We start from the raw sequence: 72,089 nt of genomic DNA, 5'->3' as shown, positions 1-72,089 counted from the left end.
CAAATCCCCTTGCTTCTTCAGAATGAAAAAGAGGGGAGAGGCCGCGGGAGACTTGGAAGGACGTATGAATCCCATGCGGAGGGCTTTGTCAACATAGTCTTGAGGACTTGATCCCCCTTCAATGTCAAAGAGTATACTCAACCCGTAGGTACTTTAGCCCCAGGTATAAGGTCTATAGGGCAATCGTACACCCGATGAGGGAGTAGAGACACCGCCATTCCCTTATCGAAGACATCTTGATATGCAGCATAGTCATGGGGTATGCAACCCGGTGAGACGGGTGAAACGGATCCGATCAAGAGGAATTCACCAAGAGGGCTTGACAGGGGGTACCTGGGTGACACTGTTCGTAAGCATGTATTGGCTATTGCAGGTAGCAGAGGGAAACTGGATTAGACGTAAAGCCCAGTCAATAACCGGGTTGTGGTACTGAAGCCACGGAAGGCCTAGGATAACCTTGTACTGCAAAGTTATCTGGTTATCTTTTGCACCATAGCTATTGTTACAATAAAGCTTGTGACCAAAGTTTTTCCACCTCACATCTCGTTTGGCCTCCTTCTTTGTGACATTGTCATTACTGTCATCTCTGTCACTTGCATCACCCTGCATGCCTCCCCCACACTAAAACACTTCCATGCTTATGTAATCCAACCTCCCTGATCGCACCAGAGGTCGGATGAGACAATATCACAGCCACTTGTGGCGCCTAAATTAAGTACACACTTGAGAAGAAAGTACTTTAGTGGGGCCCTCGCGCAGGCCAGTGCCAGCCGCCACCACAGGTACAACTGTCAACTACAAATCACCAACTGTGTCCCGCCCTCTCCCGCACCCAAGGTTATATCCCACTGTTCCATGGCGCGTTGCAAGGTTTCCTTGCGCCCTTGTACCTGGGAGCGTGACAGCTGCGAAATGCAAGTTGGGCCTTCCGACTGCGGCGCAAGCGGGCCGGGCACTCCTTTCCTTTGATCTTTTTCTCTGCTCCAACATGGAACATGCAGGAGGACTTCACTGGCATAGTGGCCTGGGTGTGCCTCAGGCAGAGCACTCCCCACCGCAAAAGTGAAGCAGGGTCAGCACTGCCCGGGACTATAGCAGCCATATGTTACGTGAAGACCTAGCGCTGGCAGCTTCAGGGTTCACGCCACCGGGCGTTCGTCCAGACACCACGGGAGTTTTTCTACCTCGTCGCCATTGTTATGGGGTCTGCCAGTTGCACGGCGGCCCGTCCGGGCCATGACGCAGCCCATTGCACTGGAACTGCAATAATCACACAGGCAGCAGGGATGAGTGCTACTGCAACTGCCTAGTGGAAAACCGCCCAGCACTTTTCATTATCATTGTCACCTGGTCACTGAAATGTGCCCTAGACACGGGCCCTTCACAGGGACTCTTCCTTAAAGGGGCACAACACTATAGCCCCATGAAGAAATAGTGCCTTGCCCTTTCCTTAAAATAACCACTTTCAAAATTGACATTAAAAGGATCTCTGCAAATGGTTTCTACTAATAATAATTTTGCATTTATATAGCGCTACGAACCCTCAGGCATCTGAGTGCTGCTTAGTATTACCCAGGTGTGCGATGCTCATTTATTGACCTCAGAAGGAGGAAAAGCTGAGTTTGGCCCTGCCGGGATTCGAACCTGCGTCGGCAGGCTCTGCAAGATGTCAAAGCGAGGGCTCTACTTGCTGTACTGGAGCCAGTTGCAAACATGTGGGCCTTTTAACACTGCAATGGCTACCATTCCAGTGGATTCAGTTGAACCTTGTTATTGGTGCGTAATTGTGCACATTGTTAATGTTAAAGGATATTTGTACCTCGCACTATCACCACCGGAGGGAGGGGTCCCCTGGCGCTCATTGCTCATCGATGGTATTATTTATCAAGCAGAGCTTCCCTTGAGCCTCACCTCCGAACCCTACCCTCGCGTGGGGGGCAATAATAGTCCGAAAACATATAGATCCATTTAGAACCAGTAGAAACCCGTTTAACTGGCAATCTAGAATTTGCTACATGTCAGATTGCTCAGCTGTTTTCCTCACCACTTAGGAATTTCAGAATAAAATTATTTTGATAACTTAAAAATATGTACGCCTATATTATTAAAAGAAATATTTCATCTACTATGAATTAATTGAGCATAGGTTTCCAGTACCATTATCATTCCGGACACAAACTAAATATTATGCCCGTTAATACGGTTGTGAGCTGTGGTCAAGGCGATACTATTCTGCAGATGAGACCACTCCCCTTTCCTTCAGGAGGCGCCTGCCCCCTCCGGGCGAGGTGCTACCTCTTGCCGCATTCACCGGGGATTTCCCAGCAGGGGGCGGTGTATGGAGACCCCTGGTGGCGGGATCAAAGGGTCGGCTTCAGCCCGCCTTCCCGGAGCTGTCAATACCCGTTATCCACATAAAAACCGTCTTTCCTGCTTTTGTTTTATGCCCGCCCCAATAAACATCCCAGAAGTGGTCCATCAGAATGACTGCCACGGCCCAAGATTTGCAGGAACTCTCTCTAAGCAGGACAGAGAATTTCTGAAATCCAATAAGTTCACCCAAGCGTCATCTTTTTGATTTCAGAACCTCTCTGCATTGCTTGCGTTTTACATTGGTTGTGCTTTACAGACAGTTCAGTCGGTGAATGCACTTGATGTTATAAATGGGTGCATCCGGCATGATCCCCGTTCGCATTCCCACAAGGCGCACTCGGATTTTCGATCTTCGTTGATACACAAAATAATGCTGGGTTATAGTAAACTCTGCGGTTTACAGCGCCACGAAGCCGTACACGCTATATGAAAAACACAACAATGTGACTTTATTAGCCTTGTTGTCGCTTTGAACCATCGTCGTGCTATGCGTTTAGAAACAACATGGCGGATAAATATGACATTACTTTCATAGAAAGGACTATAAATCCCAAGGGATTGCTTTGCACCATGCTCGCGTGGCATTCATGATGACGTCAGACTTTCCCCCCCAACATAAACCCAAACCTTAAACTACACATTATGCCTTTCTATTTATACTAAACATGTGCAGGGCGCAAAGTTGGTGTTAAATATTGCTATGGTTAAAGGAACCTGGTTCAGTGGGTTCCCACACCTGCTGCTGAGGTCTGTGCAGGGGGTCTACTCAACCTTTTAGCCTCCGGAGTGTTCTGTGGGAAGCTGCATATTTTGCCCAGCGCTGACCTCCATTGAGCCAATGCAGCACTTTTTCACATACAAACACGAACCACGACGCCCAATCACACCTGCCTACATTTCTAAACACAAAACACGGAGAATGACGTCACCGATGTCCCGCCCCCTTCCCCAAGACCCCGCCCACCTGACTTGACAGCTTTTAGAAAAAAAATATGTTGTAGGGCTACACCACCCACTTGGGGGCGGGTCATGCATTCAGGCCGAATCCACATTTGGTCATGGGAAGATCCCGTTGATCCTTCGAGTCCAGTCCAGGACGAGTCGACCACTAATCAAAATGACCACCACTAGAAAACAGTTTTGTTTTCTGGGCACCGCGATGATACCCTGATTGCCTGCTCAGTCTATACCCCGCTCTCCCACCCCTTCTCCCGTATTCTGACCTCATTGAGCTGCCACAGATATCCGTGCACAATCTCATAAATCCTGCAGATCATTTCCCGGACAGACAAATCGGGCACTGTGCGCCAACCACTTGCAGTCAAAAACAGTGCAGTTAATGGATTTCTGAATGTGGCAGATGATCCGGGGCTTCTCCAGAGGACTGCGCATGGTGGCGACTTTGGTTACACAACACTCTCCAAGCTCCTTCCCTTGACAGCAAAACATTGCAACACTACTCCCTTGGGTGGCAGTGCATCCCACAGCTGTGTGTTAGGGACAATTCTCAGAAATGTGCCAATTCCCTTCACCTTAGAGACCCCCAGCAACTTTGCGGGATTTTGAGGACTTGATTTTCTTTTCCTGGAAAGAGTGTGAGCATTTTTCCCACTCTTTCATGCATTTTTATGTGTTTTGCACTTGTGTTCTTTGATTATGGAGTTTTAGATAAACTCTGTAGACATCATCTTTTTATGTGTTTTACAAAGCACCCTCAGAGCAGTGACACAGGGATGTCTTTTAGACTTCCCAAAGGTTTAACTACCTTCTCTGGGATAAACTACTGTTTGCCAGAGAATGTAAAGTGAAATTGATTTGACTAGTCTTTCCAAATTCCTAGACCCAACACACACCATCTTACAGTGGAGTGCTGGAGGGGTTACATAGTGTCCCCTGTGTCTAAATACTCATGTAGCAGTCAAATTCTACCATTTCCTATTGAAAAGGCCGGTGGCAGTTGTTTTACAAAGAACTACCATCATTTTTCCGGGCCGTGAACACCAGTAACTAAAAATCACGAGAGCCATGTTTTTCAAGATGGCGCCTTAAACCCCTTTGTTTAAACGGGTCCTGGTCTTCTTTTTTCGCTGTTTCTTTTTGGAAAGGTCCTTCTAGTGTTTGTCTCCGCCCGCCAAGTCATGTTTGGTCCCTTTGTCCGTATGCCTTTGGCGGGCTTCAGGACCGAAGACCGCCTCTGGCGTCAGAGTGTCTGGGGTGGGCAGGAAGTGAGGGAGGTGCCAGAAACTCCCTGTGCTTACTCTACTAGCAGACCAAAATGCACTCTGGCGTGCACTCTGGCAAGGACAGCCACCCTGCTGCGTGAGTGACAGCTAGGCTGGAATGAAAGGGAGAAAACTGTTTAAAAGGCGAGTCTCTTGGACTGGAAAGCAGAGTCGACCACTGGAACGAAAGAACCAAAGAAGAGCTGGAAGAGGGCGGCTGCTGCAACTCCTGGCCCGTTGGTTTGCCTGTTGAAGCCCTGCTGCAGGTCCAAATTGCCAAGTTCATCTCGACAGAGAAGCCCCTTCAAGGACGACTTCTTCCTTGAGATAATGGGACCAATCAACTCGTAAGCCACCTTGATACCATTCTCAAGGCTGGTTAGGATTAACCAGGGAGAGCTTGTGCGCTTGAATCTATAGCTACTGGAACTAAAGTGACTCCATCTTGTTTGCTTTTTCGATGATCCCTTGCAGTGCAGGAGTCCGCCGATGTCCTCCCTCTTGTCCCCACGACTGAGGCTCAGGAACAGTAAGATATGAAGGACCTGCCAGGAACCAACGTCTTCAGCTGCATTTTGTTCTTCATACTAAGGTACTGTGCCAACCCGATTGAGAGAACGCCATTCTCGTGGTGAAAGTTCGTGAAACTTTCCCAACTTACAGGCCTAGTCAGCTTGTGACCCGGCATATGATTCTTTTCCGCCTAAACTACTTCTGAGAGCTTTTGCGAAGATTTTACCGTTTGATACCAGAACTGCTCGTTCCTATCCAGAACACTAGCTCATTGACTTTGGCTGGCCTATTGACTTGAATTGAACTCTTCTGGTGAACTGAAACTACTTGCACTGTCTAACAAGTATATGTGATATATTCTACTTACCTTGTCCCTTTTGCTCACGTCTAAATAACTGAACTGCCCTTTGGCTCCTATTTCAGGGGAGCTCAAACCGTTTCAAAATCTTGGAGTTTTGTATTGAAGTGTATTGGTATATAATATTAAGTTGTCTCCTTCTAGTGAAATGTTTTCTAAATGATTGCGTAATAAATTAATAATTGTTTTACCAAGAGACCTTGAGTATAAGTGTATACTTGAACCACTGTGGTTGAAAGTCCTCTGTGTAACTACTTGTAGTGCTCACATTCATTCTTGAGATAAGCCTGGCTGCTCAGCTTGCTACCAAAAACTGAGTGGTACAGACTTATACCAAAGGTTGGTTTGGCTAACGCCTGTAGTCCTCATTGTGTGTAGTGGTCCCAGAGGGTACTGCATGCAATTCTGCCTAACACTGTGTTAAGATTTGTAACAGTAATGTAGCCCGACGTCAAGACATTCCAAGCAGGGATGTGTTCCCCATCCTTAGTTTCTGCCCGCACCTCAATCTGATTGGTCACAACCTGTGTGTTTGTGGCCAAACACATGGAGGTCTGGGCAGAATTTGTGGATTGCTGGAAAATCGAGAGATTCCACGCTCTTCCCCGAGACCTGGAGAAGAGCATAAAAACCTGGAGTCTCTGGGATAAACTAGGCAGGTATGCGACCAAGACGCCACTGCCTCACAACAAGCGACTAAGATTAGCCGACTCTGTGTCATATACATTTTTTTTTTTTACTTCATTTTTTCTGCCGACAGGTACATTGCATAAACAACATTGTGACACTTTTACACATCATTACATATAATAGCGCAGCAGGCAGTAGTTACAAGGGATTGAATGGCGACACACCGAAATCACCAAAAAAGTCCTTGGCACTGGGGGGAAATACCCATGGCAGTTAAGGGGTTAAGACAGTAAAGCCCCATAGGAGATATCATTTGTAAGGTAGCTCAGTTAGTTAATGCTCCAAATGCAGATTGTGCATTGGAATATGTAACACCTGTGTTCAGCAGCTGGCTTAATCTTCCGGTGGGATAATAGGCAGAGTGAATGCATTCAGCTTCCGATGCAAAACAGCATTTTCCAGGTCAATTGGTTCAGAAAAAGCGGTGGAAAACACTATTACTGTCGCTTTTTCTAATTGGCCAGATTTTCATGCATTTTCTGGGTGGAGTTCGGGAGCCGAGTGGACACACCAGGACCCCCTGTATTTCCTGCTCCACCAGACAAATGCGGCCTTACTACCAGCATGCATGGCCTGGGCATAGGACATGGGGGAGACAGGGGGGACAAATCCCCCCACAATTTTAAGTGGGGGGGATGTAATGTCATTTATCCCCCCCAGAATATGTGTTTGGTGTGTTGTGCAGGGATCTGTTTTTTAAGTGGGGGGAGGCGCTGCTTACTATGTAAACTGCCCTCTCCCCCCTGGCCACCAAAAGCATGGGGGCAATACCGTGGGGGCAGATAGGTGATCATTTGCTCCCAGGGAAGGGGGGGCAAACAAAAAAATAGATTTTTTTTAACCTAGTTTTGGGTGGGGTGGGTGCGGGTGGGACCACTGGCCACCAGGGATTTTTGCAAGGGGGTGGCCCTCTCCCCCCACCCTAAGTGGATGGGGGCACCTTATGTAGCCTTCCCTGGGGGAAGATTTCTGCCCCTAGGAAGGGTTACATGAGATGCTCCCATCCATTTGGGATGGGGGGAGGCCACTGCAAATATTGGCAGAGCCACCCTCCAAGCCTGGGGCAGTACGTTTTGCTCCCCCCCCCCGGGGGCAGATGGCCACACACATGTGCCCATCTGCCCCTAGGAAAGGGCAAAACAAAAATATATATATTATAACTTGTTTTGGGTGGGGGTGGGGTGGGCCCACTAGACCACCAGGATTTTTTGTGTTTGAAAGGAGGGTGGCCCTCCCCCCACCCTAAGTGGATGGGGGGTACCTTATGTAGCCCTACCGGCGGCAGATTTCCGCCCCTAGGAAGAGGTACATGAGATGCCCCCATCCATTTGGGGTGAGGGGAGAGGCCACTGCAAATATTGGCAGAGCCACTCTGCCCCCAAGCCTGGGGCAGTACGTTTAGCCACCCCCCTTGGGGAAGATGGTCACACACATGTGCCATCTGCCCCTAGGGAAGGGCAAAACAAATATATATATATTATAACTTGTTTTGGATGGGGGTGGGGCCCCACTAGACCACCAGGATTTTGAGTGTTTGAAAGGGGGAGTGGCCCTCTCCCCCCACCCTAAGTGGATGGGGGCACCTTATTAAGCCTTCCCTGGGTGGCAGGTTCCATGAGATGCTCCCATCCATTTGGGGTGGGGGGGCACTGCAAATATTGGCAGAGCCACCTCCCAAGCCTGGGGCAGTACGTTTAGCCCCCCGGGGGCAGACGGCCACACACATGTGCCCATCTGCCCCTAGGAAAGGGGCAAAACAAACATAAAACAAATTATAACTTGTTTTGGGTGGGTGTGGGGGGCCACTGAACCACCATGGATGTTTTTATTGGAAAGGGGGGTGGACCTCTCCCCCCACCCCAAATGGATGGGGGAAATCTCATGTAGCCCTCTCTGGGGCAGATTGCTAGCACAATCTGCCCCTAGGAAAGAAGCAAAACAAAAATAACATTTTTTATAACTTGTTTTGGGTGGGTGTGGGGGTTACTAAACCACCAGGGATGTTTTTAGTGGAAAGGGGGGTGCCCACAGGTATCTTTTCGTAAATGCATGGGGTTCTCTGTTTTCCTTTGTGGCTTCGACACCCTAGGCCCAAATCTGTAGGTTGTCCACATGAGCAAAATCTGCTCTGCCGAAAGGCTTGTGGTTATCAGTGGGTTAGCCTTTTCCCTTTTCGCCGAGGTAGGTGCATCCACACATGTGAGGTACCGTTTTTGTCGAGACACCTGTGGTAACGCGGGAAGGTAGGACATCTGTTGTTGGTGGTGTGTTTCGGTGGGTGCGCAGAAGTAAATGTCTCTGAAAGGTTCATACATTTCACTCTGTTAACCACCTGAAACACGCCGCCAACAACACATGTCCTACCTTCCTGCGTTCCCAAAGGTGTCCCGACGAAAATGGTACCTCACATGGGTGCACCTACCTGGGTGCAAAGGGAAAGGGCTAACCCACTGGTAACCCCAAGCCTTTCGGCAGAGCAGATTTTGCTCATGTGGACAACATACAGATTTGGGCCTAGGGTGTCAAAGCCACCAAGGAGAACAGGGAACCCCATGCATTTCCAAAAAGAGGACACCCGTGGGAATCAACAGAGGTCTAACTGGCACAAATCGCCCCAGAATGTATTACCCACAATCCCTGGCAAAGTCTGAAATTTGGTGAAAAAACTACAATTTTCAGACATTTCCCTCTTGCCACCCACTGAAACACACCGCCAACACCACATGTCCTACCTTCCTGCGTTCCCACAGGTGTCCCAACGTAAACGGTACCTCACATGTCTGGGGGCACCTACCTGGCCGCAAAGGTAAAAGGCTAAACCACTGTTAACCCCCAAAGTGTTTGGGGAGACAACCTACAGATTTGGGCCTAGGGTGTCGAAGCCGGGAAGGAAAATAGCCTACCCCAGGCATTTCCGAAAAGAAGATACCCGTGTGAATCCACAGAGGTCTGACTTGTGCAAATCGCCCCAGAATTTATTACCCACAATCCCAGACAAAGTGAAAATTGTGTTTTTTCCACCATATTTCAGACTTTGTCAGGGATTGTGGGTCATAAATTATGGGGCGATTCGCGCAAGTCAGACCTCTGTGGATTCCCACGCGTGTCTTCTTTTCGGAAATGCACGGGGTTACCTGTTTTCCTTCGTGGCTTCGACCCCCTAGGCCCAAATATGTAGGTTACCCACATGAACAAAATTCCTGAAAATCTGCTGTGCGAAAAGACTTGGGGTTACTAGTGTTTTAGGCTCTTCCTTATGCACCCAGGTAGGTGCACCCACACATGTGAGGTACCGTTTTAATTGGGAAACATGTGGAAACGCGGGAAGGTAGGACATGTGTTGTTGGCTGTGTGTTTCGGTTAGTGACCCGAGTGAAATGTGTGGAAATTGTGTTTTTTTTTCTGTCATTTTCCTGATTTTCCCCCCAAACTATGTAATCTTTCCCTACATAGTTGTTGCCTGACCTGCGCATATCACCCCTTCCTAAACTTGGAATATTGTCTACTTTTCAGAAATGTATGCCTTTCTGGCTTCCCATTCAGCTTTCCTACCCTTTTCTTGCATTCCGTCCACGCATGTCCTATTGGACAAAAAACGCCAAAATCGCCTACCTCTCACAAAACGGCTGATTAGCATATCAAAACATGTTATTTTGGTTTCCACTCAATCTGTTCTTGAAAGCCTGGTAAATGGTGAATCCAGCACAGCAAAACATTTGTTCCTAGCTCTTACAAGGAAAACACCACAGGCTCCTTTGTACAACATTTTATTGGCATTTTCAGAAAAAAAACAAATGTTCTCCTTTTTGGTCATTGTGTCTCACCCCCCTATAGCAAACTAGGATTCCTGGGTGGCGTTACGACCGCCTACTTGTGGGAAAAAAGGGGCCAACTTTGGCCGAGATATATCATGTAACAAAGAAGTTACAAGGGATTGAATGGCGACATACCGAAATCACCAAAAAAGTCCTTGGCACTGGGGGGAAATACCCATGGCAGTTAAGGGGTTAAGACAGTAAAGCCCCATAGGAGATATCATTTGTAAGGTAGCTCATTTAGTTAATGCTCCAAATGCAGATTGTGCATTGGAATATGTAACACCTGTATTCAGCAGCTGGCTTAATCTTCCGGTGGGATAATAGGCAGAGTGAATGCATTCAGCTTCCGATGCAAAACAGCCTTTTCCAGGTCAATTGGTTCAGAAAAAGTGGTGGAAAACACTATTACTGTTGCTTTTTCTAATTGGGCAAATTTTCGTGCATTTTATGGGTGGAGTTCGGGAGCCGAGTGGACACACCAGGACTCCCTGTATTACCCGCTCCACCCGACAAATGCGGCCTTACTGCCAGCATGGATTCCCATGCTGGAAATAAGGAAAGGGATTCCTCTGGGATCTGCTTGGAAATGAAACCTGGTAAAAGCGGGCAGAGTCCAGAGGAAGCCATTGTCAATTCCGCCAGCAATCGCTAATTGCGCAAGGTATTTACACTCTTCCAAAGTGGAAAAGCAATGTGATTTCACCTGCCTTTTACACTAAAATCTTCCATTTTGTGACGGAAAAGTAAAAACTTGCGCCAATGGAAGTGGTCCACTCCATGCAGTTTAGTTTGCGCCTTGATGCTTGGGGGTTTTGCGTGATGCTACACATGTAATAAATAAATACTTTTAACATAACCCCAGATAAATGGCAATTCATGATCAGAATGAGTGAGCATGGCATTTCGCTGGTAAGAGGGTGTCCTGTGCTTCTTGAGTGCGTTGGCAAATGCCCTTAATTGCATTCTCGCGTTAAGCAGGTGCTTAAACCCATCAGTGTGGATTGCGCAATAATATGTCGACAGAGGTATTTCAAATGGCTAATTTCGCTCCTTGGGTGACATTGTCAAAGTGGGAGAATGTTGCCCAGCATGTGCTACTTTCTCTGCGGAGTGAATTGTGCCCACCCCGAGGAAGAAGTGTGAAAAACCCACAAGGGCACTGTGCCTTGCTCTTTCTGTGTGTGTTTTCCCCACAGGGCGACAGATGCGGACTCAGACATGGGTAAGTCTGAGGTGGCAAGCCTGTACCCTAGATTATATGGCAAAGGATTCCAGACTTCTGAGGCTGATAACAATAGTAGCATTGAGTTACATGCCACCTGACAGGTATGTGTGATGAAGTTGCAAAGCAGAGCTGTTAGTGGGCTAAAGCAGGAGGCAATGTCTGCCCACCCTCAAAGGGTACATACAACCAAAGGTAATAGGCCCCTCCCCCATCATGGCTGTAGGGGCCAGGCTCCAAACCAGGGCAAGAATGCCCTCCAATCATTCATGCCCACGAGTAGGGTACCCCTCGTACTACAGGAACCCTGTTGAGCAACCTCTGTGCTTTCCAGATGATAGTAACGTTATTTAAAGCCAGAAGTCTAAAAGGTAATCACTTAATTGCAGCTGGAAATTAGCTCCTGGCGTGATCAAAATGTCTTAACCAAGTGTGACATCATCCCCTTCATTTATAAGCAATATGTGTGTTCTCGCGTTTCTTCATCCACTGAATTACTGTTAGAAACAAAGGCAAGAGTTGTGTCTCTTATGTAGGCATTAGGAAGGCAGTTGCCAGCCTCCGGCATAATATGCCCATGTTCTTCCAATATTGGCTAGCTGTTGCCCTCTTGTGGCCAGGTAGAACCATCATGGCAGTGACTGGCAAATGCCTTTCCCCTGCAGGCAGAAAAGCGGAAACAAGAGGCCAATTCAAGACACAAAACAAATAGAAGTTAAGACAGACTGCAGCTGCCATTGCTGTGTTTAGGGAGAATATGTTGAGTGTTCAAGCAAGGAGGTATGTATTATGCAAGCAAGCAGTGAGACAAGGGAGAGGCAAAGAAAGGCCAGAGGGGCTCTTTGAATAATGTAACAGGGCAGAGGACCTATGCTCTGCCGTCCTAGTAACATATGAGCTAATGAAATAGATCAGGCTTTGCAGCAAATGTTAAACGAGAAAGGAACAGAGTCAAGCTCTGCATTCAGAATAACAAAGGCAAATAAAGGCTAGGCTCTGAAGCCAGCATGAGATGGAATAAGAGGGACCAGACTCATTGTGAGAGGCTGGCCCCACATAGCGGGCTGCCCCTCTGGCCACCCCCCTGGGTCCACATACACCCCACCTACTAGGCATCCCCCCGGTCCGACACATCCGGCCGCGGACCTGGGGAGTGCTTATAAGGAGGTGGGCTTGCGATCGCTCATCCTCCTTGTTTGCTGTACCCCCTCCCCTAGTGGACAGTCAAAGCAGCAACATCACACACCTAGTCCCTCTACCCCCATAACAGGGCTTACTCAGAGGTACAAACAAGATTTCCTCTTCCTTTGAAACCCCCACCCTTCCATTCCAAGAGATACGCACACGTCTCCTTGCCCCACACAAAAAAAGTAGCAACTTGCAGTTGGTAGAAAAGGCTGCAACTCCTTTATTTGGCAGGAGTCTACTTACAGGTGATCTGCCTCTTAACGAGCTGGCATCCAAACTGTGGCCCACTGGAAGTAATTGTTATTTCCTCTCTCTTACCATGAGCTCATAGTCAGATGAAAAATCCAGAAATGCAACATACAAAGACATGTTCTTTGCTGCTGCATCCTTTAATGTTCTTCTGTTTTCTTTTCTCTTGTTTTATACAGTGATATTTGTAATTTAATATGTGCTGCTATTTTAATTCGAATTTTGTGAAAAGTCGAGTTCTTTGACTAAAACTCAATAAATAAATAAATAAATAAATAAAGCAAAGTCCCCAATATGTCCCCTGTCCCCCCCACAGATTTTATGTGTCTCCTACGCCCCTGTCCTCCTCCTTCCCCCTCGCTCCGCAGGATGCTGTCAGGTGAGCCTCACCGTGAGGCTCTCCGGGGAAGACTCTGCTTCGTTGTGTTGACAACCAGAGGCGTTGCTAGGGGGGGGCTAAGGGGGCTATAGCCCCTGATCTTCTGGTTGTAGCCCCGGATAGAATCTCAGGAGCTACAGCCAAAAGGCTAGCTAGCCCCGAGTCCCGACAGTTCTGACATCAGCGTAGCCCCGGATCTTTTCCAGACCTAGCAACACCCCTGTTGACAACCCTCCCCACCTTCCCGTACCGCCAACCAACAGTGGGGTTTGGGGGGGGCATCAAGGAGCGGGCTGGCCAGGGAGCGCAGTGCGCTCATGGATCTGACAGACACCCGCTGCAACACGGTTTCGCCGTGAGTGTTGGGAGGTATCGTTCTCTGCCCGATTTTCCTCTCCGGGTGCCCAGCTGGATAGTGCCCGCCTCTCTGCAGGTCGGGTTCACTCTAGGCATGTGGGGGTGACATCTGTAGGTCTGCGAGTGTAAGTGTCCACCCCGGTGAGGTTCCAACAGTTTTTGCACTTTCTCCGACTCTGACCCGCAGTTCGCTGCCGGGAGTAACTTTCTGGATCGGTCTCTGTTATTCGATGATGTCAGCTAACTTCGGCCCTCCTTTCTTCGATAGCCGGCGGCCTAGTGTGATCTCCAAGGAGCGGGCAGGTTTTAGCTTGAAGGGTGCACACAGATCTTTCGACTGCCCGCTTTCACTTCGTTCTTTTGTAGGTGCTAGGATGCACGGTTACCTTTCAAATTTTCCCTGTGGGTGCCCAGTCGGGTGCTGTTCGACTCCCTGTGTTTATATGCCTCGATACAGGCTCGGTTCTGCAGGATATGATTATAGGATAGTGTGGGTTACAGAGCTCTTACCTCAGGCGGCCATCTTCGCTGGCGCACAACAGCACCCCCTGTTCAGCAGTGTGTTGTGGGACCCTCCCAAGTGTATTGCCCTTTTAAGAGGGGGCATGAAGGAGCAACTGCCGGCATGTGCATGAGTACTGCTGCAGACTCCAAGAATGGAATAACTATCTTTTCCAGACCTACTAACACCCCTGCCTGCAGACCCACACCATGTGAGCACAGGCCTGCAGAACTTGGTGCCATGGGGCCCTCTAGCCAGTATGGTGGCCAGGCTCCTCATGGGCTGGTTATGGCCCGACCTGCCCCTACATAAGACCAGGTACTTCCCAGCAACCCCCTGAAGCACTGGGCCTCCAACTAAGGTGCTGAAGTCCACAACACCAATGGGGCCTGCTCAATGCAAATAGCAGGCCCCCATAGCAATGGCGATGAGGAATGATCCCCCCCCATGTAGTGCAGCTGCCCGTTTACCTGCCGTGGCCTGTTTGAAAATGAAGGCAAAGCAGAAGCGGTGTGGCTGTCACTGCCACCCCGCCCTACAGTAACATAGGCTGAGTAGTGTGGGCTCCCCTTCGCTCTGATTCCCTAACCCTGGTACCCCTGATACCGCAGTAATAAAACAGACAGAGTTTTTGTTGGTGGAAAAATTATGGCCGTAGGCTATTTTATTTTCTACAGAAAATAGCACCAATGATAAACATAACAAGCAATAATGACACCAACTCGCTTTTGGGCACTTCGTGTCCAGGAGGTGTAAATGCCCCGCCCTCTCCTTGGCTGGTCTTATTTACCCGGGGCATCCGATCCTGGACACGTGCCGCCGCCTACGACATTCTTTAACCGTGTACCGAAGGAAGTACACAGTGTTCCTGTTCCTTGTTCTTTCTCCTTGCCCTTTGCTGGGTGGGTTGGGTGGCAAAACGTTTCCTTCTCCCCCTGTTCCAAGCCCTGGGAGCCTACCCGTAGTAGGTGAGCTCCTTACCTGTTTGTGGTTGTACTTCTTTCGTAGGGGTACTTGTACCCCGTTGGCCCATTGTTGCGATTGCTGGGGGCAGGACTTCCTCCTGCCCCCTGTTGTTTTTTCTCACACCTTTCCCCCTGAATGTTTGCGTTGCCTTGGCTAGGCCGCGGGTGAGGGCGCCGCTTGGCTGCCCCTCCCCTTGCTATTCGCGCCGTTTGGGTCCCCCACCCCGCGCCTAACCCCCCAGGCCCTCTATCGTGCCGCACTTTGTACCGCACGGGGCCTGGGGCATAGGCTGAGTAGTGTGGGCTCCCCTTCGCTCTGATTCCCTAACCCTGGTACCCCTGATACCGCAGTAATAAAACAGACAGAGTTTTTGTTGGTGGAAAAATTATGGCCATAGGCTATTTTATTTTCTACAGAAAATAGCACCAATGATAAACATAACAAGCAATAATGACACCAACTCGCTTTTGGGCACTTCGTGTCCAGGAGGTGTAAATGCCCCGCCCTCTCCTTGGCTGGTCTTATTTACCCGGGGCATACGATCCTGGACACGTGCTGCTGCCTACGACATTCTTTAACCGTGTACCGAAGGAAGTACTCGGTGTTCCTGTTCCTTGTTCTTTCTTCTTGCCCTTTGCTGGGTGGGTTGGGTGGCAAAACGTTTCCTTCTCCCCCTGTTCCAGGCCCTGGGAGCCTACCCGTAGTAGGTGAGCTCCTTACCTGTTTGTGGTTGTACTTCTTTCGTAGGGGTACTTGTACCCCGTTGGCCCATTGTTGCGATTGCTGGGGGCAGGACTTCCTTCTGCCCCCCGGTTGTTTTTTCTCACACCTTTCCCCCTGAATGTTTGCGTTGCCTTGGCTACGCCGCGGGTGAGGGCGCCGCGTGGCTGCCCCTCCCCTTGCTATTCGCGCCGTTTGGTTCCCCCACCCCGTGCCTAACCCCCAGGCCCTCTATCGTGCCGCACTTTGTGCCGCACGGGGCCTGGGGCATAGGCTGAGTAGTGTGGGCTCCCCTTCGCTCTGATTCCCTACCCCTGGTACCCCTGATACCGCAGTAATAAAACAGACAGAGTTTTTGTTGGTGGAAAAATTATGGCCGTAGGCTATTTTATTTTCTACAGAAAATAGCACCAATGATAAACATAACAAGCAATAATGACACCAACTCGCTTTTGGGCACTTCGTGTCCAGGAGGTGTAGATGCCCCGCCCTCTCCTTGGCTGGTCTTATTTACCCGGGGCATCTGATCCTGGACACGTGCCGCCACACCTGAGTGGGTGACGCCTCGGCCGCTCAGGTCCCCCCAAAAAGTGTTCCTACTTGCAACCTCGTTCAGCTAAGGCTCTAAAAATGTTATCCGTAAAAATTCCCATCCCTTTGTTAGATAGATGTATCCCGTCCTGGTGGAACATCTCTGGATTGTCCTGCGACAAACCATGCTTTATAAACTGGAGCCCCATGCTCCTGCAGTACTTTTCCACTGCCTTGTTGAGCTTTTTCCTTGCAACTTCGATTGCATGCCTCCTGTGCGCGCCGTACCAGACTCTGCGTGTAACTATCTCCGACATTAAAATTTCGGTTTTCCACCAGCAATGCGCTATCGCCCTTAGGGACTCGCACATGTTGCACAGCAGCTCGCCCTTATTTGTTTTGACCAGGTCATTTCCGCCCAGGTGGATTACCAGGTACTCGGGGGGGGTCCCTAAACCCGATCAGATCCTATGACCGGTTGTGAATGTCCTCCCAGTGCATCCCAGGGAGCCCCCACCAGGATGTTATTGTCTTTTTAAAATGTAGGCCCTCTTTGAAGTCTTCGATCCACCTGCCTGCCCGGGTTACAAATGAGTGGCCGACTATCCATGCCGACTTGTAGGGGCTCGTATCTGCATTGGGTGGATAGGAGAGAAATCATATCAAGTGTTCTCTTACATATCTTTTGAATCATTGCGACCTCCATCCCCCGATCTTTTTCACTCCTTTTTCTCCCAAGCCTCCTGCCCATGCCGACATGGCTGCCCCTATTCTGAAGGAGTGGGTCCCAAATTCTGCTGCATCCCACCCTGCTACGGCTATGGTTTTCTACAGTACTGCTTGGAATTGGCATCTACTGAGAGCCCTGCCGTCCCTGTGTATTAGTAGTTGACCCCCGACATCGGGCCGTACCTCAATAAATTCCTGGGTGATGCACCTGGGGCAATGCTCCCTATCCTTAATGCAATTCAGCTCTATTGTTCTACCTTTCCCCATCTGGTCTGTTTTCGATTTCCTAAGTACTATTGACATGCCCTTGGACCCTAAGCTGATGTCGCCTCTTGCTAGGCCGTCCCCTCCAACAAAACGTTTCCTTCTCCCCCTGTTCCAGGCCCTGGGAGCCTACCCGTAGTAGGTGAGCTCCTAACCTGTTTGTGGTTGTACTTCTTTCGTAGGGGTACTTATACCCCGTTGGCCCATTGTTGTGATTGCTGGGGGCAGGACTTCCTCCTGCCCCCTGTTGTTTTTTCTCACACCTTTCCCCCTGAATGTTTGCGTTGCCTTGGCTACGCCGCGAGTGAGGGCGCCGCTTGGCTGCCCCTCCCCTTGCTATTCGCTGTTTGGTTCCCCCACCCCGCGCCTAACCCCCCAGGCCCTCTATCGTGCCGCACTTTGTGCCGCACAAGGCCTGGGGCATATACCCCGCCTGGTGGAGGAGGGAGTCCCGCTGTCCAAGCAGCATCATCAGCGGGAAGGAAAGGAGAGGAGAGGAAACAGCATCCATCGCCGTTTGGGAAGAGAAGGAGGTAAAGCAGCTCCCGCCTGGGGAGTGAGGACGTGCCCCTCTGACATTACCAAATGACATTGGAAAGGAATGATACGGAGCAAGCCCCCGCACAAATGCTGTGCTGCCGGTGAGGAAGGTGGTATTGCCCCCGCCCGAAGAGGTAACGAGCGGCCAACTGGCAGGAGAACGCGCCGACCATGGAGGCAAAAGGCGGGCGCCAACCCTTAGTGGGGGCTCCCACCCAGCCAACCCCCAAAGAAACAACAAGGGCCAACTTGGGCCCAGAGTTGGGGGAGGGAGATGGTAGCATGTCACAAGGTGGCGACAAGGGGGGAGGGTGTGTGGGACCAAGAGAGAGGTGGGCCATATAAAGCCCGGTCGGTCGAGGTTCACTCTCTCAGTCCTTGCCCCCTCCTAATTAGACACAGCCTTAACAGTAATTAAGATTGGTTCTCTGTAAGGTCCACTCGCATCATAGTTTGAATACTTTCAACGAATCTGTATTCAAAAGGGGAAGGGTGTATTTGCTGACCGAGCACTGTGGTAGTATTACGCTTGAATGGCAAGTAGAGTAATGGTGAGTATTTCCCAGCAATAAGGACCACGCCTGGAATCTGTGCATCATGAAAACGCCCCTTATTATCGGAAAATACGTTTTGTGGTGCACTGGGTGGTTAAACAAACTTCCTTTCAGGGAAACGAATGCCCGCATAAACAATACTGTCCATTTACGGAACACGCACACTGAAGTGATGGCCTGGTTCATCGTGTTGTTGAGGGCACTATGTTGTGTGGGGGATTGTGGAAGCTATTAGCTCCGGATTCCCAATGTTAAGGTGGAACTACAAGTTCTAGCATGCACTAGGGTAGCATAAGGGGGATATTGATCTTGATGTTTTATTTGTATCATGCTCGTACACAAGTGTGTGCATATTGCCTGATGATGCTTGTGCTCGACCTGCTAAGTAGTGGGAATTAAAAAGGGATCGGCAAACTTCTTCTGAGAGTGCTTATAGTTGGGGTTCGACTTCAAAGACAAAACAAGAGGTTGTGCGGCAACGCTTTTGGGCGCAGCATTTAATTTTGTTCATGGGGAAGTTCAGTCAGGGACAACGCTATACTTTAACGTACATAGTCCAAAGTACAAACCATATTTGGGAACACCCAACAGTGGTATAAGGAAGTCAATACCTTTCAGCACAGTTCACACATATTGTCGGGGAGTAAAACCAATGGTTACTTTCACAATTACATCCAGTAATGCAAGAGCAGTAGACCCTGCCAGTTGTACAGCGACTCTCAAATACAAATCACATAATCTGCCAGTTGGACAATATACTTTTGGTGACTAGTGGAACACTTACTGCAGGGGGGTGGGGGAGTGGCTGCCAACAATGTGCGAAGTGATTGAATGTCAATAATGCAGAAGGTGAATAAAGGTGTGCAGTGAATGTCTTGAGCCGCACAAGAGACTTAGGTTTATATGAAGTATTCACGATCTATGTGTTCTGTGAAAAAACTTGCTAAAATTGGGCAGCCCAGGTTTATATATGTACTGCAATGGCTGTACAACCAGTTGCACAGCATCTTTCAATACAAAGCACATAATAAACCAACTGGTCATAGGTTTTGGGAATAGTGGTACACTTATCCCTGGCACTTACTTGAAGGAAGCAAACCTTGGGGCGCCCAGGAGGCCGCGGCGCTAATAATGTTTGAAGGAAATTAAGGTTACTAATGTGTGAAGGGAATCTATTCGGCTGCTCAAGAAATACTGATATCTATGTGTTCTGCCAAACTGTGCTTAAATTTAGTATCCCCGCGCCTTGCTCACGCTAACCACAAGTCATGAAAGCAAATCGGTGGGTCTTTGGGGTCGGGGGGTGCAAGTAATAATGAGGTGAAGTGAATCACTGTATCATGACCTATACTAATACAATTTTCTTTGTTTCCAAGGTGGCAACGTTCACGGGAGCAACAAAGGGAAAAGGGGGACTCACAGCTTCCAAAGCAGCTGTTCCGGGCACATATTTGCCATATTTGCAATAGTTCCCTTGCCCTGGCTATAAGTTTGTGGGGGGGGTTCACTGGTCTATGCATCTGGGGCCTTCGGTGGTTACATATGTGAAACGTAGGAATATTTAACACAGCACCTTATAACAGTATGTCTAGAGATATACAAGAGGTTGGCCAACATTACTTCCTTGCGCCCGAAATCCATCCGCCCTCTCCTACCAAAAAATGAACACACAGAGGGATTTCCGGGTGCCCAGTTCCGGGCACATATTTGCAATAGTTACCTTGCCCTGGCTATAGATACCTTAGTTTGAGTGTGGGGGAGGGGATGTTCACTGGGCTATGCATCTGGGGCCCTCGTGGTTACATATGTGAAACGCAGGAGTACTTTACGCAGCACCTTATCACAGTATGTCCAGCGATATACAAGAGGTTGGCCAACATTACTTCCTTGCGCCCGAAATCCACCCATCCTCTCCTACCAATAAATGAATACACAGATGGATTTCCGGGTGCCCAGTTTTAAGGGTTAAGTCATGGGTCATAAGGTTTCTGTGTCAAAAACAAACAAGTCACCCTTTGGTTAAGGCTGGGCTTAAATTAGGTGACAGTGAGAACTCAGTGGTCACAAGAGAGACACTTCACGCGAGGGCGAAGGACGGGGCCGGTGCTCTTCGACACACCACTGGACACGTCCGGAGGGCCCCGTTCAAATGTATGAATGTCAGGTTGCGTGTAAATGCGTGCATGCTGCCGGACACGTCCGGAGGGCTTTCGAATATTTTACGGTTGGGATGAGTGTGAATGAGAGCGGGTAAGCAGAAGTTATGGGGAAGTCCCTTGCCCCAGGGCGAGCCATGACCTGGTGTCTGGGGGGAACTCTCTGCCGCCGTTAACCAGCAGAGAGTCATAGCGAAATCACAGGTCGATCCACTAGAAAGCACTGACAGATCCCGAGGGGACTACACAGCCAATAGCTTAGAATTAACAGTGCCCAGGAGTACTAGATTCAGGGGAGGCCCCTGGTAAAGGGGGGAGGGGTTAGGGTGCTTAGAAGTCATTCCAACCCCAAATGCGGGTGGGGGGTGGGGTGGGGAAGTCGTGGGGAATGAGAAGAAGGTGTCACAGTAAGGTTTAGGAAAGAAGTAGGGGAATGGATAACGAAAGAAAATAAGGAAGGGAAAGTACCTAGGGGAAAGGGAAGAGTGGGGACTGGAAGGGCTCTGTGGGGGGTTAAGGTTGGCAGGGTCGGGAAAGTATTAAGTGGTTTGGGGAAATAACTTGCTGGGGGATGATGGCTAGAACCGAGGTGGGGGGTCTGGGGGAAGGGGCAGGCGACTTGGGGAATAGATAGAACAGAATATGGAGGCAAGGAGCGGGGAAACTGGAAGGAACTAAAGGGGGAGGAAGAGACTTGGGAATGAAGGGTGGGGGGAGAAGGATAGGTTTGGAATTAGATCAGATGTAAGATCAATGAAGACTGGTAGGATGGGAAATCAAAAACTGGGAATTGAATTAGAAGAGTAGTATACTAGACAACAAGGGAATAGTATATAGAAGGGTAGTAGTGAACACTAAGCACTAGAATTAGAATGGTAGACGAGCAGAACAAGGGAATAGAAATTAGAAAGAAAGAAGGTACGTGAAATTGGGAACGGAAGTGAAGAGTAGAAGACAATGGGCCTCATTACGACTTTGGTGGTAGCCAAAATCGTGTCCGGGTGCGGGTTCCCTGAATGGGGAATAATCGGGCCATTCCGAGTTCGGAGGACCCGGTAATTCCTCCCTCCATAGGGCTCAATGGGAATGGGAGAGGGAGCAAACAACGGGCGGCCCGTTGTTAGCTCCCTCTTCCCCTCGCGGGACCCGGTAAGGATGCTTGGTTTGACCAGGCGTTACTTACCGGGTCCCGCGAGGGGAGTTTGTAATGAGGCGGAACGGGTTTCATGGGTCTGCCTCCTTTAGCGGAGCCCGTTAACCCGTTAACCCGTTCCGCCTCAGTCGTAATGAGGCCCAATGTGTACTGTGAATAAAGGCACCAAAAAAGGTGTCTGGGAAATGTGTACTGTGAATAAAGATTCCGAAAAAAGTGTCTGGGAAATGTGTACTGAGAAACAAACCCAAGTAATGGCCATGGGTAGAGAGGGAAATGTGTATGGAGGGCCGGGCTTAACCGGCAGGATCCTCAGGACACTGAAGGTGGGGAAGGTCCTTAAGACGCCACACCCGGCATAGAATATCCCGGGGTGCAGTGGAGAAACGGATCACCTGTAAGAAAACTCCTTGACTTTATGCAAATAAAGCTTGCTTTGGCATTGTGATTTCCACCTTGAAAAGTGGTCTTGCCTCCTTATTCAGGAAATCTCCTGGAGGTCTTGGTGATGGGGGGGGGTATGAATGAGGAAAGCGTGCCGGTGTGCTTGGGGAGGCGCAGCGAGGCGCAGCTGTGGGATGTCCCCGCTAAGGGCCATGGCCGCATCAATGAGGGAGAGTGCGATGGTGGCGGCGCCGTTGCCAAAATAGCCCGTGGATGCGCCGAACAGAGTGAGGGCTGAAGCCAGAACACGGCCATAGCCGACAACCCCCCACCAGCCATTCCGAGGAGTACAAAGGGATTCCATCCCCCCTAGAGCTACAGGTCAGGCAGGGTGAGTGGGGAAGGGCCCTCTCCCCGACCCGAGGGCGCCAAGCTTCAGTTAGGGGGTGGGGGGAGACAAGGTGTGAGGAAGAGGTGGGTAAGGGGGGGGTTTGATCCAGGACATCCCCTTTGCACAGCTTAAAGGGACAGGAAAGAGAGGGAGGCAGCCTCATTCTCCAACACCACGGAGCAAGAAAGGACCCACCCCCCACCCGACAGATAGGCACAGGAAATGTTATTTAATGAAATGTATTAATATGTGTTTGAATTTTCTGCAGGATTGTCGCAGTGGAGGTACATGGTGCTCCAGGCTGGTAGGCATGCTGGAATCCACAAGGGACAGGCAGTAGCTGAGTTTGACGGCAGCAGAGTGCTTAACTCAGCAAGCCACGGGGAAGGGGGAGGGAGATGTGGGGTGGTGGGAAGGAGTGGGAGGCGGAGAGGTGCAAGGATACAGGTTGGTGGCGGAGGGATAGCAACTGAAGGCAGGGCCGGGCAGGCACAAGGAAACAGGGCGCAAGGGAATCCAAGTAGTCAAAAGGGGGGAAAGGGACACATGTATGCAAAAACAGGTGCAGCCACTTCAGTTGGCAGAGGACTAGTGGTCGGGGGCCAGGGGAGAGTTAAGGGGGGGAGTCTCAGGTGGGGGGGGAGAAACCCAGGGGAGCGAGGGGCAGTCAACGGCAGTAAGAGAAGGTGGAGTGAGGGAGAACAGGAAATCTAAGGGGGGCATGCATGAGGGTAAGTCACACAATTAACGGGGAGCGAGGAGTGGCCATGGAGACTGGGTGGAAAAGGCAGAGGTAAGTACCGGGGGATGGGAGAGGGGGCTCGAGGAATAACATGGGGACCTGGAAGAAGTTGGGGTCAGGGTACGGAACGGTGGGTAAAGGGAAAGCTTAGAACACTTACACCTGACCAACAGGGAGAAAGGGGGGGCAGACAACAGGGGTGAGAAGAAACTTAATGATCCTGCACCTGGGAACGTGGGGAAAAGGGGCACCGGCTCAAAGTAAAAAAATGTGGAGTAAAGTAACGGCGTCAGTTCCGCTTAATGGATGCTGCTCGCCAACAAGTTGGCTCACGAAAAGTAAAGTGGGAAAAGTAACGGCGTCAGCTCCGCTTAACGGAAGCGGCTCGCCATTCAAGTCGGAAGTTCATGCTAAAGTAAAGTAAAAAGTAACAACGTCAGCTCCGCTTAACGGAAGCTGCTCGTCATGCAAGTCGGGAGTTCATGCAAAAGTAAAGTGAAGAGTAACGGCGTCAGTTCTGCTCCAAGGATGCTGCTCGCCAACAAGAGGACTCACGAAAAGAAAAGTGGGAAAGTAGCGGCGTCAGCTCCGCTTAACTGAAGCTGCTCGCCATTCAAGTCGTGAGTCCTTGCTTAAGTAAAGTAAAAAGTAACGGCGTCAGTCCCACTCCACGGATGCTGCTCGCCAACAAGTGGGGAATGTAAAGGGGTGCTGCTCAGAGTAGAATATCCTGAGCAGTACTGCCAAATTCGAGTAACGGAACACCTGTAAGCTACCTCCTGCTTAATAAAGCAACTGCGGCCTATAGATCCACAAATAAATGTGTCTGTGTGTTATTTCAGGTGGGGGGGTTGGTGAAGGGCAGAGGAGAGGGAATGGATTGGGGGGGCCGCCGAGGTAGCAAGGTCGCTTCATGTCACAGATATCACAGTACAGGACCCGGGATGGCCGAGTTTGGGGTGTGGCGGCTAAGAAAATATCCCGCCAGAGGGCGAGAAGATGATGGTGAGAGTGTGGCCCGACCCCCCTGCAAGCAGCTGCTGAAGCCATCCAGCAGTTAGCTGCTGAGCCACCTGGCGTTTCCAGACCATTGAGCATTCTATGCCCTGCAATCAGGGCTGAAATAAAGGAGCACCGGCCGGCTGGCGGATAAAATGTGAGGTGCTCCACAGTGGTGCTATGCGGGCCAACCTGTAGTGAATCATGCTGTGCCCTGACAGCGGAGTGTGAAAAGGGGGACAGGGAAGGGAAACGCTCCCCCTGCTGTGAAATCCCGGGCCTCCCAAGATGAATAATGAAGGACTCCACGTCGGGGCATGGACAAAAAGAATGCACATGACTGGCGATCCCGGGCCCATCAGCACTGGAATTAAAGCAGGAAGGGAAGAGATGTTGAGCAGCTACCTGTGTGTGTGTGCGTGCAACAAACAGAAAAAGCCCAAACCAAGAGGCACAGTTCATGCTGCTGCTGCGACTGCTCTGAAGCTCCTGACTGGGGCTAAGCTGCAGCGCGATAGCCCCGCTATTTTGTTTTTCCTTGTCTCCAGTTGCAGAGTAAAAAATGCGGGCACAAGGAAACAAGAAGTAGAATGCCCCCAATGCTACCGGACCACCGCCGGTGAATACATGAAGCACTCAGTGTCGGCGAAGGAACACATGCAAATAGCTTTCTACCCTCTCTGCCCTGGCCGCCCGCAACTGTTTGGCTCCCCAATAGATCCAGGGCCCAATGGAAACAGCAAAGCAAGTCCTGTACTGCCTAGGGAAAAAGTGCACGACAGAAAAGGGAAACCGCTAGATCCTGATCCCCTTCGTTCCTGCAGAAATCTTCTGTATGCATGACATGCCCCCCTGTACTGCCGGTATGGAGAGCATACAATCCAGTGAGGGTGTTGCCTGCCATCCTGTCTCCGCGAGGGTAAACATTACTCTGTCAAAATTCAGAGGCAGGGGACGTTTGCTCTGTGCCACCCAAGTCACTTCAGGTCCTGGGACTTAGACAAGAGAAGGAGCCCCAGCCAAGAAGAAGTAATCCGGCTGTGCCACTGCACATGAGCATTCAAACATCATGGTCTGAAGAGGAAGGCGCACATCCTCAAGTGCCCTCAGGCACCAAGGAGGAGCACTTTTTCCCTGGAAACCATGCAGCAACTACTCAATGGTTTGTGACTGCTGATGCCTTCTGGCTCCCACTGCCCTCCACTTCCACTTGAACATCTGGTGAAGATGGGAGAGACTAAAAAGAAAGATTGGTGGTAGTGCTCTTTCTGTCTTGTGAAAGCTCTCTACGACGTCACTCTGCCACCAGCGCCATGATGCAAGCGGTTGTGGGGAAAGGAAATAACTAAGGAAGGTTGCAACTCGGCATGAGAGTTTGCGCGCCCCAACACCGGCAAAACCATACCAACTACCTTTACCTTCGGGGAGGCAATTGTTCAGCCTCAGAGACCCAGCCTGTTAACCCAAGGCCCTTTCAACAGTTGAGGAGGTTCAGGGGTGAAGAAAGCTAGGCCCGGCCAAGACCGCTGCCTCATCAGGCAAACATCTCCCGCTGGGAGGAGGGAGAGGTGAGAGCAGCCTCCTGCTGCCCTGGGAAAGATCAACAGGTGCAACTGCCCGGACAAGTTGGCAGCCCCTTTCCGACCATCAAGTTAGTCACTTGGCTGTGGGTCTCAGCCTAAGAGAGCGCTCAGTCAGCCAGGTCACAAAGATGACCGCAAGACCTCCTGCCTGGGGGAGCGTGGCCGACACCCTGCCACAGTGGTTGGGGGGGAAGGAAAGGAAGAACTCAACCAACGCCTCTGCAGCAAGGAGACCCAGCACATGCCCAAGACAGTTATTCACATGAGGTTTGCAGCTCGGTACGAGTGCTTGTGCGCCACTTGTCCTATGCCAACAGCCCCTGCTGGAAAAGGGGAAAAGGAAAGTGCTGCATGGAAGCCCCATGGTAAGAGCAAAAGAAAGAACAGTGCTTCTGCCTGGGAGAGCTGAACAAGTAATGTGGCCCAGAAACCATACTACCAGTGTCTCGCTGCCGGTGCCAACATCAAGGGACTAGGTCGATGTGGCCCCTGGCGCTCCCAGGTGCGGCTGTGGAGGTTTGTGAGCTGTGCCATCAACGGACCTTGACCTGTGGTAGTGACTATCCTGAACAAACACTGATGGGACTTGAACTGGTCTCCTGTAGTCCTGCAAGAGCTCAAAGAGGACTCAGTAAACATGTGTTTTGATGCTGTAATCATACATGGAAGTTATATATGCTTAAAGTGGCCCCAGTTAAAATCAATGCGATCTTGTGCTTACGCAGTTTGTAGGCATGCTCTATATGGTGCCAGCAGCTAACGGCGTCATTCAGTGGTTGAAGTTCCACCTACCCCAAGTTAATAAAGGGTCTTGTAAGGTGGGGTAGAACTGCTAATATACCACTAGCAGTTTGCCAACCCTGACTGTCACCCGCTGAATATATGTAGAGTCTTTGATATGTGTTATATGTCTGCAATTACAGGAGTCCCTATGTATGTGTCATTGGTATTTTAGCTTTGGAATCTTTGTATGATAGACGGATACAGGTTTGGAAGTAGAGGCCAAAACCCATATGATTCAGTATGGGATACATATATTCCCACGACACTGAGTGAAACGATTTTTCGGCATTAAGCGATACCGCCACTGCAATCGTGTCAGGGTCCAGTTGTGATGCTATCGCCAAGAATCTCCGCAAGTTTAGGGATGTGGATCTGGATGGTAGGAACACTGATTGGTCGGGATGTACCAATTTGTAAATATGAGGGAGGAGTCTATTCACTATCACCTTTGCATATATTTTGTTATCCGTATTTATTAATGAGAGGGGGCGATACGATTTGGGGTCCTGTGGGGGTTTGTGTGGTTTGAGTAGGGCGGTTATGGTGGCCTCTTTCATGGATTCCGGGAGAATGCTGTGTGTTAGGGCTTCTTCCCATAGCTCGAGTATTTTGGGAGACAGTTCGGCTGTGTAGATTTTGTAAAAATCTGCTAGGAGCCCGTCCTGCCCACGGGCCTTCCCAGCTGTCAGATCCTTAATTGCCTGAGTGATTTCCTCTAGTGTGAAGGGGTTTTCAAGTGTTTCTCTATCCATCTGTTCCAACCTGGGTAGTGGGACCAAAGACAGGTATTGGTTAAGTTCTTGCGTCGATACTTGGTCAGTGATTTTGTATAATTCAGAGTAGAAGTGCAGGAAGACCTCATTGATCTTGTTGGCTTTTGTGTGGACCGTCCCGTCTCACCCAATGATGGACGTGATCGGTTTAATCCCTTGTTCTGATTTTATTAGGGTCGCTAGCAACTTATCAGCTTTGATCCCGTCCCCATATCGTCTGGCTCTGGTTGGCTGTGAGATATATTTTATTTCTCATTCTGCCAGGGATATGTATCCCTCCAGCTGTTCCTGCAATGGTTTAAGGATCTCTTTGCCTGGTGTCTGTGCATGTGCGTTTTCCAGGGAACGGAGGATGACTTCCGACTTGTTTAGATAGTTTCTGATGGTTTTTTGCATGCCCACTGTTTTGGATAGGAGGTGCTCTTGTGTCCAAACTTTGAATGTCTCCCATGTTGTGGCTGGCGAGGCCACTGATCCCTCGTTGAGCTCAAAGAATTTGTTGATTTCTGTCCTCAGGGGTTCTATGATTGTTTTCGTCTGTCGGAAGGGCTGGTGGCATCCGCCATGTGCGTTGTGTCTTTTCCACGTCGACCATGTTGATTTCAACTAACACCGGGGAATGGTCTGATAGTGTGCGTGGGAGGATGGAGCATCTGCACACTTGCGGGATGATTTCCGGTGAGAGCAACCAGTAGTCTATGCGTGAGCTGGAGGAGTGCACGGATGAGTGAAACGTATATTCTTCCAGGTCTGGGTGAAGTTCTCTCCACACATCTGCCACTGGAAACTCCGACATGCCCTATGTTATTGCCCTGGCAGCCTTAGAATGGAGTCCCGGGGGTCTGGACATTCTGTCTTTTTGGAGATCTAAGATTGCATTAAAGTCTCCTCCCAATATAACCCTGGCATCTCCCGGGGTGATATTTGTGACATGACGTTTAGGAAGAACTCCGGAGTATCAATGTTTGGGCCATATGTATTTATTAGGATTACTTCCTGGTTTTGCAGTGTCCCCCATATTATTACAAATCTCCCTTCGGTGTCTGTTGTTGCTCTTGTTAGTTGGAAACCTGTGCAGCAGTGTATGTAACGCTCACCTGAATCCCTCGGAGGCGCATGTCTGGGCTGGGGGTTCTCGGAGTCTTCTAGGGTCACGCGCAGGCCTCGAATGCCACCCTGGAAAGGCCCTTTCCTCACTGAGATCTTGATCTGAAGGGTGAGGTGTCTGCAATTAGGAGAGCAAGGGGTTAATAAGGATATATAGGCCTGACTGGGCAAGCTGACTCCCCTTCCTGGTACTCCCCACGTAGTTCGTAGGCTAAATGTGCTCACCTTATATAGGTGAAAGCGGAGCTCTCCATCCTGCGTCTGTGCAGGGGCGCCGAAGCCAGTTACTTCACTGGTTAATTGTCCAGCCTCTTGGTTGCAGAGGATGAAGATTTGGAGCTAGGCCGTTGTTAGCAGCACGAACGGCGGTTGCTTGAATATGGAGGTCCGGAGAGCGATGGAATGGTGAAGGTATTGCAGGCAAGTAAGTAGAAAATGTCAATTCGAAGTTAAAAGCACTTCTTAATGTCTCTTTTACTTTTTCAGGTTGCAGAAGCAGCTGGGTAGAAAAATAGATGTCGAGGAATGCGCCGAGGAGTGAGAAAGATGAGAGCTGCCCAAAACACGTGCGTATAGATGGTGTTTTGTATTTCTTAATGATGTCCTTTTGTTTTGCAGATGCGAGCAGCAGCGTCGGCGGAGGCGAGAAGAATGCAGCGCAGGTAAGGAAAGTTTCACGGTGGTTACTAACCAATGTCCTTGCTTCCACAGGGTGCCGAAAAATGGAAAGCTGCAGCCCGTGGCTTGAGATGCACCGATGGACTGGGTAAGTGCTGCGCTGGTTTTTATCTTGTGCTAACCTGGTGTTCTTTTCCCTTCTCAGGTGCTGCAGAAGACGAAGATGGTATTTCAGAAGGTAAGATTACGGATTTCTCTTCCCTAGATGCAGAAGTTGAAGATTCTCTGGAGCTGACACGGTGAGCGTCCTGCTGCTATTGCAGAATAACGCGAAGCACGTTGCTCTGATCGGGCGTGGTTTAAATAGTCCTACTGGAGTGCTTAGGTGTCTCCTTCCACAGCAGCCTCGCCGAGGTAAGAAGTCCCGGCTTCCAGAATAGTTCCAGTATCCAGTCCCAGGGAGTGGTGCTGGCCACACCCAGAAGGTAAAGTAGTTCCAGCCATGGATGGATGAGGATTTCATCCTGCAGGTGAGTGAGCAGCATGGTCTGCAGCCGGTAGGTCCACCCAAGCACCATTCCTTACATCATGAGCCCGGCACGTCCTGTGCCGGGACTGGGTCCCCTTATGAGCCTGGCGCCACTGGCGCCAGGACAAGGTCCATAAGGCCCCTATGGGAGCCGATGGGTGCCTGGAAATGAAGTTGTGACCCAGCTTCCGAGGCAGTTGGGCTAAACCTGACTCCTTGGAGGCTGCGGTCATGACAGCATCCCCCCTCAAGGCCCCTCCCAAGCTTGTCTTTTCCGGAGGTTTTGGCTTGTTGGGAAAAGCCCGATGAAATATTCGGACTAAACGAGGTGCATGTACATATTCTGAGGGTTCCCAAGATCTCTCCTGGGGTCCATATCCCTTCCAATCAATCAGGTAGTATAGTTTTGATTTGGAAATTTTGGAGTCCAAGATGTCTCGAATTTCAAATTCGGATTCTCCGTCAACTTGGATTGGCTCAGGAGGTTTAGTCAAACGGGTTCCGGGTTGCACAGGTTTCAGGAGAGAAACATGGAAGACAGGACTTCATTCGAGTAGGTAATTCTAGTTTGACAGCCACTGGGTTAATCACGGCCGTGATCGAGTAGGGTCCTAAATATCTTGGGTTGAAGGTGCGTGGCCCTTTTAAAGATAAATGTTTAGTGGACAGCCAGACTTGATCTCCTTTTTGATATTGAGGAGCCTCTTTTCGATGTTGGTCTGCTCCTTTTTTGTATGATTCTTTAGCCCGTTGAAGATGAGCTGTGGCTTCTTTAAATGCTTGAGTTATCGTCGAATGCAGATGGTCAACAGCAGGTGTTCCGAGAGCTTGAGGTGGGTCCAGATTTGAGGTTCGAGGATGACTTCCATACAGCAGGAAAAAAGGGGTTTTTCCCGTCCCAGAGTGGATTGAATTATTGTAAGCGTATTCAGCAATCCAAAGGACATCCTTCCAAGTACCCTCGGATTGATGCAACATGCAGCGCAGATATTGTTCTAGAGTTTGGTTAGTTCTCTCAGTCTGCCCATCGGTTTGAGGATGATGGCTGGTGGAAAGTCGTACATCAATTTGTGCCAAACGACAACAACTCTGCCAAAAATGGGAAATGAATTGGCTCCCTCGGTCAGAGATTAGTACTGAAGGGAAACCGTGCAACCGGACAATGTTTTCAAGAAATTCTCGGGCTAGAATGGAAGCTGTAGGTAAACCCTTCAGTGCGATAAAATGAGCCATTTTTGAAAAAAGGTCCACAATCACTAGAATTGTGTTGTATCCGGAGCAAGGGGGTAAGTCCGTGATAAAATCCATCGAGAGCGTGTGCCAAGGGCCTGGTGGAATGTCTATTGGACGTAATAATCCTGCTGGTTTTTCCTTCTGACTCTTGTTTTGTGCGCAGATACCACAAGAAGCCACAAACTCCTTAACATCTTTCCTCCAAGATGGCCACCAAAAATGCCTTTTAATTTTCTCTGAGGTTTTGGCAACTCCAGGATGTCCTTCCATTAGAGAATCATGGTAGCAGGTGATGACCCGTTTTTGTAAGTCAGCGCAGGGTAAGAATAGTCTTCCTTGGAAATACAATAGGTTCTGATCTATTGTAAAATCCTTTCCTTTCAATTGCCAATTCGATGAATCTTCGGGAGTTATGAGTTGATTGACCCTTGCTTTAATCTCTTCGAGGGATAATGTGTTGATTACTCCTAGTATCTTTTGTTCAGGAATTATTGGCACCGGCTCCGGATTAGCTGTAAGTTCGTCTACCCCTATCCGGGAAAGGGCGTCTGCTTTTCCGTTCCTAACGCCTGGTCGAAATGTGATTACAAAATCGAATTCTGCGAAGAATAAAGCCCAGCGTAGTTGCCTCGAAGATTGAGCTTTAGCTGACTTCAGGTACTGGAGGTTACGGTGATCCGTGATTACAGTTACTGTGTGCCGGGCTCCCAAAAGATAATGCCGCCAGGCCTTAAAGGCGGACTTAATTGCCAAGAGTTCTTTGTCCGTAATTGTGTAGTTGATCTCAGGAGCCGAAAATTTGCGAGACCAAAAGGCTACAGGGTGTAACTGGTGCGTTTCGGGGTCTCTTTGTGACAGCACCACCCCCATTGCAAGACTGGAAGCGTCTGTCTCGACGATGTAGGGAAGTTCTGGACGGGGATGCCTTAAGACTGGAGCAGAGATAAATTTGGCTTTTAATTCTTGGAAGGCTTGTTCGGCTTCTGGAGTCCACTCGAATCTTTTATTCTTTTTCAGAAGAGCCGTGATAGGTTGGACTACCCGAGAGAATTCAGGAATGAACCTTCGGTAAAAATTAGCGAAGCCCAGCATGCTCTGCACACCTTTCACGGAAGTTGGGGAAGGCCATTTGGTGATAGCATCCACTTTTCTTGAGTCCATGTGAACTCCGTTGGGTGATAAGATGAACCCTAAAAATTCCACTTCCTTTGCGTGAAAGGTGCACTTCTCCAGTTTAGCAAACAAGCGGTGTTGGCGAAGTCTCTGTAAAACCGCTGTGACGTGTCTACGATGATCAGTTTCTGAGGCTGAGTATACCAGGATGTCGTCAATATAAACGACTACGCACACATCAATAAGTTCTCTGAGGACATCATTCATGAAAAACTGGAAAGCGGCCGGTGCGTTACATAGTCCGAAGGGCATTACTTGATACTCAAATAATCCATATTTAGTGCGAAAGGCCGTCTTCCATTCGTCGCCCTCCTTAATGCGTACCAAATGGTAAGCTCCTCTGAGGTCTAACTTTGTGTATATGCAGGCGCCTTTTACCTGGTCCAATAATTCAGGAATCAAGGGCAACGGGTATCGGTTTTTGACTGTAATCTGGTTCAGGGCGCGATAATCGATACACGTTCTTAGGTCACCTTCCTTTTTCGGGACGAAGAACAAAGCTGAGGAAGCCGGGGATTTCGAGGGGCGGATGAATCCGTTAGCCAAGTACTGGTCCAAGTATTGCCTGAGATGGAGGTTTTCTGGTTCAGTGAGGGCATATATTCTACTGCACGGAGGGGTGGACCCAGGTATCAGGTCTATCTGGCAGTCGTATGACCGATGCGGAGGCAGGGTGTTGGCTTGATCTTTCTGAAAGACGTCGCTGAACTCTTGGTATTCCAGAGGTAATCGGGGGTCCTCGGAAGTGATGGCTGCTAGCTTGATTTCGGGCTGAGGATAACAGGTTGAAGCGCATTCTGGAAACCGAATCACCTTGGCTCGCCAGTTTATCTGAGGATTGTGCTTTTCCAACCAAGGCATTCCCAGAATCACCTGAAACTGCGGGGCCTTGATTACATCAAACACGATCTTCTCCCGATGTCCGCCTTGACATAACAACGTTACCTCCATGGTGGTATGAGAAACTGGTCCGGAAGCTATTTCAGTACCATCCACTGTAGTGATTACGTCCTTTACCATCTTGGGACGTAGGGGAAGATCCATCCTGGTAGCCAAGTCGTGGTCCACATAATAACCGATTGCTCCGCTATCAATGTATACTTTGATAGCATGCATGCGATCTGGTCTATTGGGACTTATGAGGACCATAGGCATTACCAAATGCGAGGTCAAGGAACTGGTTCTAACGCTTGGCAAGCGGACCTCTACGCTTGTCGGGCGAGGTCGTTTCCCGATTCCAGTTTCTCAGCATTTTTATCAGAAGCTCCTACGGTCTTCTTGACCGGTTCCACTGAGCAATCACGAAGGAAATGTCCAGAATTCCCACAGTATAGGCACAGCTGTAATTGCCTTCTTCTTTCCTGTTCTTTCTGAGTTAATGGTCCTTTTACTACTCCTATTTGCATTGGTTCCACGGAGTCATTCCCTTTAGCGGAGCTCTGAGGTCTTGAAAGTACCCGGGTTTCAAATCTGGATCGATCGGTCTTCCTGTTCTGTAGCCGATGATCTAATTGGACCACTAGGTCGATATAATCTGAACAGTCTTGCGGCGGATTCACCACCTGAGCTAAAACGTCTTTAAGTTCCCCACGTAGACCTCTGTAGAAGAGCGTGATTCTCTTATCTTCAGGCCACCTGGTCTCAACCACCAGTCTATTAAAGGACGCTATGTAAGCCAGGAGATCCTGATTACCTTGTCTGAGTGACAGGTGTTCATTGTCCAAGGCCTGCCCCTGTGAATGTCTTGCGAACAACTTTTCCATACTGGTCTGAAAGTCTTGAAAGTTATAGAGGAGCGGGTCATCCTGTGTCACGAGAGGAATGGACCAATCTGCAGCACTACCGCTAAGATAGGAAAGTACAAACGCTACCTTGGCTTGGTCCGTTGGGAATGCGGCGGGTCTACACAGAAAGTGCAAGCGGCATTGATTGATGAATACTGCATACCGCTTTGGATCACCGGAAAAACGTTCGGGCGGGACCAAAGGCACATTCCCTGGCAGATTAATTTGCACCGGATTACTTGAGGTTGTAGGAGTGCCGCCCCCTCCATAGGGAGGCAGTGGCGTCTGTCCCGCTTGAGCCTGTAGCAACTGTCTGGCCAGATCATCCGTCCGTTCCTTGGCAATGATCAACTCCCTTCGTAAAGCGTTTGTTTCTTGGCGAGATGCGTGTACTTCTGCCCTTAGTTCCCCCAGCAATTGAGCCAGTTGATCTGTGTCCGAGGTTTCCATTGCGCCTGGGTGGGAATATTGCGGTAGGCTTCGCGTTCTGTAACGCTCAACTGAATCCCTCGGAGGCGCAGGTCTGGGCTGGGGGTTCTCGGAGTCTTCTAGGGTCACGCGCAGGCCTCGAATGCCACCCTGGAAAGGCCCTTTTCTCACTGAGATCTTGATCTGAAGGGTGAGGTGTCTGCAATTAGGAGAGCAAGGGGTTAATAAGGATATATAGGCCTGACTGGGCAAGCTGACTCCCCTTCCTGGTACTCCCCACGTAGTTCGTAGGCTAAATGTGCTCACCTTATATAGGTGAAAGCGGAGCTCTCCATCCTGCGTCTGTGCAGGGGCGCCGAAAATAGTTACTTCGCTGGTTAATTGTCCAGCCTCTTGGTTGCAGAGGATGAAGATTTGGAGCTAGGCCGTCGTTAGCAGCACGAACGGCGGTTGCTTGAATATGGAGGTCCGGAGAGCGATGGAATGGCGAAGGTATTGCAGGCAAGTAAGTAGAAAATGTCAATTCGAAGTTAAAAGCACTTCTTAATGTCTCTTTTCCTTTTTCAGGTTGCAGAAGCAGCAGGTTAGAAAAATAGATGTCGAGGAATGCGCCGAGGAGTGAGAAAGATGAGAGCTGCCCAAAACACGTGCGTATAGATGGTGTTTTGTATTTCTTAATGATGTCCTTTTGTTTTGCAGATGCGAGCAGCAGCGTCGGCGGAGGCGAGAAGAATGCAGCGCAGGTAAGGAAAGTTTCACGGTGGTTACTAACCAATGTCCTTGCTTCCACAGGGTGCCGAAAAATGGAAAGCTGCAGCCCGTGGCTTGAGATGCACCGATGGACTGGGTAAGTGCTGCGCTGGTTTTTATCTCGTGCTAACCTGGTGTTCTTTTCCCTTCTCAGGTGCTGCAGAAGACGAAGATGGTATTTCAGAAGGTAAGATTACGGATTTCTCTTCCCTAGATGCAGAAGTTGAAGATTCTCTGGAGCTGACACGGTGAGCGTCCTGCTGCTATTGCAGAATAACGCGAAGCACGTTGCTCTGATCGGGCGTGGTTTAAATAGTCCTACTGGAGTGCTTAGGTGTCTCCTTCCACAGCAGCCTCGCCCAGGTAAGAAGTCCCGGCTTCCAGAATAGTTCCAGTATCCAGTCCCAGGGAGTGGTGCTGGCCACACCCAGAAGGTAAAGTAGTTCCAGCCATGGATGGATGAGGATTTCATCCTGCAGGTGAGTGAGCAGCATGGTCTGCAGCCGGTAGGTCCACCCAAGCACCATTCCTTACATCATGAGCCCGGCACGTCCTGTGCCGGGACTGGGTCCCCTTATGAGCCTGGCGCCACTGGCGCCAGGACAAGGTCCATAAGGCCCCTATGGGAGCCGATGGGTGCCTGGAAATGAAGTTGTGACCCAGCTTCCGAGGCAGTTGGGATAAACCTGACTCCTTGGAGGCTGCGGTCATGACAGTGTATTATGGTTAGCACCCCTCTGGATTGTGAGGAGTACTCTGTCCCAATTCTGAGGGGGCCTCAGTCTTTGGCAAAGGATTCCGCTACCTTACCCGTGGTGTGTGTCTCTTGCAAGTAGAGGATGTCTATCCGGTGGCGGTTGGTGTATACCAGTATTTTCCTGGCCTTTATGGGATTTGCCAGCCCTCGCACATTCCATGATAGAAGGTTTACTCCATTTACTGTGCCTGTTGTCGCCATGCGTGATTGAAAGCTTTCATGATGATGTACTTGTCGATCATACGTGTGCCGTTCTTGGACCAATCGTCAGCTTTTTTTGTTGTAACCTAACTTCCTTGCCCCCCTCCCTTCCCACCCGCACCTTCTCTCCAACTGGACGGTGTATTCCCCTTATTCAACATAATAATCTGTAATTGTGGGTGGCTTTGTGTGGCCACTCCTGGAAACATTAATACATGTTGCTCGTGGGGAGACGTAACCTCTTGTTGTATTGCAGTGGGTGTGTCTCTTTCCTGTTTTGGGATCAAGGCTTTTGTTAGGAAAGATTTCATATGTGTATGTAATTTTCCCTCCATGTGTCAACCCACAAACATTTTGCTGCTGTTTGAACATACCTGACTGACTTTGCCAGAGAAGCACAGCCTTCAGCTGCACTCCTCTGGTCTTACGCTCACTTGTTATGGGGAAACTGACATGCCCTTAAGACAGTCAGTGCAGGGAGACTTTGCTTTCCTTAGTCCTTTTCCTCATGTTGCAACTTTTGTGCAACATGTAACCAGTGTACAATGTATCTTACTGTACAGTACACTTGGGTCTCTAGCCATTTCCCAAGGCCCTAGATACTCTTGCTGGACTTTTTATGAACTGTGCAGATGTGTCATGGACAGGACTGGTGGCAGCTAGTGAGTGAATCTCCTGGGAAGCACAGGATTTATTGGGAAGGTGGGTGTTAGGAAATCCCAGCGTTCATACTGGAAAACATGGAAACTACACCATCATTACTACCTGCAACAGAAACCAAGATGGCGCCTATTTGGTTCCGTTTATCCCACTTCTAAGAGCGGGTCTAGTTTATCCCAAGATGGCGACCTCCTCACGCTAAACGCTATATCTGTATTGTAATGATACAGGTAGGCGCGTCGCTACTCGCTCCACACCCTGTGTAGCAACTTAGCAGCTTTCGCTCCTGCGTTATTGCAAACTTCCATCTCCAGCCTCCAGACTTCGGTCTACCTTTTACTTTCCCTGCCGTTATATCCTACTTTCCTTTTTTCCTTCCCGCGGCTGTTTCCTTCCACAGCCGCGCCCTCCTACTCCCTCCTTCCTCTGCGGGCGCTTCGGCCCCGCTGTGCTTCCTTTGCTCACCCGCTCTGGGCTCCTCAGCCCCGTTGAGCTTTCTGTTACACTGCCTCCGCACTGGTCTTCGTGCAGCCCCACTGTGTAACTTGTCTGAGCACGTATTACAACTTCGCTCCGGGTGCCGTTCTGCCCCATTGAGCGTCCTGATTACTTACCTTCTCCCGGATTCCTTTCCTGAAGATAATTCCTGTACCGTACTTCTACTTTTCCGAGACTCGGCTACGAGCCTCTTTGTGTCACGACTACCGGCAGCTGGACTCTTCTGCTCACGGCACAAGATCAAAGGACTGTTTACAAGAATACTTCCCTTACCTGCACGTCTTCATTGGAGGAATCCAGATATATCATCGGAGGGTTTCCCGAGGGTGTCGCCCACAAGGCGCTTGGAGCCCATTCTCTGGTCTCTTCAGCCCCTTCTCGGAGGCATACCACAACTTCAGTACCACAGGAACGAACCAAGAAGCCAAAGGAAAAAGAACACCAGTTCTGTGAGTACCATCTTTATCTCTATTATTGAGAGTCTAAGAGTGGGCTCCTGTATAGTGAGCCTACAGAGTCTACAGAAGGAGACCATAGGAGGTTGGTGGTTCCCCTTGCTGTAAGACCCTTCCTCCTGCAGCTGGCGCATGAAGTGCCCCTTGCTGGTCACCCTGGAATCAAGAGAACCAAGCAAAGGTTATCCATGCACTTCTACTGGCCCAAGATGGGGTTGCAAGTAGAAAGTCACTGCAGGAGTTTTGCCTCCTGCCAGTTATCTGGTAAGAGTGGCTGAACAATCCAAGCTCCATTGGTACCACTCCCAGTTGTGGTGGTACCATTTGAGAGGGTAGGGATTGACATTGTTGGTCCCCTTGACCCCCAAACATCCTCAGGCAATAGGTTTATCCTGGTGCTGGTCGACCATGCCACCAGATATCCTGAGGCCATCCCATTGAAAACTGTGACTGCCAAGTCTGTTGCAAAAGCTTTGCTTGGCATCTTTACTAGGGTTGGCTTCCCTAAAGAAGTTGTGTCTGACAGAGGCAGCATCTTTATGTCCAAGTATATGCAGGCCATGTAGAAGGAATGTGGGGTTACCTATACGTTTTCCTCTGCCTATCATCCACACACCAATGGCCTGGTAGACAGGTTAAATAGGACCTTGAAGAGCATGATTGGGGCTCTGGAAGAACCCCAAAGAAGGAAATGTGATCTTCTGTTACTATGCTTACTGTTTGCCTACAAAGAGGTACCACAAGAGGGTGTTGGCTTCAGCCCCTTAGAACTTCTGTTTGGTCACCCTGTAAGGAAACCCTTGGCCATAGTCAAGGAGGGATGGGGGATGCCCACTCCCCCCCCATAACTACCAACGTAGTGGACTATGTGCTAGGGCTCAGAAAAAGGATGGTACTCCTGATGGGTCTGGCTAGTGAAAGGTTGAAGGCAGGGCAAGCTCTGGTGAATCAATGGTATGACCAGAAGGCTTTCCTCATCAACTTCACACCTGGTCAGCAAGTCCTGATCATGAATCCTATAAGGCCTAGAGCTTTACAGTACAAGTGGTCATGCCCTTACACAGTGGTGGAGTCACTGGGTGAGGTCAACTATTTGGTAGACCTTGGAAGGGCTGGTCAGGCTCCAAAAGTGTTCCATGTAAATAGGCTGAAGGCTTTCACCCCAAGAGATGAAATCGCAGCACTGCTGTTGGCTTCAGATGTTGCTGAAGAGGAGTCTGAACCTCTTCCTGACCTGTTCCAAAGCAGTCCTTCCGACAGCTCAATTGAGGGAGTCCAAGTGGCCCCTCGCCTGACTTCTGATCAACAGGCTGAGGTGAAAGCTTTGCTTATGTAGTTTTCCCCCTTGCTTTCACAGTCCCCTGGTTTGACACCTTGGTGCAAACATAACATAGACACAGGAGACAGTGTACCTACCAAAAGAAGGGGATACATAATGTCAGACAAAGTAAGGTCTTACATTAAGACAGAGGTCAACAAAATGTTGGATCTTGGGGTGATTGAACCCTCCAGTAGTCCTTGGTCCAGCCCAGTGGTTTTGGTTCCAAAGCCAGGTACTTCTGAATTGAGGTTCTGTGTGGATTGCAGGGCTCTGAATGCAGTCACAAAGACAGATGCACACCCATTGCCTAGAACAGATGAGATACTTTGGGTGCCTCCAAGTACCTCAGCACGTTTGACCTCAGTGCAGATTATTGGCAAATAGCCCTTGCAGAACATGCCAAGGAGAAGACAGCTTTCTCAACACCAGAGGGTCTTTACCAGTTCAGGGTAATGCCTTTTGGGTTGAAGAATGCCCCTGACACTTTCCAGAGGCTTGTGAATCATGTGTTGAATGGGTTGGATGAATTCTGTCTTGCATATCTGGATGATATAGCAGTTTTCAGTACCACCTGGGAAGACCATGTGAAACCCCTTAGGATTGTGTTACAGGCTCTTCAGAAGGCCCACTTGACCATAAAGGCCAGCAGGTGCCAAATTGGACAAGGATCAGTGGTCTACCTTGGACATGAAGTAGGTGGAGGAAGGATACAGCCTCTACCCAGTAAAGTTCAAAAAGTACAAGACTGGCCTACCTCCACTACACGGACCCAGGTGAGAACCTTTTTGGGACTCACTGGGTACTACAGAAATTTCATGGCAGACTATGGTACCATCGCTGCCCCGCTGACTGCTCTCACTACTCCAAAGAAAACCAAAAAGGTAACTTGGTCTGAAGAGTGTGAGAAGGCCTTCAATGACTTAAAAAAATCCTTGTGCCAGGCCCCTGTTCTCAGGGCTCCTGATGACCAAAGACCTTTTATTGTGCAGACGGATGCCTCCGACATTGGGATAGGAGCTGTACTATCACAGGTAGATGAGAAGGGTAAGGAACACCCTAGTGGCTTCATTAGTCGCCAGCTTAAGGAGAGAGAGCTCAGATGGTCTACAGTAGAGAAATAATGTTTCTCTGTTGTGTGGGCCCTAAGGAAGCTGAAGCCCTACCTCTATGGGACACACTTCACTGTGCAACTGAACATAAGCCCTTAAAGTGGCTAATGAACATGAAGGGAGAGAATCCAAAGTTACTTAGGTGGTCCATAAGTCTGCAAGGCTTTGACTTCACTATTGAGCATAGGCCAGGTGTCCAACATAGCAATGCTGATGGGTTGTCCAGAATGTTTAACTGACCTGAACAAGAGACTCATCCAGGGGTGGATTAGTTCCCCCTGTCCTTAGTCTGGGAGGGGCGAGTGTTAGGAAAGATTTCATATGTGTATGTAATTTTCCTTCCATATGTCAAGGAAATGCTGCTGTTTGAACATACCTGACTGACTTTGCCAGAGAAGCACAGCCTTCAGCTGCACTCCTCTGGTCTTTCGCTCACTTGTTATGGGGAAACTGATATGCCCTTAAGACAGTCAGTACTGGGAGACTTTGTTTCCCTTAGTCCTTTTCATCATGTTGCAACTTGTGTGCAACATGTAACCAGTGTACCATGTATCTTGCTATACAGTACACTTGGGTCTCTAGCCATTTCCCAAAGCCCTAGATACTCTCGCTGGACTTATTATGAACTGTGTAGATGTGTCATGGACAGGCATGGTGGCAGCTATCATTTCGCATTATTTTTAACCCTTTCCTGCCATGTGAACTGTGTTAACTGCGTTTGGCACAAATAGGTGGCCTGGCTCCAAAATGGCCATGCCACGAGGTTCTTTGTCCTGTCCTTTGGCCATCTTGCCCCTTCACCTTCCCCAGGTCGAGTTGACCTGGGCCAGTCCTTATTTGGTCATGCATTTTCCCGCGAATCCCAATGCTTTCGCAGGCTTCTGCATGCCAGGTGTGTGTGCCTCCAGGATGTGGGCTGGGATGTCTTGTCCCATTACACATCCCTGGTGCCAGAGAGTCTGGAGCGTCCTGAATGCCTGAGACCACTGTGGTCTGTGATTGGTCCACGTATGGAGTGAGTGTTTGTGAGCAGATCTCCCATTGGGCCCTCTCCGTTTTGGCGCAAAGGCATCTTTGAATAAGAGGAGGCTAAAAACACCACTACCATGTTGATCTCCTGAGTTCTCACTGAGCAAAGGATAGGATCCAAGTATCTCGCAACTACAAAGCTGAGTCGAGGAGCCGCTGGTGACCCGCTGGAAGGTTTGGCACCCTGCACTCGCTGTCGTCCTGTGGGACCCCTCTACACCTGGCCATCCAAGAAGGTCAGCCAAGATGCTTCAATCCATTGGAATAGTGGGACCAACTATTCTCGGCACCTTCACCAAAGCCTGCAAGTAAGCCTTCTCAGAGGTGTCCCTGGGCCAACCAGTGGGCTGACCAGCTTATGCAGGACCTTTGCTCTGTCTCCGCCGTCGTTTCGAGGAGGCCCTTGTAATTTGGTATACTGCTAGCTCTGTGTCCACGGCACCCTCACACCGGTCCACTGCTATTGCGAAATAACGACTCCATCCCGAACTCTTGAACTGCCTCTGCCTTCAAGTGGAGGTCCTTCTTGAAAAGTGGGAACTTATTCTTCATTGCCTTATCCACCTTCACGAGCTGTTAGAGACCCCTAAAGAGACCCTGCTTTGTCCATTGGAACAACCGTTTGCATTGGCACACATGTACTATTTAGCACAAGGCTCCACTCTTCTTAGGGCTTGGACTGCCTTTTAGTTAGGTGAATAACTGATGTTGAATTGTGACTAAAGATTAACTGCACTGCCTGTTTCCTTCCCCTCTAGGTTGTTAACATAGTTTGTGCAGTTCTCTCTTTAGACCCTCCTGGTCTTGTATATATATTGTATTGAGTGTGATGGATTGGTTTACTTAGTGTTACTGTGATTCTTTGGTACAGTCTGTGTTACAAAGGCCTTGTAATAAATGTGTCTATATTTTTAATATAACACCTGTCTGGAATAATTTGTATGTGTCCTTGCTCTGTGTGCCCATTGAGGTCCTTCAGTCACCCTCATCCCCCCTGAGACTTAGTCTTGACCGCCTGCCATAGCTACCCTGATTGGTCTGTCTTGTCCAGAGGTTACCCTGTTCCAAGAAACTAAGTTGGCCTTCCGAACCTCTGCCCCTCCTTCTTAAAAAATTGGTGTACAGCGGTGGGATAGGACTGAAGGTATCCAGTGTTGCATACTAGTGAGGGCATTTCAAGTTATTCCTAACAGGACGCATAGTGAATTGTTGTAGTATAACTGAAAAAGACCACAGTCCTATCAAACAGTATGGAAACAAGTACCTTGGTAACTTTGAATGCTTTTAAATCTGAAACATTGAGAAGGATGTGTGCTGAGAGAAGTGTATCTGCTCAAGGCACAAGAAAGAAAATGATCCAAAGAATCATGGACTGGCAGGAAGCTCAGCTTAATGCCATAGCTCCTGTGGACAGTACAGAAGGAGGTGGGGCTGCTCCCACTGTCATGACTGATAGTTCTGTCACTGCACTTGTTCATGGGACCCAGGAGGGTTTGGAGGATGTAATGTCTAGTGTTTCCTCTGCCAGTACTGGAAGTGATGCCATGCTTGAATTCAAGAAGCAAGAACTGCTGTTTAGACAGAAGGAGCTTGAATGTAACATGACCAAACTGAAAATAGACCAGGCACAAAAACAGAAAGACAGGGATCACCAGTTGGAACTGGCCAAGCTTCAGGTTGCCAATGGATCCAAGGGTCCTGGACATGGGTCTGGGGCCTCCTCTCATCCAAGGTTCCCTAAAGATCTGCTCAGTGTGTATGTGGAAAAGAAGGACATTATGGACTGGCTGAATGCATTTGAGTATGCCTGTGAAGTTCAACAAGTTGACAATGCTGATAAAATTGCCTGGTTACTTAGCAGACTGCCCCATTCTGGCTGCAGTGCCATTATGGAAATGTCAAAAGCTGAGAGAGCAGATTTTGCAATGTTGAAGCAAACTCTCATTTTAAAGTTTGGAAAGACTCCTTCCCAATACTTAAAAAGATTCAGAGTACAAAAAGAAAGAAGGTGGTACTTGGGTTTCTTATGTAACTGAATCCTTAAAGAACTGGACTGGCTGTGTTGAAGGTTATAAAGTCTCTACTTTTGAAGGTATGTTATGTCTTGTCATGCAGGAACACATTTTTGCATCTTCTTCCCCTGAGCTTAAGCAGCACTTGGCAGATTCAAAGGAGATAGATCCTAAGAACCTTGCCATAGCAGCAGATTTGTGGGTGTCACATAGAGTGCCCCAGAAGGACAAGACTCATCCTGGTAAGCAGGAGGAGGCGAAAAAGTCCAAAGATAAGGAGGGTGGAGAAACTGAAAAAACTTCCTCCCAGAAGGGATACAAAAGAAGAAATAAGGGTAAGACACAAGAGAACTCACAGGGCAGTGGAGGCCAGCCTCCAAAATAGAACTCTGGTTATAGTAAGCCTCCCTATGTAAACAGACCCAATGGATCTTGTTTTGCTTGTGGAGCAACTGACCATGTGAAGGGGGGCCCCAGATGTAAGGTCAAAACCTTGGGGTCCACTTTGATAATCTGGCCTTCTCCTCCTATGTGGAAGAAGAGATTACAGGGGCATCCTTCTCCTCAGACTCATTCCCCAGTGGGATAGAAGCTGAGGTAGTTTTAGTTTCCCTGGGTTCCTGGGAGCCTAAAGTCTCAGAGGCTTATGCTAGGATTCCAGATAATACCAAGCACTACTTTAAAGACTGTGTGCTGATCAATGGAGTAGATAATCCAGTTCCTTGAGATAGTGGGTGCAGTCGAACAGTAGACCCGGAGGACGTTGCCAGAGCTCCTCTGGCCCCCACTAAGTTAGCTGATGGCCCACCTCTCATGTTCCCAGTAATACCTGTTACTCTTACTATCAATGGTACAGCAGTCAAAATTCCAGTGAGCATACAAAGGAATGTCACAGGAAAGGTCTTGCTGGGAAATGATATCAGAGCTTTAGGGCTTGTGGGAGATACAGCTGAAAGACCCTACACAAGGTCTCAAATAAGGGCAGCACTGGCCAAGACCAATGCTATGCCCCAGCCAAAGGGGAAACCCAAGGCTAAAGGCGTCAGAAAATCCAAAAGAGGGAAAGAGAACATTCCCCCTATCTCACCTACCACTGAGGTGGAGGTAGTTGGTCAATCACCAGGACCTGACAAGGAGGTGGTGATGCATGAAACAATTGACCCACATGACCATACTGAACTAAATGATTTATTAGTGGAAGGTGGTCCTGAAAGGGAAGACTTTAGTAAGGGCCAAGGTGAGTGCCCATCTCTGGAAGGCCTAAGGAGACAGGCCTGTTCCCAGCTTGTGAGTGAATCTCCTGGGAAGCACAGGATTTATTGGGAAGGTGGGTGTTAGGAAATCCCAGCGTTCATACTGGAAAACATGGAAACTACACCATCATTACTACCTGCAACAGAAACCAAGATGGCGCCTATTTGGTTCCGTTTATCCCACTTCTAAGAGCGGGTCTAGTTTATCCCAAGATGGCGACCTCCTCACGCTAAACGCTATATCTGTATTGTAATGATACAGGTAGGCGCGTCGCTACTCGCTCCACACCCTGTGTAGCAACTTAGCAGCTTTCGCTCCTGCGTTATTGCAAACTTCCATCTCCAGCCTCCAGACTTCGGTCTACCTTTTACTTTCCCTGCCGTTATATCCTACTTTCCTTTTTTCCTTCCCGCGGCTGTTTCCTTCCACAGCCGCGCCCTCCTACTCCCTCCTTCCTCTGCGGGCGCTTCGGCCCCGCTGTGCTTCCTTTGCTCACCCGCTCTGGGCTCCTCAGCCCCGTTGAGCTTTCTGTTACACTGCCTCCGCACTGGTCTTCGTGCAGCCCCACTGTGTAACTTGTCTGAGCACGTATTACAACTTCGCTCCGGGTGCCGTTCTGCCCCATTGAGCGTCCTGATTACTTACCTTCTCCCGGATTCCTTTCCTGAAGATAATTCCTGTACCGTACTTCTACTTTTCCGAGACTCGGCTACGAGCCTCTTTGTGTCACGACTACCGGCAGCTGGACTCTTCTGCTCACGGCACAAGATCAAAGGACTGTTTACAAGAATACTTCCCTTACCTGCACGTCTTCATTGGAGGAATCCAGATATATCATCGGAGGGTTTCCCGAGGGTGTCGCCCACAAGGCGCTTGGAGCCCATTCTCTGGTCTCTTCAGCCCCTTCTCGGAGGCATACCACAACTTCAGTACCACAGGAACGAACCAAGAAGCCAAAGGAAAAAGAACACCAGTTCTGTGAGTACCATCTTTATCTCTATTATTGAGAGTCTAAGAGTGGGCTCCTGTATAGTGAGCCTACAGAGTCTACAGAAGGAGACCATAGGAGGTTGGTGGTTCCCCTTGCTGTAAGACCCTTCCTCCTGCAGCTGGCGCATGAAGTGCCCCTTGCTGGTCACCCTGGAATCAAGAGAACCAAGCAAAGGTTATCCATGCACTTCTACTGGCCCAAGATGGGGTTGCAAGTAGAAAGTCACTGCAGGAGTTTTGCCTCCTGCCAGTTATCTGGTAAGAGTGGCTGAACAATCCAAGCTCCATTGGTACCACTCCCAGTTGTGGTGGTACCATTTGAGAGGGTAGGGATTGACATTGTTGGTCCCCTTGACCCCCAAACATCCTCAGGCAATAGGTTTATCCTGGTGCTGGTCGACCATGCCACCAGATATCCTGAGGCCATCCCATTGAAAACTGTGACTGCCAAGTCTGTTGCAAAAGCTTTGCTTGGCATCTTTACTAGGGTTGGCTTCCCTAAAGAAGTTGTGTCTGACAGAGGCAGCATCTTTATGTCCAAGTATATGCAGGCCATGTAGAAGGAATGTGGGGTTACCTATACGTTTTCCTCTGCCTATCATCCACACACCAATGGCCTGGTAGACAGGTTAAATAGGACCTTGAAGAGCATGATTGGGGCTCTGGAAGAACCCCAAAGAAGGAAATGTGATCTTCTGTTACTATGCTTACTGTTTGCCTACAAAGAGGTACCACAAGAGGGTGTTGGCTTCAGCCCCTTAGAACTTCTGTTTGGTCACCCTGTAAGGAAACCCTTGGCCATAGTCAAGGAGGGATGGGGGATGCCCACTCCCCCCCCATAACTACCAACGTAGTGGACTATGTGCTAGGGCTCAGAAAAAGGATGGTACTCCTGATGGGTCTGGCTAGTGAAAGGTTGAAGGCAGGGCAAGCTCTGGTGAATCAATGGTATGACCAGAAGGCTTTCCTCATCAACTTCACACCTGGTCAGCAAGTCCTGATCATGAATCCTATAAGGCCTAGAGCTTTACAGTACAAGTGGTCATGCCCTTACACAGTGGTGGAGTCACTGGGTGAGGTCAACTATTTGGTAGACCTTGGAAGGGCTGGTCAGGCTCCAAAAGTGTTCCATGTAAATAGGCTGAAGGCTTTCACCCCAAGAGATGAAATCGCAGCACTGCTGTTGGCTTCAGATGTTGCTGAAGAGGAGTCTGAACCTCTTCCTGACCTGTTCCAAAGCAGTCCTTCCGACAGCTCAATTGAGGGAGTCCAAGTGGCCCCTCGCCTGACTTCTGATCAACAGGCTGAGGTGAAAGCTTTGCTTATGTAGTTTTCCCCCTTGCTTTCACAGTCCCCTGGTTTGACACCTTGGTGCAAACATAACATAGACACAGGAGACAGTGTACCTACCAAAAGAAGGGGATACATAATGTCAGACAAAGTAAGGTCTTACATTAAGACAGAGGTCAACAAAATGTTGGATCTTGGGGTGATTGAACCCTCCAGTAGTCCTTGGTCCAGCCCAGTGGTTTTGGTTCCAAAGCCAGGTACTTCTGAATTGAGGTTCTGTGTGGATTGCAGGGCTCTGAATGCAGTCACAAAGACAGATGCACACCCATTGCCTAGAACAGATGAGATACTTTGGGTGCCTCCAAGTACCTCAGCACGTTTGACCTCAGTGCAGATTATTGGCAAATAGCCCTTGCAGAACATGCCAAGGAGAAGACAGCTTTCTCAACACCAGAGGGTCTTTACCAGTTCAGGGTAATGCCTTTTGGGTTGAAGAATGCCCCTGACACTTTCCAGAGGCTTGTGAATCATGTGTTGAATGGGTTGGATGAATTCTGTCTTGCATATCTGGATGATATAGCAGTTTTCAGTACCACCTGGGAAGACCATGTGAAACCCCTTAGGATTGTGTTACAGGCTCTTCAGAAGGCCCACTTGACCATAAAGGCCAGCAGGTGCCAAATTGGACAAGGATCAGTGGTCTACCTTGGACATGAAGTAGGTGGAGGAAGGATACAGCCTCTACCCAGTAAAGTTCAAAAAGTACAAGACTGGCCTACCTCCACTACACGGACCCAGGTGAGAACCTTTTTGGGACTCACTGGGTACTACAGAAATTTCATGGCAGACTATGGTACCATCGCTGCCCCGCTGACTGCTCTCACTACTCCAAAGAAAACCAAAAAGGTAACTTGGTCTGAAGAGTGTGAGAAGGCCTTCAATGACTTAAAAAAATCCTTGTGCCAGGCCCCTGTTCTCAGGGCTCCTGATGACCAAAGACCTTTTATTGTGCAGACGGATGCCTCCGACATTGGGATAGGAGCTGTACTATCACAGGTAGATGAGAAGGGTAAGGAACACCCTATTGGCTTCATTAGTCGCCAGCTTAAGGAGAGAGAGCTCAGATGGTCTACAGTAGAGAAATAATGTTTCTCTGTTGTGTGGGCCCTAAGGAAGCTGAAGCCCTACCTCTATGGGACACACTTCACTGTGCAACTGAACATAAGCCCTTAAAGTGGCTAATGAACATGAAGGGAGAGAATCCAAAGTTACTTAGGTGGTCCATAAGTCTGCAAGGCTTTGACTTCACTATTGAGCATAGGCCAGGTGTCCAACATAGCAATGCTGATGGGTTGTCCAGAATGTTTAACTGACCTGAACAAGAGACTCATCCAGGGGTGGATTAGTTCCCCCTGTCCTTAGTCTGGGAGGGGCGAGTGTTAGGAAAGATTTCATATGTGTATGTAATTTTCCTTCCATATGTCAAGGAAATGCTGCTGTTTGAACATACCTGACTGACTTTGCCAGAGAAGCACAGCCTTCAGCTGCACTCCTCTGGTCTTTCGCTCACTTGTTATGGGGAAACTGATATGCCCTTAAGACAGTCAGTACTGGGAGACTTTGTTTCCCTTAGTCCTTTTCATCATGTTGCAACTTGTGTGCAACATGTAACCAGTGTACCATGTATCTTGCTATACAGTACACTTGGGTCTCTAGCCATTTCCCAAAGCCCTAGATACTCTCGCTGGACTTATTATGAACTGTGTAGATGTGTCATGGACAGGCATGGTGGCAGCTATCATTTCGCATTATTTTTAACCCTTTCCTGCCATGTGAACTGTGTTAACTGCGTTTGGCACAAATAGGTGGCCTGGCTCCAAAATGGCCATGCCACGAGGTTCTTTGTCCTGTCCTTTGGCCATCTTGCCCCTTCACCTTCCCCAGGTCGAGTTGACCTGGGCCAGTCCTTATTTGGTCATGCATTTTCCCGCGAATCCCAATGCTTTCGCAGGCTTCTGCATGCCAGGTGTGTGTGCCTCCAGGATGTGGGCTGGGATGTCTTGTCCCATTACACATCCCTGGTGCCAGAGAGTCTGGAGCGTCCTGAATGCCTGAGACCACTGTGGTCTGTGATTGGTCCACGTATGGAGTGAGTGTTTGTGAGCAGATCTCCCATTGGGCCCTCTCCGTTTTGGCGCAAAGGCATCTTTGAATAAGAGGAGGCTAAAAACACCACTACCATGTTGATCTCCTGAGTTCTCACTGAGCAAAGGATAGGATCCAAGTATCTCGCAACTACAAAGCTGAGTCGAGGAGCCGCTGGTGACCCGCTGGAAGGTTTGGCACCCTGCACTCGCTGTCGTCCTGTGGGACCCCTCTACACCTGGCCATCCAAGAAGGTCAGCCAAGATGCTTCAATCCATTGGAATAGTGGGACCAACTATTCTCGGCACCTTCACCAAAGCCTGCAAGTAAGCCTTCTCAGAGGTGTCCCTGGGCCAACCAGTGGGCTGACCAGCTTATGCAGGACCTTTGCTCTGTCTCCGCCGTCGTTTCGAGGAGGCCCTTGTAATTTGGTATACTGCTAGCTCTGTGTCCACGGCACCCTCACACCGGTCCACTGCTATTGCGAAATAACGACTCCATCCCGAACTCTTGAACTGCCTCTGCCTTCAAGTGGAGGTCCTTCTTGAAAAGTGGGAACTTATTCTTCATTGCCTTATCCACCTTCCCGGGCTGTTAGAGACCCCTAAAGAGACCCTGCTTTGTCCATTGGAACAACCGCGTGCATTGGCACACATGTACTATTGAGCACAAGGCTCCACTCTTCTTAGGGCTTGGACTGCCTCTTAGGTGAATATCTGATGTTGAATTGGGACTAAAGATTAAATGCAGTGCCTGTTTCCTTCCCCTCTAGGTTGTTAACATATTTCGTGCAGTCCTCTCTTTAGACCCTCCTGGTCTTGTATATATATATTGCATTGAATGTGATGTATTGGTTTACTTAGTGGTACTGTGATTCTTTGCTATAGTCTGTGTTACAAATGCCTTGTAATAAATGGGTCTATATTTTTAATATAACACCTGTCTGGAGTAATTTGTATGTGTCCTTGCTCTGTGTGCTTATTGAGTTCCTTCAGTCACCCTCACCCCTCCTGAGAATTAGTCTTGACCGTCAGCCATAGCTTGGTCTGGGTTGTCCAGAGGTTACCCTGTTCCAAAAAACTAGGTTGGCCTTCTGAACCTCTGCTCCTCCTGGACAGAGTTCAGAAATCCTTCTTAAAAGCTTTTACTTGTGTTTGAGTGTTAGGCTCGACACCACAGTTTTTATATTTCAACCGTTATTTCAGGGCATCAGGGATGTGTTGTTCGATGTAGGACATGGCCTCTTCAGGTGTTTCGAAAAAGGGGCCTCTGCCCGAGTGCTGTAGTCAAGGTTTTGCAGGAAACAGCATAGCGTACAGTACTTTCTTATCCCTTGGTGTTTTTTTGACTTAGTCAAATGTTCGTCTGGCCGCTTGGACTCCATTGGAAAAATCTGGGTAGATGTGTACCCGGTTGGAGCCAAAGTCAAGGAGCCTTTCTCACGTGATAAGCGAAGGAGTAGATTGCAGTCGCGGTAGTTGAGAATGCAAGCTATTTTCGTGCGTGGAGGAGCCCCTGGCTTGGGAAGTGGGTTGAGTGATCTGTGCGCCCTTTCCACCAGGAATTGCTGTGAGAACTGGGCGTCTGGGAACAGTGAGCAAAGTATTTCCTCTATGAACTGTTCCATTGGTATGTTCATGGTTCTTTCCGCCACCCCAAACACTCTGATATTATTGCGTCAAAGTTTTGCAGGAAACAGTATAGCGTTTATAGAAGAAGAATAGTATATCTACGATTCAGACTGAACCAGGTACCAACACTTGAAAGTGGTCAGAAGTCAGTCAGAACTCAACCTGGGACATTGATAAGTAAAGTGGAAAAGGAGGTCAAAAGGTCAAATTGCGAAGGGTCGCAGGACCATTTTCGTCCCCCGTTAGGAAATTGGGTATCTTCCCCACTAGGCATTGCACCCAAGAAGGTGCCAGGGAAGTACTGGTTCATCCTCAATGTATCAATCCCTAGAGGGGCCTAGGTAAATGATGCAATGGATGATGTCCTGTGCTCTGTGAGGTATGCCTCTTTTGATGGGGGGCTGGCACAGTTGGGAATGTTGGGTAGGGAGGCGCTTCTTGAGAAATCTGACATTGAATTTGCCTTTCGCATGCTCCCGATGCACCCTGATGATTACCATTTGTTGGGTTTTCAGGTAGGGGGAGAGCATTATTACGATAGATGTATGCCTATAGGGTGCCTGATATCCTGTGCTTATTTTGAAATATTCAGCACATTCTTAGAATGGGCAACAAAGAAGGAGCATAAGGGAGCCCAGGTTCTGCATTATTTAGATGACTTTCTGTTTTTGGGTAAGAAGGCAACAGATCAGTGCGGGAGAGCGTTAAAAGCATTCCAGAGGGTGTCAGACACCCTCAGGCAGTGGTCTTCAAACTTTTTAGGACTGGGCCCCCCCAGGGCAAATTGTGGGCTGGCCAGGCCCACCCCCCCCAAAAGCCATATGGACAGTAAGTCCAAATAGCTATGAACTATTGCATGCCATCACCGCACCCTACTCCCAGTATAGTCCATGGGCTCCCCATCTGCTCCCATCACAGTCTCTGTGCTCCTTCAACCCACTCTTACCCAGTGGCTGGGCTCTCACCACCCCAACACAGACCCTGTGCTCCCCCACCCTACTCCCAGCACAGTCCCAGGGACAATGGCGGCTGGTGAATTTTTTAAGTGGCGGGCATATATAGTTCCCCCAGAGAGGCCTGAACCAATCAAGGTCGGTTTGAGGGATGTACACCCGTGAATTGTTTTAAAATAATGGGTTAAAATGTTTCATTTTAGAGCATACTTTAAAATAAATTTGGTAAAAAGCCAAACAGTTTGCAATTAGCACTGGGGAGCCCAGGGGGCGGCATGATATTTTAAGTGGACATCTATGATAGATGTCCAGTAAAATAATACCATCCCTGTTCCCTGGGCTCCAGAGCGCCTCAGAAGGAGAGCTGATTTTGGCAGGTGGGTAAGGGAATTGTTCAACAAAGGCATTTTTAAAATGATATACAACCCCATCCCCCACTTTCCAAAAATAAGCTCCACAGACCAACACAAACACACAGCAATCTCTCTATCATTCACACGAGCACCCATCACCATACACTCACTCATAACACAAGCATATATGCATCCATGAACAGGAATCAGGAAGCAAGAGCTTCCTTTTTCATGCACATGCATGCGCAGGGGCCTGCACATGTGCAAGGGCCTGCATGGGACTGTGCGTGGGTGCTGAAATGCGTGGGTCTGAAATGTCCTGCTCCAGGCTGCTCTGTCCATATTTACAAGGAGGCGCAGGAGCTCCCCCTCACACATAGAGACATGCAGTACCCCAGCCAGCATTTCCAATAAGCTATGCAAGGCTGCCGAAGCAAAATGCCCCCAGCCTTGCATGGCTCAGTGAGCATGTGCGGCTGGGGAACTAAACTGTCAAATGGAAACAGTGTTTCCCTTTGACAGTTCAGCCAGCCCAGGAGCATTCCCTCAGCTGGAAAAGGCAGCAGAGGGAGTGCTCAGTGTTTCATTGGGTTGGCTCCTCTACTCCTCTATGATGGAGGAGGGGGCCACTGGGTCGACGCCCGCTCGCCCATTATGGATGAGTCGCCAGGCAATAGGGCAAGGCCCGTACCAAAAATGCAAAATGCTAGTGTGGGCCTGTTTTTTGGGTCAAAATGGCCCACTTTTTTGACCAATGTGGATCAGTTTGATGAGTTACTTCACTATGCAGCTAGTCGTTTTTACCATTGTTGCTGAATAAATATTCTTAAAATATCACAATTTGCTTACATTTTAGCAAAAAACACCCATTTGGATACTATTCAAACAGTCTGTCACTAAAGGAATGAACTGCCATTTGCAACTGTCGGCCACATTATCATTTGTGCCCGAGACAGTTTTATGCTCCAGTCTGACCCTGTGAGCCGCCCTGCCCATTTCCTCCATTAAAAAAAGTTTTTTTTTAAACGTCTTTTATTTTTATTTTATACATTTTAGGCTGGGGCTCCTGCCCTCACCCTTGGTATGTGGCCAGGCCCCTGTGGGGGCGGCGTGCCCCACAGTTTGAAGACCTCTGCTCTAGGGGTACCTCTTGCCGAAGAGAAAACAGAAGGCACAACTACACCACTCTGCTTCTTGGGGACTGCGATTGACTGCGAGTTGGGTGAATGCCACCTCCCTGGGGATGAAGTTTGTGTATTCTGGGAGGCGGTGGCCACCTGCCTTAGGGCTGTTACAGAGTCTGGTGGGGCAATTGAACTTCGCGCTGAGGATAATCCCTATAGGAAAGCCATTTTCTCTGGCAATTGTGGGGGCAATCACCACACCAGGCCGTCCAAAGAGCTAAAACACGACCTAGTTATTTGGGACGGGTTTCTGACCGATTTCAACGGGGGGCAGGTCTGACCAACAGAAGTGAAGAACAACATACAATTGGGGCTCTAAAACGGATGCCGCGGAGAGCGTGTCATTTGGCCAATCCTAGGTAATAAATAGTGTGGGCAGCAGTGGCCTTCCGGCTGGGCAGACTGTGGCTGACCAAGAACATTACCTTTTTGGAACTTTTCCCAATAGTGGTAGCATTAACTGTCTATGGGGAGGAACTAAGGGGATGGGTGTGCTGTTTTGGACAGACAGCATGTCAGTGGTTTGCTCTATTAATAACCAGAGAGCCGCATGTCTGGTGGTATTGAGGTTGTTGAAGAGATTGGTGCTGTTGTGTCTCTGTGGGAATGTACGCTTTCAGGCGAAACACCTACCTGGTATTAATAACAATGTGGCTGATGCTTTGTCCCATTTCAAACTACAGGAGTTACAGTGGTGCCTACTAAGGATGACCCAGTGATGACCCCCTTTCCTGAGATACTCTGTGGGCTTGGTGCCCGGATTTAGCCTCACTAATTGAGGTTTCAGTGTCTAGAAAGACTATGAAGGCTTATAAAATAAAATCTTAAAGGAATTCAAGGAATTTTGCGATGCACAGACCACAATTGACATACTTCATAAGGATGCAGTAATGACATTTATGGGTCTGTTACAATCATAGGGAATGGCTGGGGAAGGAGGCAGTACAAACATGGCCACTATAGAGTTCTTTGCAGGATTACAGGGTAGACCCCCACCCTTTACCGACTTCTAAGTAAAGAAAGCATTGACGGGCTGGAGAAGGAGGATTGAGGTCAGAGGTATAGCAGGTGCCCCCTTGATCTAGAAAAAGTGGTCTCCATCATTGGGGGGCTATGTGGGATCTGCAGGGACGAGTGGGAAGTAGTATTGACCAGGGCGGCATTCGCTATCGCATTCTTTGGCGCCTTCCGGATTGGGGAGTTAGTGGGGCCATCCACATCGGATTTTTGGGGGGCTTGTCGAAGGGGGAACCTTTCCTTCAAGGGTGATTCTTTGGCTTACTCATGGGGGAGGAGGTCAAAAACTGATCAAGAGGGAAGGGATTCTAGAGCTGCAGTTACAGTGTATGCCATGGCAGAAATCTGCCATGGAAGACTGTTGAGGCCTTTTTTGGTAAACAGAGGAGAGGGGTGGCCTGCTGTTCCTGCATAAGGACGGCTCCTCCTTGCCTAAGTTTCAGTTCAGGAAAATCTTTCAGAGGTCTTTGGAGGACACATGGCTCGGGAGGTTAGGGTTCACCCCACAATCCTTTCAAATTGGGGCAGCCACCAAGGCAGCAGGGAATGGATGCGAGGAATGGCAGATCAAGGAGATTGGGCGACGAAGTCCCGTGCCTAGAAAGGGTACATAATGCTGCATCTTCTCTGATGATGTTGCAGCTGGGGAATGGGGGGGCTGAGTGGACAATGTAATGCAATGGCATAATGTGGGGGGGGGGTCTCCCCGGCAGTTGCTAACTGGATGTCTCTAACATACTTTCTTTATAAATTTGTGCAGGATAGAAGATGGCGAGGCCAGTGGTATGGGTTGTGGACCATTCGTTTGTTCTGAGAATGGAGCAAAGGATGCGGGAGTGCCCGGGTTTTTATCAAACATGGCAGGCTCTGACCTACACTGGATTTGTTCGGAGGGTTTGCAGGTGTGCCAGGTATGCTCAGTGGTGTAGTTGTTGAAAAGTTAAGAATTAATTTGTTTCCATAAATTGCGCACACATCAGAGAATTGTGAGTGCTCTTTTGAGCAATATTTAATCAAAAAACAACACAGCCGACACGTGTTTCGAGCAACAAAGCTCTTCTTCCAAGGCTGTCAACATAAAACACAAAGTTTGTATACATATTTGGCATAACCATATGTAATGAGCCAGAAAATAACAGATAAACAGACCCAAAAACGGGAGGGCAGAGAGGTAATGCAGTCCAATCCAAAAATGTATCATGCCCACACCATTTATTACCTAGGATTGGCCAAATCACACGCTCCCCGCGGCATCCGTTTTAGAGCCCCAATTGTATGTTGTTCTTCATTTCTGTTGGTCAGACCTGCACCCCGTTGAAATCGGTCAGAAACCCGTCCCAAATAACTAGGTCGTGTTTTAGCTCTTTCGACGGCCTGGTGTGGTGATTGCCAACATAGTGTTAAAAAATACATTAGCACAAATAAGCAATAGTCAAGAGTACCACATATGATAAAGCAAAACAGTTTGCATCAAAAGAATATAGAATGTTAGCAATAACAATTGACACACGTAACAGAACATAACAAAACAAAAAGGAAAAAGTCCGCCCAGGGGAGGACTAGATGTGTTTAATTCACGGCATCGGCTTATCTTTTGCTTCACCGTTTAACTATTTTTCGTAATTAGCAACAAGTGTAATTTGTCATGGTCTTTAATTTCTTTTTGCCACTAATTGGCTAGATGGATGGTTTCCCCCCAACTTCCTGCTGAACAATAAGTTTAAAATGCTAGTTCCTATTAACTAATCCTTTCAACACCAAGCTCGCTCTTTAGCATGATATTATTCCGTCCATAGCGAGTTAATACTCTCAACATGGCCGCCGTTCTGTGCCATGTTTCTGTATGAGTGCGGTTTCTCGAGCTACATGCATCTCTTTACTTAACAGGAGTATTCGCGTACACACAAGAGGCTCCTGTTTTTTCAGATGACATGCTGAAACACCGGTGAGTTTAGTCTTTTGCGCAGACCCCCGCAGACTAGCACCAAGCAGGGGCCATGCGCATGTGACTACTTTTCTTGTTTGCGTGAACTAGGTAGACTGGTACACCATTAATATGAGTGTTTGTTTCTGTCTCCCCCTGCAACTGATGCCGCCTCCTTGTTGGCCGGTTCATTGTTCACAATTGCTTTCGTTTTGGCCAAGATTTCTATTGCAATTGCAACTTTATAGGTATGTGGTTGCATGCTTATATTGATCTTATTAGTCTTTTGCCGTGCACAATTGAAGGCAAGTGCCTAAATCTATAAATTAATTTATATTTACAGTGGAGCTGGTGAAATCACCCTGTATATTTGCAGCCCTTAATTTCAATATTTAACTGGTAAGGCTTCTATTGGTTATAAATTGTCATTAACAACAAGATAAACAAGCCAAATATACATGGCTTAATTACCTATTTCAATTAAATAATACTTAGGGTTTTATTTTCCCCTTTTGCAAACAATTCCTATTCAATCCTCCAAAGGTAAAAGTCTTTCTCTCATGTGGCATTTTTGCCCTTTAATTGCATAATACATGTGGTGAACAAACTGTTTTGAACACACACGACCAGGTCACAGAATAGTTCTGTATTATCTAACCAATTGCATCTTTTCTTTTTCCTTTTTGTTTTGTTATGTTCTGTTACGTGTGTCAATTGTTATTGCTAACATTCTATATTCTTTTGATGCAAACTGTTTTGCTTTATCATATGTGGTACTCTTGACTATTGCTTATTTGTGCTAATGCATTTTTGAAAACTATGTGGGCATTGATAAATTTTTGGATTGGACTGCATTATCTCTCTGCCCTCCCGTTTTTGGGTCTGTTTATCTGTTATTTTCTGGCTCATTACATATGGTTATGCCAAATATGTATAGAAACTTTGTGTTTTATGTTGACAGCCTTGGAAGAAGAGCGTTGTTGCTCGAAACACGTGTCGGCTGTGTTGTTTTTTGATTAAATATTGCTCAAAAGAGCACTCACAATTCTCTGATGTGTGCGCAATTTATGGAAGCAAATTAATTCTTAACAATCCCATTGAAGTAGCCACCTGGCAGGGTGTCTACAAACTTGCTCCTAATTGCAGCCCTTACCATCTCCTTCTTATTTTCTGTCAGGGCGCCTAACCTCAACCATCCAATTCTGCCAAAACTTCCTCAAAGAGTTGTTGAAAAGAAAGAGGGAGTTGACGAAACCCGAGTTGGTGATTTTACACGTGGTGGGTAATGACTTGGCACAGTTAGGGAGAAAGGACCTGATGGAATGTTTGATATCCCTCTTCTGATTTTAGTTTTAACCTTTTTGCCCAGGGGCTTTGCTCGCCTTATCTCTAAGATTAGACTGGAGGTGTTCAGGTCCGGCTCGCTCATGGAACATTTTGGCTTGGAAACAGAACAACGAACTCGCCCGGCTGCCATGGATCGTGAAAAATGGCCTGTTGAGGTGCCCTAGGACATGTCATCAAGAAGGGGTACACTTATCCTAACTGGGTACCTAACATTTGCTGCAGAACTGTTCGGCCATAATGTGAACATTGGTACAGGTGGGGGGTGTCATGGACCAGTGGGTCTGCGCCCCTGTGGCAGGTTGGGGAGGACAATGTGAACACTGAGATCCCCTTCCATGGAACTCCAGAGTTGAAATAGTGCTGAGGGGAGGGCACAATCCCCCACCATCATAATGGGTGTTCAGCCACCGGAGGGTTCCGGCGGGGAGGTGGAATCAGGGGGCAGCTTGGGCCGGTAACGAAGGGGCTGCCTCTTGGTATAACCTCCCTGCCCCCCAAGGTCATGGTGGGGAGGTGATAGGGCCTGGACCACTTGTCTGTATAAGAATGTTGAAACGTGTGGATTTTGTTTTATAGTGTATTTGTTAGAAATGTCACATTTCTGGTTGGTAAATTTGTGTTTTGCTGTGTAATAAAATGTCCCCTGGCACTGCCCCCTGCAGAGCCCACCAATTAAGGAGAATAGATTGGAAGATTCCCAAATGGTAAAGTCTGTGACCACATTAATAGATCAATTCTCCAAATCAAATCCACGACAGACAACCTGAAGAAGAGTCAGATCAAGAATCCTAGCAATTATGTTGCCATAAAATCGCAACATACATGAAACATTTTGCTAACAGTATGGCCTGCAGCTGAAAGGAGTTTGACAGAAAGACAAAAATAAAGTCTTCATGAACAAGGTACAGCATTGCCCCTGGCTCTTAGGAAAAGGTGATTTGTTACTGAATAAATGTTGTCACTGGATGAGCAACATCAAAGGATGCTGTTCTATAATTCATGATGGCGAACCTCGCTTGTTTTTAGACAACCCTAACTTTAAGCTCCAATGGAGCTATATAGCGAATCGCTGCGGCCGCGATTGGCATATTTTAATTATTGCTACTGCGAAAGAAGTAGCCCAAAAAAAATTGAAATAGATCTCAAGAAATTGGAAGAAGACATCAAAAAGATTATCTAACTAGACAATGTAAAGAAAAGGCTAGAAGAAATAGAAAAAGATATGAAAGAGTTTAACAAAAATAATACTCTAGCATGGATCCAACGTCTAAAAAAAGACCTGACGAAATACACTCATGAGAAGGCATACCCATATACAAAAGAAGGATATAAAACAACCGGAACTCAACCCAACGGCACCCAAAACCAGAATCAAAATTGCAGGGTTCGTTTTCGCACTACCTCATTTAGCTCTTCTAATAGCAGTAGCGATCCTGACAGTACAGCCGCAGGGAGTACTACACCATCTAGAGCGCAAGGTAACACGAAAAGAGGACAATGCAATCCAGGGAACAGATCTAGGAATTTTTTACACCGAGGCCCCAATCAGGGATAATGGAACACTGATCAGCGATTGACGTGGAGAGGCAATCGGTCATAGTGAATTTATCAAAATATAAACCCACACAAGCGGAAGAACAAGTCCTAAATAAAGGCTTATGTCATTTCTAAAAAACATGATCCATTCCTTTTCCGCAACGATTTTTATAAACTAATGCGTAAGATCCATCTAAAAGTATTGTTTGCCGACACATCTAATGCCAATGAAACACCTCAGAGCAGGAATTATACAGGTTTAAAAAATCCTTTGCAGTTTTGTCCTCCAAGTTATACCAACTCTCCCGAATCAGTTATTTTAAAAAAACTCAACTCAAACTCAACTCAACGAAGCCATCGAATGGCAGACAATCTAATAGTGAGGCTATAAAGGAAACTAAAGGAATGAAAAGGAAAACACAATCTGGAACCTTTACATATAATTTAAAATAAATTATGAATTAACATAGCTTGAGGGCCAACATCAACAGTATAGATATTTATTCTTAATATATTAACTCCATTCTTGAGGCGTATATTAACTCATTAGTAAGGTAGGTCCTCGGTATAAAAAAGTGTGCGTGTGTAATGTGTAATCTTCATTGCATTACAATTATAACCATAATGGAAATTATATTCAATTAGCCTTCAAAAACCAGAGATAAAGAAAAATATGTCATACCATAGGCACCAGAAAAGTTATATAAAAGGGTAGCTCAAGCTTGCGATGTGCAACCAAAATAGAAAAAGGACTACGTCCTTATATTAGCATCCCTATCCAAGATGGCGGCCGCCAACTATGACAAAGCAGGTCACGGGCACAACAAACAAAGTAACAACGCTGTAGTTCCTCGGATCCACAGAGAGAGTTGCACAACTGCCACTAGAGAAGCCTGATATAAGGTAAGCGTCTATTCGAGCGCATTACTAGATACATAGACCTAAATTCATAAGTTACCAGAAAGGCAGATGACGCGCTACTGTTTAGCGAATGTTATCAATGTCACGCCACATGTAGATCCACAGGCTAAATCGTAATGTATCACAATGGCGATAGATGTTTTACTGTCAAGCACTAATCAAATTGCCTGACAATTGTGCCCTCTTCTTTTGTTTCCCAGATGGGGCACAATTAAGATCTTAATCCAATTTTGCCTGAACCGCCTACTAAGTGCTAAACCAATACCATGCAAGAAAATACGCAAACCTACGGCAACAGTACATTCAAGACCCAGAATCAACTGAAGGTGAGCATTTACTAATTAGAAAGGTCTTTCCCAGTGTGTAGACAAAAAATCTATACATCCTTAATTAATTACAAGGATGATTAACTAGAGGGCATTTTGTCTCTCTATCTTTTACTTTCCGGCTGTAGCTTCTTATCAACTAAGAATAACCGCCCCACTTGTTTGGTCGATCTGAAAGTCAAAACTATTCGAGGACTACTAGATGATGATTTTCTCACATACCAACTGAGGAAGATTTCTCAAGGGGTAGGTGACACTCCCTTTCGCATTGCTTTCTTAATGCTAATAGATCATGCAGCACAGTCAATGGACAGCAGGTAAAGAATCTATATAAATTTAAATTACAGGTCGAGCTAAATCAATTTTCCGCTCAGCTGACGACTAAGAGGATAACCCCTGTTTTATTCAGGACAGAATCTCCTTAAATATTTTCTCCACAGACTGGACCAGGTAAACGATATCCCAGTCACAGTCTAAAAATGTAACTAAATTATAGGAAGAATTTAAGCAATAACAGCTCACTCCTCCTTTTTCTTTTTCTCCTTTTTATCAACAGTCACATCTTCAAATATATATTGAAGCCTCCACTGTTAACAAGATTTGTAATTGTAACGAACTGATGCTATTGCAGCCAATCTTGTTTTATATTGTAACACTAAGTGTACAGTGACATATCTCCTGAAGAAAGTTCCGAAAACTATATATGAGAACTGAAACATGTCGAGCTCCCCTACCCTGATATGACGTGATCAGGGTTTAGCATATACCCCAATAAAAGGGCCCTGACTACTCTAAGATGGCAAATACCCCTAGAATAGCCAATAACCAATTAATGTTAAAAGTACATACAGTATCCTACTAGATTTAGGTATTTGTGTCACAATTTAATTGTCTGTTTTTGTACAGTGTTTTAGGATTTAATATTTTGTGCGATAAATGACAAGCCTTGATGTTTTTTGCTTTTTAATCTTGAATAATTTTGAATAAATTAATATTTTGTACAACAAAACAGTATTGATATAATGTATAATTACTGTGACTGTTGATAAGAGCTATCTACCTCTTATGTATATGATCATAGCCATATCACGCCATCCAGATCCTGCCATTGAGACACCAATTATATTAGATAACAACTTTCGGACAATTGTTTGCCTGGTCCTAATGGACATAGACTACAGAGCCCAGCCCTCGAAATGTTCTCCTCCTACCCTTTACCTTTGTATACATCATTCCTACATCTTGAACCAAAGAGGAACATAGCGGATACTAAATCTTCATATAAATCACTGTTGCATAAGTTGAACACGTTGATGCCCTCAGATTGTAACAACGCTGAGATTCCAAGGACAGCAGAGGCCGAAGTTAATACAACAAATATGGGTTTGACATATAAACCCCAAATCGGTTTTAGACCAAATTGAGGCCATAATTTGCATAACCGACAGCAAAGTTAACGTTATTAACTTAACATCATAGAACATAGCAGGTCAAACTGGGAATATCAAGGATAGCCAATGGCTGGAATAGAGCATGAAATCTGATATTACTCATCTCCAGGAGACCTGAGCAGTCATCCCGGTATTTATTCAAGGAAACACATGCTTTCATACTCCAACTATAAAGGGCCCATAAGATCGGGCCAGAGAGGGTTGTCAATCTGGGTAAACCCCATTATCTTCTTAGACTCTCAGATTGTGCTGACAAATTCCCCAGACACACAAGCACTACTTTTAGTGCTACTTTTTGCCTAGTAATTATCAATGTTCACAATGTACCAAAAGGTTTAAATGACATGAAAAATATTTTGATAGTAAAACATTTGCTTGAAAAATGGTCTAGCACCCATAAAGGAAAGGGAGTTTAGCCAAAATTATAATGGTTGATATAAACCCACAATTCGAGCCACTCAAACATATTATCAACCTTCTCATTGAGGAAGATGGACTATGGGAATCTATCTCTTAGTGCTACCACCCCAAAGGCTGATCACATTGTTATGCATTGGAGAAACAGTAGTGTACAGGGGCGTTATAAATGCCATATCATATAATATCATTGGAGGTAGAGCAACTCCAGCAAAGAACTAGATAGATATACATGAGCGTTTGATCAGCGATTTGCCAGCGAAACCAACATACAACGGACACAAAAGATTCTCATAAATTGATTACATCTGACTACATTTAGACACCTGGAAATATGCCGAATGTCTAGAGGACACCCTTACAGCTGAAAATGACTACAGCCCACTGACATTAGAGATGGGTTTGGTCTTGTCCAATCAAACTGTCATCTATAATCACCCAATACCAGTTTTAGAACATGTCATATTGTCTGTTGCCCTCACTCCTTGTGAAATTTGGAACTCTTATGAAATCATAGTGGATATTATCAATCCTATGTGACTGAACCAGTCTCGCAGCATCTTATTCAGCATAAGCACCCAGGGTGGGGGAGCCAGCCAATCAGGTGGCTAGGAACGCGGACTGACATTACCAGGTAAAGCCTGCGTTCTATGCTGCCTGATGCCGAGCTCCACCGCCCTCCATCTTCCCCCCACCAACCCTGCTTTTCAAAAAATCCTCCCTCCCCCAATTTCACTTACCTGTTAGCTGCAGCAGCAAGTACCGGTGCCACTGCTGCAGCTGCTCCCGTCCCTGCTCTGGCCGCCATGGAAGTGGAAGAGTGGCTCCATACGAAGCCCTGCCTCCCTATTCCATGGCGGGCATGTTGGTACAGTATTTTCTCTATGTGTCCCGTTCACAGAAAGAAAATACTTTCCACCCGGGGTAAGGGCCCCTCGCTTCCCTTAACTTAGGCGGCGGGACATTACCCATAGGGTGGGCCCGCCACCTCGGGCATATCACCTCAGCAGAAGAAAGCCATTTGGTCCGACAGGGAGTGTGCAGTACAAAAGCACATTTTGCTTGAAGCTATTAAAACCTAACAAGAATGGTTATGTACAGGAACTGGGAAAATCTACCAAAAGTCTCAGAGTCTAATAATTCAAAGGAGGTTTGGAGAGTTCCACTCTATGCTGGAATCATGCATAGCAGAAAACAAATGGCTGGATCATTTTAGTACTTTATCTAAAGGGAATAGAACTTTATTCTCTACCCTGGAAATTACCAGTCACATAACAAACTCTTAAGAACAGACGAGCGATATGGACCTGTTCACCAGAAAAGAGAATTGGCGATTCGATCCCAACATCAGCAAATGTTGCCTCTGAAGCTATTAAAACCAAACAAGGAAGCTATGTGTACAGGAATTGGGAATCCTTGCTGAACACTTCAGAGCCCAATAATTAGAGGGAAGTTTAAAGAGTAGTTTGCTTTGGCCCAGATGGGCCTTCAGGAAAATCCCATGTTACCAGTGGACATTTTTAAAGAGAAATAGTCACCTGGAACCAAGTTGTAATGTAGCTTTTTAATGCTGTCCTTGCCGCAGGCAAAGTGCTGTCATCATGGACGAAGGCTGAAATTATGCCAATCTACAAAAAAGGCAAGAGGGATTCACCATCGAATTACCATGATATTGTCCACTTTGATTTAAGGGAAGACCCATGGCAAGGTTCTATTGGCCCACTTAAACAATTGGATGTCCAAGCCCAGCATTAGCTATCCTCTGCAAGGCGGTTTTCAAAAAGTTGGGAGCACTACTAAGCAAATCTTTAGGATCCACCTCTTGACAATTAAATATGTGACCTTAAAAAACAGGCCCCATATCTGGCATTCGTAGACAGGCGAACTGTGCGCAAAGCGGTACTTAGGAATCTGTCTCTGGCTCACACTAGTTAATTAGCATATTATGGTCTCAATACTTAGGGCGATATAATCCTTTTGTATGATAAGACTGCCACCATAAGATATGGCATGAGGGGAGAATGCACACTTTTCTTTGCTGTGGAAAAGGGCGCATGGCATGGCTACGTTTTGGCCCATGCCTGATTTCTTTCTATATCTTAGTGATCTTGCAATTGGAATAAGATATTTCCGTCGAATGCACCCTCACTAAATGGCACGCCAGTCAAAATATTGCTGTTCACGATTGTCAGAAATCTGCTCAGAAAAAGGCCTTTGGATAAATCAGGACAAAACAAAGGTTGTGTCATACCTGGGAGCAGGAAGAAGATACCATCAATTAGGATCACACTAAATGGCTCCTGACTTGAAGAGGTCACTCCCTTTGATTATTTATTTTCTTGTCCGAAAGCAGCGCGTTGAACCTGCAGATAATAATAAACAGCTTTGAAACTTCAAATTTGAAAGTTGGGCAAGTCTCTAGATTTGCACGCACCTGTGGCAAGAACGCATTGCTCCTTCACTGTTAATCTGTAAAATGCAAGCCTGCCAGGCCAACCTCCCTGGAGCAGAATCAAATCTCTTATTAAAATAGAAAACACATTTCTTAAACAACTTGTGGGCCTCCCCCTTTCGGCCACAAACATAATGATATACCTAGGTTGCTGGGGTAATAAAAATCCCTTCACCAAATGTGCCTTCAGCCTCTTGTTTTATAAATGTTCCTTGAACTAAGGGCTGTTATAAACAAGCAGTTTTGGCTTGTGTATAGGTAGGTATTATACATTCCCCAGGCACTATGCCCAGGTAATCACATTATTTTCCAGTGGTTGCTATCCTATGGCCAGCTGGTACAGTTATATCAGTGTCTGGCAAATGCCTAATCCATGCCTACACAAAAGCCAAAACTGTTGGCTTTGCCAATGCTTTTTTTCCTGACTCTAAGGCCTTTGATTTTGGCTCAGGCGGGAATTACTCTCTGTCACACTTTCCTATTGTACTCCCCCTGCCCCCTGCACCCATATTACCCTCAATAAATAGCCATCCTTTGGCACTGATTGCCTTTTCCAATCCTTATGAACTCTTATCAGGAGAGTTTTGCCGCTACCATCTGGTTGAAAACAGCCAAGACCAATTCATACCTCTCACCCTTTATAAACCAGGGTGGGCGGAATTGGAAGATTTTATTTTTGGCATTTGAGAGCTCATTGAAGTCTATGGATAGGTATGGGGATTGTGACATGTGTGAACTGACCCCACAGCGGGTGATATCTGTCAAAAGCGTGTGAATTGGGTGTATTGCTATTTATTAGAACTCTACCGCACATCTCAAGGCCATCACATATCTATAACATGTCTTAAAAAAACCTCACCACACTTAAAACATTAGCAACCACTAGAAACAGAAGTTGCTCTAAAAGTCACTTCTCCGGTTTCCTTTTGTTGTTCCCTTTCTTTCCGACCAAACACCAGTACATGTCTTACATTCATCTGTGTTTACACTATCATTTTTCACTTCACTATGGGGCTAGTAGTAGTGATCGTTGCTGCTGAATAAATATTCTTTAAATTGCACAATTTGAATCGATTTTATCAAAAAACTCCCCCATGGGTACTATTCAGTCTGTCACAGAAGGAATGAATTGCCGTTGCAACTGTAGGCCACTTTTTCATTGGGCGAGACACTGTTTAGGCCCCAGTTCGACACTGCATTCTTCCAACTGGTTATTTCACCCTTACCTTGTCAACTAAGTATTTCTGTTTTGTCACCCATGTTTTCTGCCTTGCCCTCGTTTTGCTTTTTCCCCCTCTTCCATCATAGTCTGATTCAGGGGTGGACTGGGAGCCAAAAGAGGCCCTGGAAAACTGTTTTCAAGTAGCCCCATATTACAGATCATGAGCTAGCTCAACCCCTTTTCCATTGCAAATTTGGAAATCAAGGCCCATGATGCAGATGCCTACCGGGAAATCTCCAGAGTTCCCTGTAGGCCAGTCCACCCCTTCTCACAATTCACTCACCCATGGACAAGGACTAGGTGCTCTAAAATGACTCGAGGCGGGGTCACAATTTTCTCACCCATGGACAAGGACTCGGTGCTCTAAGATGACTCGAGGCGGGGTCACAATTTGCTAACCCATGGACAAGGACTCCGTGCTCTGAGACGATTCAAGGCGGGGTCACAATTCGCTAACCCATGGACAAGGACTCAGTGGTGTAAGACGACTCGAGGCGGGGTCACAATTCGCTCACCCATGGACAAGGACTCAGTGCTCTAAGACGACTCGGGCGGGGTCACAATTTTCTAACCCATGGACAAGGATTCCGTGCTCTAAGACGACTCGAGGCGGGGTCACAATTCGCTCACCCTTGGACAAGGACTTGGTGCTCTAAGGCGACTCAATGCGGGGTCACAATTCCCTCACCCATGGACAAGGACTCAGTGCTCTAAGACGACTCGAGGCTGCGTCACAATTCACTCTCCCCAGGGACAAGGACTCAGTGCTCTAAGATGACTCGAGGCGGGGTCACAATTCGCTACCCCATGGACAACGACTCAGTGCTCTAAGTTGACTCGAGGCGGCAGTGGCGTAGACAGGGCAGAGCCTGAGCGGGCAAGGTCCACCCAAAATCTGTAAATGTCCACTCAGCAATACTGTGTGGGCATTTACATCTGTTAATATCACTGTGGTAGGCCCAATTTCATTATCTTCAGGCCCAACTTGTTAGACAATCCTGGCTACGCCTCTGCGAGGCGGGATCACAATTCCCTCAACCAATGGACAAGGACTCAGTGCTCTAAGACGACTCGAGGTGGGGTCACAATTCACTCACCCAAGGACAAGGACTCGGTGCTCTAAGACGACTCGAGGCCGTGTCACAATTCACTCACCCATGGACAAGGACTAGGTGCTCTAAGACAATTTGAGGCAGGGTCACAATTTGCTCACCCATGGACAAGGACTCGGTGCTCTAAGACGACTCGAGGCGGGGTCACAATTCGCTAACCCATGGACAAGGACTCCGTGCTCTAAGACGACTCGAGGCGGGGTCACAATTCGCTCACCCATGGAAAAGGACTCAGTGCTCTAAGACGACTCGAGGCGATGTCACAATTCGCTAACCCATGGTCAAGGATTCCGTGCTCTAAAACGACTCGAGGCGGGGTCACAATTCGCTCACCCTCGGACAAGGACTCGGTGCTCTAAGACGACTCAAGGTGGGGGTCACAATTCGCTCACCCATGCACAAGGACTCAGTGCTCTAAGACGACTCGAGGCGGGGTCACAATTCACTCTCACCCAGGGACAAGGACTCAGTGCTCTAAGACGACTCGAGGCGGGGTCACAATTCACTCTCACCCAGGGACAAGGACTCAGTGCTCTAAGACGACTCGAGGCGGGGTCACAATTCGCTAACCCATGGACAAGGACTCAGTGGTGTAAGATGACTTGAGGCGGGGTCACAATTTGCTAACCCATGGACAAGGACTCAGTGCTCTAAGACGACTCGAGGCGGCGTCACAATTCACTCTCACCCAGGGACAAGGACTCAGTGCTCTAAGATGACTCGAGGCGGGGTCACAATTCGATACCCCATGGACAAGGACTCAGTGCTTTAAGACGACTCGAGGCGGCGTCACAATTCACTCTCACCCAGGGACAAGGACTCAGTGCTCTAAGATGACTCGAGGCGGGGTCACAATTCAATACCCCATGGACAAGGACTCAGTGCTTTAAGACGACTCGAGGCGGGGTCACAATTCACTCTCACCTAGGGACAAGGACTCAGTGCACTAAGACGACTCGAGGCAGAGTCACAATTCGCTCACCCATGGACAAGGGCTCAGTGCGGTAAGACGACTATGACGGTAATGAGCATTACAGGTCAAGGGGGGAGACACGGCCCACAATTCTTTTGGAAGGCATTCAGCTACATTTATTTTAACAACATGCAACAGATAATAAATGTATGACATCACAGTATCCGCAATATTTGTACCCAAAAATCATAACTGGGTGGGAATGGCCATAGGGAATAGCATGGCCATATGCATATGCTTAGCGGCCCTCCTCATATGCCATTTCTCCCTAGCTGTAAAAGTTTTGGATTATAGGTGGTCCAAATTTAAAAGGCAGCATTTGTAGATACCAATAGTAAGTTCCAGCTGTTGTAGGGAATGGAATGGAGTAGTGTTGATCTAAAATGAGTAATATTAGTTAGGGGTTTAATTGCTTGAACATGTTACACGTGTAGGCCACTATGGTATGCTCTCAAAGTACTGGGCCCTGCAGGGGTCTGCAACCTTTGGCTATCCAACCGTTTTGTACTACAACTCCCATCAGCTCTATCCAGCATTTTCAATGTTGACTGGTTGGTCCTGGGAGTTGGTGTGCAAAACCTCGGGAGAGCCAAAGGTTGCAGATCTCTGTACTAGGGGCTAGGAATACACTAGAGTGCATGCTTTAGAGTGTCCTGAACTTTGGGGAGGGGGCAGGGGTGTTGCTAGGTCTGGAAAAGATCTGGGGCTATGCTAATATTGGGACTGTTGGAACTGGGGGGTAGCTAGCCTTTTTGGTTGGAACCCCCTTGAGCTTCTATCCTGGGCTACAACCAAAAGACCCAGGGCTATAGCCCCCTCAGCCCCCCCCTCTAGCAACGCCTCTAGGAGGGGGTAATGGAAGAGGCTAGCTGGGACGGTAAGATCATGGCAGCAGGGTGCGTGTGCGAGGGAGGAAAGGATCAGGCGGCAGAGGATGCCTGAGGCCACCTGGCTAAAGCTGGGCGCTTGATGGGGCAGGAATCAGAGAGTAGGCGGGGAGGGATGCTAAGAAGACTGAAGGGAGGGCATGCACTGGGCGGGGTTGCGCAGATAAGAGCGGTGGAGAGGAAGTCAGGGTGTCTCGACGACGGAGCCACGCGTGTAGCTTTACAAATAAGCCCAGTCTCATTATGCATAAAGCACCAGCTTAGTGGCGCTTATTCCGATAGTAACCGGAGAGAACACTTGCTTGCGATCGATTTGTACAGACGAGGTGACAACTGGCACTGCACTAGTAACGTGTGTTTCACACAGTGTTTGCAGTTTTATAGCGCTGCAAAGCAGACGGCATGTTATTATTACACATCTGAACGTTCGAAAATACGAGTGAGCCTTGTTGCAATGATAATGTGGGACATGCAGGCTGCACACAGATTTCTACAGCAAGTGCTTTAACCGTCTTAACTATCTCAACAGCACAAGAAAGGGAAGACGAAAAGAACATTGGATTTCCATGTGTTAAGGTTTTATGTCAGCAAGTATGTTCTCGTGGTGCCACGAGAGGCTTGGAGATAGCGGGGGCTGGGCTGCACACCACTTTGGCCTTCCGTGGGTGGAGGCCGGGCTCGGCCTCCCGCTGATGGCAGCGTCCCATTGTCGCAGCGTGCTATAGCAGACACTGCCAGTGGGATGTTTATTGGGCGGGGCGAACACACAATCAGGAAAGAACAACTATCTGGGGATAATGGGTCATTAACAACTCTTGGAGGGAGGGCTGAAGCCGACCCTTTCATCCCGCCACCAGGGGTCTCCCTGCGCCGGCTTCTGCTGGAAAAATGGCCAGTGTTTGGCGTGAGAGAGAACACCTCTCCCGGAGGGGGCAGGTGCCACATGGAACAAAGGGAGCGGTCTCACGTGTGGCACAATACGGCTGTGCTCGCAGCTCCGATAATGTCTTATAAATAAAGAGACATGCCCTGGTTTATTAATGGCTTTGTTTTGACGAGGCACGACCAGAGGACTGGGAAACTCTGTTCACTTCCTAATGGATGCAATTATTTTTATATAAATAACGCTAACATGGTAACATACAGCAGTCTACTAAATGTCATGGGCGAAAACTTCATGCATGGCAAGGGACAACCAAACACATGTCCCACCATCCAAGAGATACTCATCCAGTTCCATTTTTAGTTTGCATATCCCGGAACTCCCCACCTTCATCACGACCTGAGATCAAAACCTGCCCATCCACCCGAAGAGCGAGACTCGTGCCACTCGCAGTGCCTTATGCCCCATGGACTTTAAGTGGGAAGGTTCTGCAATCTCGTTTTCAGGCTGGGCCCTGCTGGGGCTCACTAATCTCCCCTGTAAACCCCGGCCACTACATGACAAGGATTTTTCCTAAAGCCTGAAGCTCTCGCTCATGTGGGAGAGCTTTAGGCTTCAGATTTTTTAAAATTTCATCCATAATGGTGGCACTGCACCAGCGAGGCTTCCCTTCAAGCAAGAGATGTCCGTGGGCCGGGCCACCATTATGCAGAGGAACATGAGGCTGCTGGAAGCAGAGGCCTTGTTTTCTAAATCCTGAAGCTCCCGCGCATTCGTGGGAGTTTCAGTCTTTAGGAAAAAGGTCCCCGCTTCCAGCGGAATGACCCTTTATGTCCCCTAAGTGGTGACACTGCCCCTCCCCAGCTGGCGAGGGGCAGCGCTACCATTAATGCTGAATAGGCGAGGCGCTGTCCACTGCTAGGCAAGCCTATAGAAAATTAATACAGCAGTCAGCACCCTCTCCCCAAAGGGGAGAGGGTGCTGATCTCAACAAAGGCTGCCTGGCAGGGGTGCCAATAGCCCATTGAGCCGGGGATAGTCAAGGGGGCGTGGCCTAACGGGCCAGCAGATGACACCGCTGCCGTTAGGCCACCCCACTTGATGAGCCCCGGCTCATTTTGCAGTGCCACTTAAGGCACAGGCACCAGGTCATTTCCCCTTATGTGGAGGATCACCAATTCGGGCTCGGGCAGCCGATGTGCAGCCCTGTGTTGGGTCACGATGTTGCGCACTTCGCTTATCCTCATTCCAGGGACGTCATTTCACCAAAATACATGGGGTAGTGGAAGTGACATCTCATGACCCTTGACCTCTGGTGACATCACAGGAAGTGATGTAATTTGACCCCACCTCGAAGTGACATCTCAGGAAGCGATGGAATATCACCTTTCACCCCTTGACAAAACAGGAGGTGGCATCACATAGCATTGTTCCAAAGTACACTACGAAAAATATGGTTATGATAGCACTGTGATGTGATATACATTTCATACAAGAATGGCTCAACATATGTATCGTTAATATCTATCTATCTATCCATCTATCTATCTATCTATCTATCTATCTATCTATCTATCTATCTATCTATCTATCTATCTGTCTGTCTGTCTGTCTGTCTGTCTGTCTGTCTATCTATCTATCTATATTAGTTTTTATATAGCGCTAAATCATCCAAAGGCCTCAGAGCCCTCACAAGGACACAAACAGAACATAGAAACATAAAAAAAGCAGACGGAAAATCAGGAAACCAGAGCTTGAGGTAAATAGAGATTACTCAGTGCCATCATCAACCAACCACGTCTTGAGCTGCTTTTTAAAAATGCTAATGGATCCACAGTTTTTTTATAGACAGAGGCAGTGAGTTCCAAATCTTGGGGACGCAGAAGTTAAAATGGATACTACCCACTCTTTTTAGGAGTTGGCGAGGTTGAAGTAGATCCTGATTATTGTTGGATTGCAGGTTTCTCCTAAGAGGTGCGTTCTCTATTTTATCCGAAAGATATTTGGGTGCAGTACCGGATAGGCATTTCAAAACTATTACAGCACTTTTAAATTTGATTCGCTGACCAACTGGAAGCCACTGAAGATTCCTCCTCTCAACCGATATCTTCGAATGTTTACTTAGGCCATTTACTGCTCTAACAGCTCCATTCTGGATGGTTTGCAATTTTCTTATGTTCGATTTTGAGGTGCCCATCAGCAGACTGTTACAATAATCGAGTTTAGAATTAACAATCGCACCAGCTAGTATGGCTAGGTTGGGCTTAGTTAAATAAGGGTGCATTTGTCAGAGAAGGTTAGAGGAAAAAGGCACAGGTAGATTTGAGATAGGAAGTGTGTCTTTTGAAAGAGAGATGGGAATCCATAAAAATGCCTAGCGTTTTACATGGTCAGAGACCATAATATTGCTGTTGTTAATTCTGAAGCTTCTATATTTGACTTCAAGATGTTTTAATCTCTGGGGAGTGCCGATTATCATCAGCTCGGTTTTGTCTTCATTAAGAGCCAACAAATTTGAAGCCATCCAGACTTGTATGGCTGGATGTGTACAGGCCCACATTACCAAATTTCTGTGAATGCAAGCAGATCGCCAAGGCCAAATGATAATAATATACTATTATATAACACTTATGCTTAAGTACTTCAGATAGAGCAAATATTCATATAATATCATCCAACCTATGTTGGTACTCATTTATCAACTTCAAAAAGATGAAAGGCTGAGTTGGTCTTGTCGGGATTCGAACCTGCAACCTGCAGATCACACACACACATCAAAGCAGCAAATGCTCAACCCACTGAGCTATCTTACCAGCTATAGCTATCTTACAAGCTATAGTAAAATTAGCAATTACATGTCTGAATGTTCTCGAAGTCAGAAAGCAAATTACACTCTGTAGTGGATACCAATAAATCTGTAACTGAGATTTAACAGCAGGCCAGTTCATCTGCTAGTCTGGTGCAAAGTTGACCACATGTCAAGCCTGCGTGGATCTACTTTTCAGCCTTAAGAGGTT

Source organism: Ambystoma mexicanum, chromosome 4q, assembly GCF_040938575.1.
Source record: "Ambystoma mexicanum isolate Mex_15411 chromosome 4q, UKY_AmexF1_1, whole genome shotgun sequence".
Classification (NCBI taxonomy): domain Eukaryota; kingdom Metazoa; phylum Chordata; class Amphibia; order Caudata; family Ambystomatidae; genus Ambystoma; species Ambystoma mexicanum.
Note: the sequence above shows the minus strand (reverse complement) of the source record.